General features: G+C 41.3%; 3 protein-coding genes across 4 annotated transcripts; 2 read left to right on the top strand and 1 right to left on the bottom strand.

Annotated features, from left to right (window-relative positions):
- Nucleotides 1-748: 748 nt before the first annotated feature.
- Nucleotides 749-20653, top strand: TWF1 (twinfilin actin binding protein 1). The gene is made up of 9 exons (XM_066992072.1): nucleotides 749-907; nucleotides 5277-5354; nucleotides 7425-7603; nucleotides 8904-8999; nucleotides 10591-10699; nucleotides 14718-14839; nucleotides 15032-15182; nucleotides 15578-15699; nucleotides 17384-20653. Exons 1-9 carry the CDS (start codon nucleotides 883-885, stop codon nucleotides 17552-17554), a joined length of 1053 nt encoding a protein of 350 aa, XP_066848173.1. The 5' UTR covers nucleotides 749-882; the 3' UTR covers nucleotides 17555-20653.
- On the bottom strand, nucleotides 19554-36835 carry IRAK4 (interleukin 1 receptor associated kinase 4). Of its 2 annotated transcripts, none has more exons than XM_013199207.3 (11): nucleotides 36614-36835; nucleotides 35936-36081; nucleotides 35404-35601; nucleotides 34465-34625; nucleotides 32996-33060; nucleotides 32559-32673; nucleotides 30447-30556; nucleotides 27944-28127; nucleotides 27026-27088; nucleotides 23978-24136; nucleotides 19554-23877 (listed from the first exon to the last, which is right to left on the bottom strand). In XM_013199207.3, the coding sequence occupies exons 1-11, from the start codon at nucleotides 36772-36774 to the stop codon at nucleotides 23845-23847; spliced, it is 1395 nt and encodes a 464-aa protein (XP_013054661.2). In that variant the 5' UTR covers nucleotides 36775-36835; the 3' UTR covers nucleotides 19554-23844. The 2 variants fall into 2 exon arrangements, with proteins under 2 accessions (XP_013054661.2, XP_066848166.1); XM_066992065.1 differs by having other exon boundaries at nucleotides 36363-36746.
- PUS7L (pseudouridine synthase 7 like) lies at nucleotides 36832-51142 on the top strand. Its single transcript, XM_013196030.3, has 8 exons — nucleotides 36832-37857; nucleotides 38830-38989; nucleotides 40563-40758; nucleotides 42019-42117; nucleotides 43619-43700; nucleotides 45193-45470; nucleotides 46996-47049; nucleotides 47667-51142. Exons 1-8 carry the CDS (start codon nucleotides 37149-37151, stop codon nucleotides 47988-47990), a joined length of 1902 nt encoding a protein of 633 aa, XP_013051484.3. The 5' UTR covers nucleotides 36832-37148; the 3' UTR covers nucleotides 47991-51142.
- Nucleotides 51143-61062: the final 9920 nt, after the last annotated feature.

Here is a 61062-nt window from a genome sequence, read left to right as displayed (position 1 = left end):
ATGGCCTCATGTTGCACTGGGGAGGTTTATGTCAGAAATAAGGAGACATTTCTTCTCAGAAAGAGTGGTTTGGCATTGGAACGGGTTGCCCAGGGAGGTGGTGGCGTCACTGTCCCTAGGGGTGTTCAAGGAAAGGTTGGACGTGGTGCTTAGGGACATGGTTCAGTGGGTGACATTGGTGGTAAAGGGATGGTTGGACCAGATGATCTTGGAGGTCTTTTCCAACCTTAATGATTTTATGAAATAATGCAAAATTAATGGAGATAGACTCCCTAGTCAGGAGCAAAGGCTCGAGTTAAAAGAGATGTGGCTCTGGGCTGTGTTCCCTGATATATTTAGCTTTTTACTGGTGACAGTTTAATGCAAAATACACGATAAATACAACACACGTAAGCACCGTATGGACCCTTCCCTCCTGCCCCGGGCAAGAGAGGGCGGTTTCGGTGCCAGGCCCCCGGAGATCCCCCACTTCCTTGTTATTTCGGTCTGCAAACCACCCTGCGGGGCACTCAGTCCCTGTCGGGGCGCGGCACAGACCGGGGCTGACAGGACAGGACCGGGCACGGCAGTGCCGTCCGTGGCGGCTCCGCGCCCCCACACGGCCGCACCGGGCTCGGGCCGGCCCCGGGATGGCGGCGGGGCGGCCGCTGCCCGCCGGGGCCCCGCTGTAGGGGGCAGCAGCGCCTCGGGGCCGGCCGGGCCCGGCAGGCGCCGCGCTCCCTCCGACCGCTGAGTGGCGGCGGCGCCATCACGTGTGGGCGGCCGGGCCGGGCCGGGCAGAGCCGAGCCGGGCTGGGCTGGGCTGGGCAGGACAGGGTTGTGCCGTGCCGTGGCGTGCCGTGCCGTGCCGGGACAGGGCAGCCCCGGGCGCAGCGGTGCGACATGTCCCACCAGACCGGCATCCAAGGTACTGCCCTCCGTCTCCTTCCCTAGGGGCGCGCTGCCCGGCGCCTTCTTTGTCCGCTCCTCTCTTGGGGCGCTGCGGGCAGGGGGAGCCCCGCTGCCGGCTTCAGGCACCGTCGTCCCGCCGCAGCCCCGGGGCAGGGGGTGGCTGGGCTGCCGGAGCTTTTCGGGAAGCCGGTGTGTGCCCGGCGGCAGCACTGCCAGTGCCCCGACTCGCTGCCGGCTCGTCCTGGGGAGAAGCTGTGAGGAGCCCCAAAGGCGGAGGAGAAGCTGGAGGGAGCCGGCAGCCCAGCGGGAGGGAAGCCCGGTGAACCCCTGTTATAGGAGGCCAAGAAAAAGGTGGAAATGTACGGGAAAGCCTTTTTTCCCCTCTTTTTCCAGGCCTCGGAGACTGTGAGGAGCAATTATGTCTCAGTATTATCCCCCCACCCCGGCGCAGAATTGCTGAAAGGGGATAACGCAGCGGGATTGCGGGGGCTTTATTGTTATGATTTTTTTGCGGTCTGTTTGCTCAGTGAGTAATGCGCTGTACTTTGTCTGCTCTCCTGCATTTATTGGTGAAGGTGACTTTTGTCCTGGCCGCAGTGGCTCCTAACTGCTCCTCTAATCCCTTTGTTGCCTCTTGGCTACGTTTGTTCCTCAGCCTTTAACCTCTCCTCAGCCCCTTCCCCTCTACGCCAGTGTTTGCTCTTCTTAAGTTCGTCACCCCTTCTCAGGCTTGAGGTGCTTCTGAAAGAGCTTTTTTTTCTTTTCCAGGCTGGAGAAACTGTTACAGTGGCTCTTCATTCCCTTGCTTTTTTCCTCTTGCTGTCATCAGAGGGAGGAGCAGCAGAATACCCTGTTGCTTACTGCAAGGACTGCTAATCCTCTTCTGCAGCTCACCTTCATTTCTTGGGGAGCCTTTTGTCCTCCGAGGGGATCTGCAGGGAGCTCGGCTGCGTTCCTGCGCCGATCCTGCGCCGGCAGGCCGGGATGCAGGGCAGCCCGCTCGCAGGGGTCCTGTCTGTGGCGAGGCCTCTGCAGCCGGGAGGGGAATAGCGTTTGTCAGTGCCATTGCTGGGTAGCAACAAACAGCCTAGTGTCGCTCCTAAACAGTTGCAAGGCTTGGCAGCACGGCGTGCGCTTTTCTGGGAACAGGAGTGAAGTAATGGGGACAGTGATATGTACCAGGCAAATGCTGAAGGGACTGGGCTTTCAAACAGGGCAGTAAATAGTGTAGGAAGTCAGGGTGCATCGAGCTGTGGGGAAACTTGCTAGAATATGTTCGAGTCTTCTAAATTATTTTAAAATGATATTTGTGAAATAAACCTAATTGAGTTTTAATATTCCATGCTGCAGGTAAGTCACTTTGAAAGTGCAGCAGAGTAAATCCAAGGAGTTGATAACTGTGTGTGTTCACAGGCTGTTTTACACCATCCTTTGAAGCCTTTAACTAGTTTTTGTAATGGACTATTCTAATACTGAATAGCTTATTTAACGTGAATTTGCTCATTGAAGAAAGAAGTATATGTCAGCTTGTCTATCGTAGTTGTGTATGTTGCATCTTTTTAAAAATCCTGTTGAGAATAGTACAGAGACAGCAGATAATTTCCATTGCTGAATAGGACAGGATATGTAGAACTTGTATATATCCAGAGTTTCTTCCCAAATATATGGTAAAGCATTTCTACTACTGAAATATAGCTTCACTAATAGAAGCAGTAGTGCATATGGAGAAAATAGATGTGTTTATCATTATGAATGCTTTTCAGAAAATAAAGTCAAATTAAACTGTAAGCTGGTCAGTGAGATACCACAACCAAATTGTAAATGAGGTCTCAGCTATGCAGAAAATTTAAGCAGAAATGATATTATTCTGTTGTGAATTTTAAAACCTTGCGTGTGTGGCGGGGGGAGGGTGTACCTCACTGATAGTGAGATTGTTCCTTGATAGCTGGTGTCTCATCTCAAAAAATTACTTCAGGAGCTGTTAGTTCTGGTATAAGTGCAAGGGACTAGTCTATCTTGTTTGGTTGTGTAGGCTTGATGTAAGAGGACAGAGAACAAAAGATCATAGGTGAGAAGAGGACAAAAAAAATCCCAGTGGAACTGGGAGGTCTAGAAAGTGGCGTAATGTTTGTGTGCTGAGTGGAAGCGTTAGGAAAGGCAGAGACGATCAGAAAAGCTGATCGCAAATCACAGTGAGGGTCTGCACTGGTGAGTGGGGAAATGCGAACTGAGATGAAGCTGGGGTTGGACTAACCCAATGCAGTTCAGTTTGTTTAAATGCTAAGGCTCCCGGTCCTTCCCCCAGCCTGTTTTGGAATTGTAGAATGGACCCAGGCATTGCATAGATGGACATGAATTTTAAATATTTTGAATATGGGCAGTAACATAGCCAGATGCCATCTGTTCCTTCGGCCTCAACGTCACTGAATAATCCTTTTTATGCTTCCTGGTTTGTTGTTTGTCGTGCTGGTGCTATCCTCTGTGCTTTGGGATTACTTAAGGGACCAGCTTGCAATGAATGTTCTTCAATAAATGCTGTACAGCCCCCTGTCTGGGGTATAATCGAACTGATTTGCACTCAGATTATTTAGTAGAGCAGTTGAGATTACAGTGATCTTCACAGGACTCGAGCACAGCTCTTCTATGTGCTTACAGAAGCAACTCTATCATGTTTGTGTTGTGTTAATGTGAATTAAAGAAATTTAGTTTTAGCTACTTCTTTGTAAAGTCATTGTAAATCTACCCTACTGTGGTAGGTCAGAATTTGAAAAAATGTTATCAAGATTCATTCAAGTTGATATGAAAGATGAGCAAAGAGCAGCAGCCTTCCCGAGTACTCTTCAGAGGGGTTGTGGTGGTTGTACCCAGCTGGGCAGCTGAACTCCACCACTACTGCTCTCTTACTCCCCCTCCTCAAAGGAAAAGGGGGAGAAAATACAATGGAAGGTGCCCAAGGTTTGAGATAAGGATGGAGAGATCACTCAACAATTATTGTCATGGGCAAAACAGACTCAGCATAGGGAGATCAATATAATTTATTGTCAATTACTAAAGACTAGAGCAGTGAGAACTAAAAGCAAACTAAAAACACCTTCCCCCTATCCACCCTCTTCTATGTACTCCTCCCCGAGCAGTGTAGGGGACAGTGAATGGGGGCTGTGGTCAGTCCCTAACCTTCATCTCCGCCGCTCCTTCACGGTCCCTCTCTGCCCCTGCTGCCCGTGGGGTCCCTCCCACGGGATGCCGTCCTTCCCCAACTGAGCCTGCGGGGGCTGCCCACAGGCAGCAGCTCTTCAAGAACTGCTCCCACACGGCTCCGTACCACGGGGTCCATCCCCCAGGAGCAAACTGCTCCAGCACGGGTCCCCCACGGGCGGCAGCTCCCCCCAGACCCCCTGCTCCTGCGTGGGCTCCTCTCCACGGGCTGCAGCTCCGGCCCGGGGCCTGCTCCTGCGGGGGCTCTCCATGGGCCGCAGCCTCCTCCAGGCCACATCCACCTGCTCCACCGGGGGCTCCTCCACGGGCTGCAGCGTGGAGATCTGCTCCATGTGGGACCCGTGGGCTGCAGGGGGACAGCCTGCTCCACCAGGGGCCTCTCCACAGGCCGCAGGGGAACTGCTGCTGTGTGCCTGGAGCACCTCCTGCCCTCCTGCTGCACTGACCTTGGGGGCTGTAGGGTTGGTTCTCTCATGTTTTCTCACTCTTGTTGCACAGCAGTTTTTTTTTTCCCCTTCCTAAGCTCTCCCAGAGGCCCACCCAGCGTCACTCACTGGCTCGGCTCTGGCCAGCGGTGGGTCCCTTTTGGAGCCGTCTGGAGCTGGCTCTGATCAGACCTGGGGCAGCTGCTGGGCTCTGCTCACAAAGGCCACCCCTGCAGCCCCCTGCAACCAAACCCAGTACAGGGATGTCCTCAGGAAAGACAGGTGTTTTTTTACAGACAAGCTCTTAACTTTTTCCTGGCAGGCATAAAGTTATGTCTGAACGTTTGTACTAAGCCTGCAGACTTCATGAAGCTATAGTAATCTGAGTTGCATTGTGCTTTGTGTTGCTGTGTGAACTGTGAAACCTGAGAGCGGTGATGTGATGTCACCTTTAATTTTCACAATGTTGAAAATGATACAGTGTGTGAGTAAGCAGGTCTGTCTATAATGTCTGCAGATGTTTGTAATGTTGTCTGTCGCCCTTTTGTGGCATGCCAGTGGCTGGAACATGATTTGACAAGGAGCGTAGGGGGGAACATCACTCTTGTGTTCTTTTTCCAGTCCAACGTTTTAGTGAAGGGCCAGGTATATGCTTTTCCAATGTTGTTTTTACCTTCATGAGTATTCTTTATTCTAGGAAAGTAAAATGTGTTAATTTGGTTACTTTTATTTTCTCTTTTTCAGCTAGTGGAAGTGTCAAAGATGTCTTTGTTGGAGCCAGAAATGGAAAATACAGGCTTTTAAAAATAGTCATTGACAATGGTTAGTCAAATTTTATTATTTTTCTCTGATTTTTTTAGTTATTTTCCTAGTTGTTTTAGTGACCTACATATAGAATTGTTTAAAAAAACAGAACTCCACAAAACTTAATGTTACCAAGGTCTTTCCTGTCCTGGAGGTAGGATTTAAGTTTTGGCAACGCTGAGGTTTTCAGTATGCTGCTACTGTATTTTTGCACTAGAGTTTTTCTTCAAATTGTCATTTAATGTTTTACCAAGAACTGTTGCGTATTTTGGATGGAAGTACGTCAAATACCCACCTTGTTACCTCGAGGTGTTTTTGGTTGTTCCGAAGTTCATTCATTTATAGTACACTGAAAAACCTGTTGGTCGGCGGAAGGAACATGTGTGCGTAAATACACATACATACTTTTATTGTTAGGTAAGTAACCTACTGCTATCTTCTTTGTGTTTGCTTTTCTTAGGAGGTTTTCTACCATTTAACACCGCTTCTCTCAAGGAAGCAGCAATAATATAATGGGCAGGTCACTGTCGTAAAAAGTCTCACCCATACAGGTTAGCAAACACTGGCATACTGTTGAATTTGGTTTTATTATTAGGCAAGGTAAAACAATGTGCTTTTGTGTATATGGTACTCCCTATTTATTACCTTCATTCTGTATTAAAAAGTATCTTCCATTTTTTGTCTTAATTTTTTCCTGTATTTGTATGTGCCTGCGTGTATGTTTGTGTGAATGTATATATATTACATATATACACATGCTGTATATAATAGATGTGTGCATTTTGTCTGTATGTGGAACCAGAATTCAGTCTCTAACGCTGTTTTCCACAGTTCAAAAAGAAACTTCTGATGCTCCCAGAATGCTAGAGGAGGGACAGTTGTATCACCTGTTAGCAGGATCTTTCAGCAACTGTCCTTAGCAAATAGATAATACTCAAATTGAGTTCAGCTAATTTGAGTGAATAAGAGAATAGGCTTGCTGCTATACAACATAATTGCTGTGGGTTTTTTATTATTATTTCTTCCTATCTTAAATTCAAATGACTACAAAGGCACCTAGAGCTAAGAATTGGCAAATACATTCTGGATGTTCTGGTTGTCTACGTGTATGACTTCAGCTACTTTGCATCTAGTTCAAAGAAGTGCCATCTAGTTCAAAGAAGTGCCAAATACTCTCTTGCTCTGAACTGTTAATGCTCTGTGCCTTGGAAAGTTACTGTGGGAGAGTGGCTTGTTCAGAGAGTTTTGCATTAGAGGCATTTGAATACTGCTGTACTTTTGTCTGAGCTATCAGAGTTGTGGTCCTGGACTCTCAAAAGATACTTTGCATACCAGCTACTGTAATAGTCCTCAAATCATTGTGGGAACCATTCAAATAAGGTGCTTCTCTTTTGGCTGCAGGGGCTAGTATTTGTTGGGAAGTTAATGTTTTGAAAGCTACTGTAGTAATATTTTTCCTGTGGAAAAACTGAGACGTGATTTATAAATGAGAGAGAAATCTTGTTGCTATAGCTGTTCACGTAATTAAATCTCATCTGAAGTATTCTATACAGACTTAAGCCAATTATACATAATAAACAACTTCAGTCATTTCAGGACTGTAGTTATGAAGCTGTATTAGAAAGGGCTTTATCTGCTTACTGTCAAATTAGTGATTAGTGCAAGCATGTTCATTCCCAACTCTTCACTATACAACTGACTGTCTTTTCACAATAAGTACAAACACTAGTGTGTTACAGCAAGTAAGAGCATCAATAAAGCTAATTTTAAAAATTAAAAACTTACTCTCATCTTATTTCTATTTAAGTGTTTCGATTTAAAAATAAGATAACCAGCAAAACACGGTTTTTATTTATTTCTTTTCTGTGCACATTATGCTAAAAACATCAGTCTTGTGACACGTGTTATGCATTGAGAGCTTGTGCAGGAATTCACCTGCTTTCACATTGCGCGTTCTTGATTTCCATTGTTGTGAACATGATTATAAAAGAAGCATTTGATTATCTGTTTATTACAACAGCTAATTTTGAAAAAAAAACAATATTAACTATATTGTTGCTAACACGTAGTTTTGGTTATTGGTTATAGAGCAACTTGTTCTGGGATCCTCTAGACGGCCACTTGGATCATGGGAAAAGGATTACGACTCCTTTGTTCTTCCCCTTCTGGAAGACAAGCAACCATGCTATATATTATACAGATTAGATTCTCAGAATGCTCAAGGATATGAATGGATCTTCATTGCATGGTCCCCTGATCACTCTCCTGTAAGTAGTAGTCATCAGAGGCTTCATGTTGTTAATGGTTTTTCAGCGGTGCCTTTTGATCCAAATCCTAGGTGAGAAGGATTTGGAGAGTAAAGCATTCCTGAGCCTTCCCCTCACTTTCTGACAAGAGAACCACAGAAACATTTTTCTTGAACCTGATTGTGGGTCCAGATGGAGTGCAGCTGATCCAATTTATTTCTAGCTTAATTGGAGGAAACAAAACACATGTTTATGTACTGTTTGTTTGTCTGTCTTTTCATCAGTGTTTCATGGAAATTCATCGAAGAACACAAGACAGAAATCTCAATTGGTGTCATTATAGGGAGAAAGACTATAGTTTGAGCTCAAGCTATTTGTTCTACTTGGCTTGCTGGCCGACTGGTTGGCACTTCTGGATCTGTGGCACACCACAGAATGTACTCTTATTCGGTGAGCGGTTAGAGAACATGGGAGGAAACTGAAGTCGGAGATATGGATTTCTAGGAGAAACTAGGGTGTTATGTACAGGTTCAGGGAATGTGAAACGAGGCAGGACAAAGTAAAGCTATTACTAGATTCCTGCACTATTTCCAATAGCAGTTAGAAAGGAGTTGGAGACCAAAGGGTGAAGTGCACAGAAGAGATTGGGTGGAAGAGGTAAGGGTACTGTGATGAGGATGGCATGATGTTGAAATACGGTGGGGAAGGTGGGACTGTTGGGAGAGCAAAATGTGAGTATGTTGGACACAAATTGATAGGGAGCATCATCAGATCATCTGCCTCCAGAAAATTTCATTTTTGCATTCTGTAGTTGAACTAAGCCACTGCCACGTCAAAAGAAATAGTGGGTTATTTGCAATTAGCTCGTTCTGTAACTATTGTGTCCTTTAGTACACAGACCAGCGATAAATGATCTAAATCATTATGTTTTTTTTCCCCACTTAAAATCAGTAAGGGTTGTGCTCTGTTTTTTGTTTAACGTTTTTTTTATTGTTGCTATTTTAAATTTTATTTTTTTAAAGGTCATACTCTAAAGCTGCAATTTACTTTTGGAATTACTTTAATAATAATAATGCATAGTAAAATGTCCCATTGTGCACTTCAGAATTTAATAGCATATGTTAGTATCATGCTCTAGAGCTCATGCTGTGATTTTATTTGTTATTAAGAAGTACAACTTCAAATTTCATTTTCAGCTCTTAAAATAGCTGTTCAAGAAGGGTGTTTGTTAATGGACTTGGTACCCCAAAATACTAGATTCTCTGTGTATACTAAAGAGGAAAAAAAATAAAAACCCCATGTATGTTTTCTGACATACTAGGTTCGTCAAAAAATGTTGTATGCAGCAACCCGGGCAACACTTAAGAAAGAATTTGGAGGTGGTCATATTAAGGATGAAGTATTTGGAACAGTAGAGGTAAGTTCTTCTCTTTAAAGTCAGCACATTATTCTAAGGAACAGTTAGAATAGTAGCTGGTTTTACTGGTAAAAATTTGTGGTGGTTCTGTTCTTTCCTGATGAAGGAGAAGGAATATTAAAAGCTATGTGTATTGCTCCAATGTAAAAATGTAATTGCTCTCATTTGAAAAAGTAATTAATTTTATTGAACAACTTCAGGCTAAGATGTCCTTGCTTCGAACAGATATTAAAACTAAATAAACTAGGACTAACAGGAGAATCTTTTAATTTCAGTGGAGACATGTGAATCCTCAAAAAGCCATAACACCTCAAACTTTCAGGCCAATTGTTTATAAAAGCCATTATGGATGTATGGGTCCGAATCAGAGGTGGGCTACAACAGCTATCTGGAAGACTTTAACATCTGAAAACAAATGTTTATGTCTTAAACCAAGGATATGAAGCTGCCAGTTCTTTAAAATTTGACTGTGAAATGTAACTTGAGTCCACGTCTGCCATCTTAATTTATGGAAAGAGAGTTTTAGTAGCTAATGATTTGTTCAATGAAAATACTAATAGTTGAATGTTCAGTTACGGTAAGATAATTGGAAGGTGCATGTATGAAGTCTGACAAACTTCCAAGGAATGTTGAAAAGCCTGCAAGTGTTGTGCATGTAAGGGAATCTGAGGCTTTTAAAGGGAATTACTGTGGTTTCCTTGGGACATATGTCTAAGCTGATTGTGATGTCTGCCAGTTTGCCAATATTAAGTGTTGACTTTTTGATCCGTTGCCAGTTGTAAACAAACACAAGTTGGACTTCTCAAAGATGCAGAGTTCCTATAGCTTTCGTGAAAACTGATGATTAGCTAGAGATCAAAGTTACTGCTTCCTTTTTCCTCCTTCAGCAAAGATAGAGTGAGCGCAGCAGTTACATTCTACTGGGCTCAGAACTTGATTATAAAGTCATATCCACATGATTACATAAATCCCGCCCTCTTCTGAGTGAGATTCTTAATTATTGAAGCACAACAGTATTTGCCTCTGGTATCGGCATCTTTGGAGAGGGACAGAACTGACACAGAGAATTAATAACTTACCCAAAGTGGTTATCAGAATTTATCAGTTCTGTGAATTTGCATCCTGAACTATTGGCAGCGTTATGTCCTGAGGCAGTATTCCTGTCTCCCATTTTTTCAGGTAGAAAACTATCAATCAGCCACCAGTCTGAGCATGCAGATTTCGTAAGAAAATGTGCTTTTTTTTTTTTTTTTTGGTAAGAATTGTGTCAGTTCTGTGATGTTTAGTCCAAGAAGGCTGAATGACTTCATACATACCCCAGTCTTCATTAAGACTAATTTTTGAATTAGCAAGGTAATTACGGGGTAATTGTGGAAATTCTGCCCGCTGTACAACCGGGTACAAGAGCAGCCCAGCGGATCCTGCTGTTCAGGAAGCCAAGTTCAATTTGCAAATGCAAGTACACTTGCAGTCTGTTCAAATAAAGCGAACGTAACTGTATGGGAAATAACTGCTTATTTATGCTGCATAGACTGTCTTGAAGAAAGCCTTTATTATAAAAAAATAAAGAATAGTGATATTGTGCTTTCAGGATGATGTTTCGCTGAATGGATATAAAAAATATTTGATATCACAGGCCGCCCCTGCACCTCTGACTGCAGCAGAAGAAGAACTCCGACAAATTAAGATTAATGAGGTACCTACAGTGTCTTTGAGCATGTTTGGGGCGTTGGGTTCAGAGTTCCTAACATACCGTTAGAACCATCTTGTTAGGAAGAAGCCTTTCTGGGGTAAAAAGGGCAGAACAGAAAAGGGAAAGTTTAAGTGGATGAGAACACAGATTTCTCTCTCTGAGTTGAGGTTGCAGGACGATGACGGCTGGAGACAGAGCAGCGTGATCCTGCTGAGTTGACAAGGTCTGGTGTCTGGGTCAGAGGCCTCCCAGCTGAAGAGCTTACTGGTTACAACCTTGTTCCCTAGGGTGCTTTGTTGTGAGGGTGCCTGAGCACTGTCACAGGTTGCCCGGAGAGGCTGTGGGGTCTCCCCCCATAGAGACCTTCAAAAGCCACCTGGACGTGGTCCTGGGCAGCCTGCGCTGGGTGTCCCTGCTTGGGTGGTGGGTGTTGGAGAAAGGGACTTTCAGAGGCCCAGCCTCAACCATTTTGTTATTGTCCACATACATTTCACATGGTGGCAGAAATGGTAGAGAAAATGCCAAATAGCAACTGTTGCAGTGAGTAATCCCGAAGAATGTTTCAGCCGCCTTTATCCCTAGGTGAAGCTTCCCCTTCCTGAGCTGCCAGAACCAGTTTACTTGTCTTTATTTTGACTTACTTCTTCTCAGTCTTAAAGTTCCAAAAACACCACAACCAGAAATCCAAAGCAAGTAGCTAGTCCTTTTAAAAGACTGATCTGTTTTTGCTACAAAAGCCTTATAGAAAGATTTCCAGCAAATGCCTTTAACCAAATAATTTGATGATTGTTGTTAGCTAGTGACTGATACGTTTCAGAGGATTCTTTTCTCACATTTTTCCATGACTCAGTCTCTTGTTTGTGTTCAGACATGTATTAATAGGCCTTGTGCTGATCTTATTAGTTCTTTAGGCATGTATTTTACAGCCACTGGGAAATCTGGTTTGTTTTCCAGCTGGATGCCAGCAAAGCATCGTGTTAAATGCAGTTCTTTATCTTCTCTAGCATTTTCACCCTCTAGCGTGCTTTTGCTGTAACTGTGTTGTTTATTAACGATTATTTTTGTGACTGGTGTCTTCTGTCATTTTCTATCTTTATTTTTGATTAATTCAATGCAGAAATGCGCTCATCATCACTAAACACTGTATTTTACCTAATGAGCTTTAAAAAAAAAAAAGCAAAACACAACTGTTAGAGACTGTAAAACTTACGTGGTGTCAATGATCACTTACTGTTGGTGTTAGTATTGTCTTTTATGCCCTGCGTGCATCATGTTTAACAGCTGATTCATGTGGACTAATATTTTATGTGCTCTAATGAAACTTCAGCAGCAATAGCTGTACTTCTCAGAGATGAATAAACTGCAGATTGCTGCCGCTTTGGCTTTATTTGAAGCATCCTGCAGTAGGTTAACTTGTGTCATTTGTATCTTTGTTGTTTCTGCCACATGAAGCCCGTAATTAGGCTCATGGAAGCAGCATTTCATTAACTTCCCTGCTTTATCTTCAGCAAACTAAAAGCTTTCTGATATTAAAAATAAAAATAAAAAAATAAAAAATTGTGTTTTGCGCATTTATATTCTTTTGTCATTACCCTAAGAAGTATTTCACTGAATCAGGTCAGAGGTTGCTTACCTAGCCTACTGTCAAGACCCTAAGTTAGCAACAGCAGGAATCTGAGGAGGTTGTAAGAGCAGGGTAAGAGGCTATAATAATTCCTTTGAGTACTTGCCCATTGCCTCAGCCTATGCAGGTAGGGATCTTCCTGAGCAGGACGTGATGTTTTACTATGTAATTGTTTTTAATGTGTGGTTTTTTTTTTTTTTTAAATCCATTATATTGTCTTGTCATTTTTTAAATCCATATACAGTTTTTGTTGGCCACAGATCCTGTGGCAGTGTATTCCACAGCTTGACAAAGCACTGTGTGAAGAACTGCTGCATGGTGTCTACCAGCTGATTCTGATACCCCTACAGATTGTGTAGGGAAGGCAGAGAAAAGTCATTTCTCACTCTTCCTCCCCTACTCTCCACTATATCCACAAGACCTCTGTATTTCTTATCAGTTCTCTCTTCTGGGCTGAGGAGTCCTAATCTGTGTCCTTGTTCCTCCCAAAGAAGACACTCCATACTTCTGATCCTTTTGCTTTTCTCTGCAGTTTTTCCAGTTCTTCTATAAAATTTATGAAAAGGAGGGATGGGGAAGCCAGAACTGCATGTGGTATTCAAGATGCAGGCATGTTACTGATACCTACAGTGCGTAGTGATGTGTTCTGTTCTGTTCCCTACTCTTACTAACAATTCATAACATTTTATTTGTGGGTAGGAGTTAGTGGTGTTTTCTTATTTTTATTTTTTTGTTACTGTTGATGTTTTTTTTTTTTTTTTGCCAAAGCTGGTCACTGTGCTGACATTTTCAGAGAAATATTTTGTGTGACCTGCATGGTATTGCTCCTGAAGGGTAGTAGCTAGCTCAACCCCATTGCTGTACAAGTAGAAGAGAGGTCATTTGTCCTTCCACATGCGTTGTTTCACATTTGTTCGCATCAAATTTCATCTGCCATTTTATCACCCTCTCAGCAGACATCACTAACAAATCTTGCAGTGTGATTTAACTATTTTTTTAAGTGGCTTGGGTGTTTTGTTTTGTTTTAGTGGTCTGAAATATGTTGCAGTGTGGATAAGGAGATTTTAATCCTTTCCATAAATCTGGATGCTGGGATACGCTCTTTAGCTTACTGTCCCAAGACTTCCAAGATGTCTTTGATGTCTTTTATAGTTTTTTAATATGTTTTATTACATTTTGTTCTGTAATGCCAATTTTATAAAGTTTATTAGTCAGGCTTTTATGCAGATATATTTTGCAGCTATTTGTCATATAATCTTGTTAATAAATTTGTTAGTTTTATACAAAAGTAAGCTCCTCCGTTTCTTTTTGTTTCCTCCTTCTTTGTTACTGATAAACTGTCATTTTAAATATGAAGTATAATTTAATATTGTCTGAAGTGTCTCTTTTTAAATTGTTTTCATTCTTGTTGCATATTTCATTATCTATTTTTAATTAAAACTGATCAGCTGGAAGATGTTAGATCTAAAACTCACACTTTCCATTTTGTGTGCTTTTCTGTCTGGCTTTTTGCTACCTCTTTACCAACGTTAACTGCATTTGTAAAATTACAAAAGGAAGTCAGGACATTCAAAAGCTAACAGTTGGACAAGTTTAGGCTTGGAAAGACTGGAAGCCAGAGCTCATTTTCTGAGAAACTGTGTATGAACGTTAAAATACATCACATAAATTCTTGAGAAGTGGCTGTAAAGCAACTGTCCTTTTATCTCAAGTAGTTTATGTGACTAACATAACCAGATTATGAGTGATTGTCTAGCTTGCAGTTACCATCAGTTTTTCTACTTTGTGTTATACCTAGAAGTCAAAGATTGAGACTTTGCTTGTTTGTTTTTTTGTTTGCTTTCTTTTTGGTGTAGGATCTTGGGGGAAGGATGATGAAGAGGGAGGGAGGGAAGATGCTTTGTTTTTTCCTTTAAGAAGATCAATTTCTCTAATAAGACACAACTTTTCTCTCTTCCTCCCAGAATGTTGAAAAATTACATATCTATGTTTCGATCTAAAAATGTTCAAGATACAGCAAAGTTTATAAACAACACTGCCAGTTCAAAAGCACAGCATATGAAAATCAAGCTCCTGGCTTACTGTGTCTTTGTACCAGAATTTAACTTGGAGCTTCCTTAACGCTTGGGCAGTTTTTTTCTCTTGTGATTCTGTGGGTTTTACAAAGCTAGCTGTTTCAGAGACATGAAATTGTTTTCAGGTAAGTAAGCAAAATGTAACCGTAAATTAAAAATATGCAAGTCTTTTCCAGAAGTGGATGATGGTTCAGTGTGGCTTATTCTCAGAATAGCTACTGCTAACTATGCGTGTTGCCATATGTGATGCATCGTCAGTTACTGCATGAAACAAAACACTTGCGGAAGTTTCTCTTTACATGTCAATTGACTTGTGTTCCAGGTACAGACAGATGTTGGCATAGATACCAAGCATCAAACACTGCAAGGAGTAGCATTCCCCATTGCTAAAGAAGCTATTCACGCTTTGGAGAAATTGAAAATTAAGCAACTCAATTATGTGCAACTGGCAAGTATAAAATACTTTAGTACTCACTATTAAAAATATTTAATTAGATCACCTGTGTATTGAACAATGTACATTGATGCCATATACACGTTGCCATTCTGTATTAGATTAATTAAATCTTTTTTTCCATCCTGTCATATTCTCTGGTCTGCTTTCTGTGTATTAACTACATGCATTTTTCTTTGTTAACAGCAAATTGATATGAAAAATGAAACTATTGTTCTGGCTAACACACTTCATACTGAACTGAAGGACTTGCCAAAAAGAATTCCAAAGGATGCTGCACGTTACCACTTTTTCCTCTATAAGCATGCCCATGAAGGAGACTATTTGGAATCCATAGGTATGAGAAAATTTTCCAATATTAACTTTCATTGGCTTGTTTCAAATAGTTTAGTAATCTTGAGGCAGAGAGAAAGATGCATGAATCTGACCTCTCAGTGTAATCATAAATTTCAGAGTCATTTGGTTGTGAAACTGACTTCTGAAGAGTCACTATGTTTAGAAAGTAGAGAGCTTTTCCGTCTGATTATGAACATGCATAAATCAGTTGTCATGTCAAAAAATAAAGATATCCCCTCTTTTGAAATTAAACGCTGGAGCAAAGCATCCTAAACTGTTCTGGATATTTTCCCTTTCACACTATCCAGTTGCTTTGTAACGTCTTTCTGCTCTAAATGATTCTATGATACAGGTTTTGATAGGGTTTATTTCTGTTCTGATTTTTTTTTCCTGCAGTTTTCATCTACTCCATGCCAGGATACACCTGTAGTATACGAGAACGAATGCTATACTCTAGTTGTAAAAGTCCACTTTTAGAAATTGTAGAAAGACAGTTGTGGATGCCAATAATTAGAAAGGTAAGTACACTGGGTGTACTGGTATTTTTTCCATTCCTCAGTTCCCTTCTTAATAGTCTTAACCATAATTATCTCTGCCACTACTTTCTGTAAACAATGAAAAGTTCTGCATAGTTATTAAAGATCTGCATAAGAGCTTGTCCTGAACAAGAAATACTTGTTGATTAAGCTTCAGGGCTTTTCTCTGGTTCATAATTTCTACACTTTCGTAGATTTAGTAAACATATTCTTCTGCATCAACAGTGTCTGAGAGTACTTCGAAGGACTATTTACAAGTAACATGATTTCTTACTAAAAGGCCTGTCATTCTTTGGACCGCAGCATGTTGTTGTTGAACATTAAATTCCTTTAAGGACAAGGTTATGTAATAATTTTCAAAATAAAAAATCAAGCAGCAGTTCTGGAACTTAAATTGCATTAGGAGTCCTTGATGGGGCAAACAAGGACATGTGAGTAAGCTGATCTTTCCACTCTGTAAAGATTTTTACTACTATGCAGAAACGAGTGTTTCTCACTTCCAGAGCAGAGGCCACAGTAATGGTCCATTTGCGAAATATATGACTGATGGTTACATTCTTAACGCTTGTGCTGTAAATTTAGAAGGATTTTGAGGCTTGGTTTCAGTGGGGTTTTTGTCTACCTGAAAAAAAAAGTGGTAGACTTGTCACTAGCCATTTTTATCGTGTTGATGTAACTTAAGTAGATTATCAGCACATGTATTTATACATTGCTATTTCTCAGAAATGTCTTTAGATGAGACATGTACCAAAGGACTCTTGAAAGTCCTGCAGACCTCTGTGTGAAGCATGTACTTGTCAGCCACTTTATTGCTGTTACAAGTCTGTCGAGTGCTATGGTTGGCAGGCCGTGAAGTGCTGAATGCTCAGCAGGACAGGGCCAAAGCATTTGTCTGAACTCTAAATTCATGCAATTAAAAACTGGGGTTTGGCTTCAGAACAGTGTTTTCTTTCAGGTTTATATTCTTACATTTAAAACAAAACAAAACAAACCTTGTTAATTAAATTTATTTTGGCTTTTCCCTGGCTTGAATACTTGCTGAGTTGCAGCAATCCACGAGTTGTATAAGCTGTTTATATTCCTGCTTCAGTCTTAGGAGACAGCAGTATATATACGCATTGCTTTTACAACTTTAATTTTTAAGACACTTTCTAGTGAAAAAGCTTTAATTCTTAAAATGTGAAGATTATGCTGGAACAATGAAACAAAGTTTCTACTTTTGAGGGGAAGATAAACAAAGGAAACTTTCTGAAAGATCACATGCTGCTTTATTAAGGAAGTTTCTTACGGAGGACTAATAAGCACTTGTTTCCACAAGGAGTGTGAACTCGTATACTCCTAGTTATTGCTGTGTATGCTGTGCTAAAGCTTAGGCCAGGAGGATTTTCTTGGGATATGTAGTTGTGCTTATATTTAAAGAAGAACTGATTAAATCAAAATGCACTTACATCAATACTGGTAAGAGTGGTAAGTTCTCAGAAACACTATCCAGGATTTCTGAGGTGATTAGGGTCAAGTTGAGAACATTTCATGTTAGACTCTGAATGTTATTGTACATATTGGTTTTAATACAGTATTTGGAGCTTCAGCAAATCCTCTAAATGTTATTAAATGTCTAAGATGAGTATGGTAAGTAACACTATAAGCTGCTTTTTTTGTTTTTCAGATTGAAATTGATAATGGTGATGAGTTAACTGCTGACTTTCTTTATGAAGAGGTTCATCCAAAACAACATGCACACAAACAAAGTTTTGCTAAACCAAAAGGTCCTGCAGGGAAGAGGGGAATACGAAGACTGATCAGAGGTCCAGCAGAGACTGAAACATCTAGTGATTAGAAACTGTCGTTTGCATTAATTATAGGGTATTACAGTTTAAAAAAAAAAAATCTGACTTTTGCTAATGAACTGAAATCATTCCATCCATACATGCAAGGGGGAAAAAAAAGGTCTTTTTTACTCTCCCCTCTTCTGACCTCAGTGCTTCCCATGTTGTTACATGATTATATTTGTTGACCATATTTTATGACATGTGGAAGAGTTGGTTATTTTAAAGGTAGAGGAAGAAAAATAAGCTAGTATCCTTTTATTTTAAATTAGAATCCATTATTTAATAGCAATACATGTGATCATAAGCTTAACGGACAAGACTATTAAGCCCATATTTTCTGCGGGTAAGTAGCAGCTGTATGCCTAGATAGCAAACCTGTGTCCATATGAGTAGCCTCTTGAAACCCATAAGACTTCACTTGCGTGAAGAGCTGAAACACTATCTAACACTGTCCCAGATAAATCATTATTCCTTCTGGTAGCTCTCATGGACATTAATTTAGCAGAAGATTTTCTTACATTTTTGACGGGATGGATTGTTGGTGGTTTTGTTTTTGTTTTTTAGTCGAAAAGATTAATTAAAATCCGTTATCTATCAGTTAATGATAAGTACTTGCTGAGGAATAGTGGATTTTTTCTTTCCTGTGCATGGTCATTTCAAACTTATGACCAATTTAGTGGAATTGTCTCTCAAAGTAGTGTGACGTAAAAACCACTACAGCTTTTCCAGACTTCTATACCACTCATTAGACATATATTAAGTACTGAATAACCGAGTTAAATGTGATTAAAAGTGCATCATTCAGTATACTCAGTAGACTACAGAGCTGCTTTCAAAGTGATATGCTTAAAGTTTCTAATAAATGATTGATAATCTATCTATGCACTTAGATCTGAAACTGTGCAAGTTCATTAAAAATGGAAATAGATTTGCTTTGTTTCATAATGATGATTTATGCTTGAGAGCCTAGTGCTCTTCCATTATCAACCGCAACTTTAAAGGTATTCTGAAAATTACTTTTCCTAAATGTTTGAACTTTAACAGTAAGTTAAATCTTAAACAAAATCCAACTGAGTCTTGAAAAACTGCTGGCAGCACCTGAGTAGGATTTTGTGGGGTTTGTTTGTTTTTTTTCTGCTTCCCTTCTAAATTCTAAAATTAGCCAGAAGAGTCTTAAACTTGATTGAACCATGATTTATCTATTTAATAGGAAGAGGAAAAATAGATGATTTTAACAAGGAGATTAAAGAATAAATAGATGTGGAAATCAAGTATTGGATGAACTTAATATTTAAAATTGTGTAATGAGACAAATTCTAAAGTAAAGGATAGATTATATTCCCCAGCGGGGACTTGCTTTTTATTATCTTGTATGTGAGCTTTGTGCTTTTGATTTTTTTATTATTATTTTAAGAGCTTCATGGGAGCTTCAAGTCTTGGTTCACTGCATATTATCTTAGGTGCTGGTTGTATACATTGTATAGCTGAATCATGTGTTTACCTGGCAGAGGATAGCTCAGTTTAACGTAGTTCTGTAGGGAAATAAGGCTTAGACACTACTAGTTCCTGATAAAATTTGTTTTATCTTATGTATTATGTCATTTGGAGATACTAGCTTGTTATTGAGATTGCACTATGTAATGTGAAGGTTGCAATAGTCGCTGGTTTTACTGTGTTGTTTCTATGCAGTAGAAATTTGACACCTCAGCTTTTTTTCATTTAATCGTATACACTACATCAATCCAATTCAATAGCTCCTGATCCTCAGATAATCTGCTTGCCCTTAGCTGCTGTGTTCTTTCTTCTGCCTCTTGCCTTCACCTTCTAGGACAATGAGCTGGTCCTCGGGACGTTTCTTGTGTGTACTACTGGTGAGACAAGTGTCATTGCTTTTAGACATGCTTAGTGTGTATGCAGCATTACACTATAACTAGTGTTTTTGTTTTTTGTTTTTGTTTTGTTTTTTATTTGAAGTCTGAATCATTTCAGCACTTTTTTTTTTTAAGGTAAACATTTGACTTGTAGCAGTTAAAAATTACTGCAAGAGGGCTTTTTGTTTGAATTTAATATTCCTGCCCATGTGTCAACCATGCCAAGAGTGCACATACATTTTTTTATACTCATTTGAGCCAGTAAAGAAGTTCAGCTTTTTAATATGAACTGTTCTAAATAATGAACAGTTTGACCAGTTGTGGTTATATATGCATGTTTTGTTGTTGCTGTTGTTTTGCTTTTTTTTTGTTTTTTTTGTTTTTTTTTTTTTCTCTCTCCTAATCCTGCCCTAGGTAGATGAGGATAGAAAGTAGAAAGCTTAATCTGGAGGATGGCCAGAGCTGGTTAAGTGATTATGTAAGGGAGCTTACAACGAGCTGCTGTGGAGTTCAGCCCAAACTAGACATTTAAGTTATTTTACTTTAAAATATTTTATGTGGGTGTACAAACGCTCGACCAGCCAGCAGAGTAATGTCCTGAGCGTATTTCCCTCTCACTTTTTCTCTGAAAGAGAAAGCCTGCTCCAACAGACAATTCTCTTTAAATTACACAAAGTCTTGCACTGCCAACTGCCTCTTCAGGCCTCTTGTAGCTATTCTCCTGACACAGCAATAAGAAGCTTTTCTGATCTTTTTGTAAGATCTATCATGTTTACATCTGTGTAGTTGCCTCCCATAACACTACTACTGTTAAGACATGTTCAGAGCCAGCACACTACGAGGGCATTAAAAAAAAGTTATTTCTTAAACTGTCTCTGGTAATTTAATAATTGAAAGTGTCCATTTAGAACTATTGTTGGCCTTCAGAAAGCCCAAAAGCAATGCAGCCGCTTACATTTAAATCACAAGCTATTTAATTGTTGTAAATTAACATGACATATAATTATTTTTGAAGTGTCTATGTTGTAAAGTAGGGACAATTTGGTCTTATAAACCTCCTGTGAGGGGGTTGTGAAACTAGCCAAGGTAATAGTTGGTTTGATAGTTGAATAAACACATCAATAAAGGAAACTTTTGATTTATGCTGTCTATGTATTCAATGAAAACCACCTTCAGATGCTAAAATTAACTTTATCTATTTTGTAATCTACTTTATAAATAAAGATTGATGCTTTAGTTCAGTGTTGTCTGAATCATTTCATAGTCTGCCTTTTACAAAGATACGTATTTTATCATCACTATGTGTAAGTAACAGGCAGGTCCTGCAGGACTAGAAAGCAGTATAGAAAAAGTGACTGCAGGGTAAGAATAGAGGTGGGCAGGAGCAAAGTTTCTGGTGCTTGCTACTGAAGAACTCGTAATACGCTCTGTTATACCGCTACTTTCCTGTTGCTTTATGGAAGCAGCATGGAAGCCTTCATAGCGGGATCCAAATGTGTTTAACTCCTGAGGGAGTTATGCTTCCAACAACAAACTGCTTCAAAAACTTCTTTCTTCTAAAATGCTGAAGTAGATGATTAGTAATATAATAGTTCAAGCTGCTGTTAATTGTACAGCATGAGGTAGTAAAATTAAATAATCAAAGGGTGATGTTTCATAAATGTTTGTCTAAACTGCCAAAACTAGTCTGCTTGTAGACTTCGTAAAGTTAGTGGTTTGGCTTTTCTTTTAAATGTCCTGCCAACACATCCCCATGGGGAAAAGGGATGATATGGTAGTTTGGCAGGTGGAAGAAGGAAAGTTGTGGATGTTTTGAACTACAGTTTACGAGAATCACTTTTAATGCAAAATGCTGTACAAAAAGACGGCTGTTCCTAGAAGAGGCATGGGTAAGAGAGGAAGGAGGTATGCTGTATGTGAGCATGAGTATCACAGACAACTTGAACAGAAGCCTCTTTATTTGCCTTATGTTGAGGGGGTGTTTAACACAACTCTTCGCTGGCCATCTTAAATACAAAGGTGCAGCAATTCTTCACATTTCAGCAAGAATATGAAATACTATGGCTGACAAAAGGTGTGAAGGCTAAAAAAAAAAAGTGCTCTCCAGCTACTAGCAGCTGTACCAAGTTTTCTCTCACCTCCAGCTCCATCCTTCCTTTATTCACCAAGAGCATGAATGACCAAGTTACTGACTTCTGTCACAGAAAGCTTTACTATAGTAATTAATGTAAAGGCTGCAGCCTAGGATAGTTTAATGCTTTTTGCAGGGAATAAATGAAGCAGAAGTCAGCTACTATTGGCCTCTGTCAGTGGCTATAGGTGCTGGTTTTAGTATCTGCAGATCTTAAAAAAAAAAAGCGCTTGGGTGGGGTAGAGAAGGTCCCCTCCTTGCAACTTGTGTATACTAGAAACAAAAAAAACACATAAGCTAGCTACCTTTATTTAACACATATCTTCATTCCTCACTAGGATTCTATGAAAAGAGCTCAATTTTTATAATTTATTAACTGAAGGGGTAGCAAACGTGCTTCATTTTCAGTGAGTGAGGAGAACTACCAGCAAAACGTAGGTGCTAACAGGCAGGCAGCCCAAAGAGGCAGCTCACAGGTCCACTATGATCGAAGAACATTAATGCTCCTTGTACCTAGAACATCACATCTGGTACATGAACAAAATTGTTCTACAATACCAGCTGTGAATAGCACTCATCAGGGAGACAAGGAACCCACTTCAGGGCAACAATATAGATGTATGAGCTCCAGGGAACGGTAGAACGCAGAAATGATCTAAAAGGAAGCCTTCAAGTAACAGCTGGAAGAGTTGTTTAGAGAATGACTTAAATGCATTTTATTCTCATTTCAGTTTATAGCAGCGTGGGTTTTTTCCCCCTCCACTATCCCTGGTCCAAAGCGGTACAGCTTTATTCCCTGCAGTGAGGTTAACATAATGCTATTATCAGACACAAGCAACATAAAATGCCAGTTGTTTCCAAGACTAAAGGTTTTAAGAGCTGGAATAAGCATCCACAGTCATAATGCAGAGTTTTTATTTATGTTAAACAGCTTTTAATCTTTATACTCAATAAAACTAGAAATGGTTTAAGTGGATACTGTTTTCTAGGTTAATCTATCATTTTGAAAGGGAAATACAGAATAACTTAATAGCCAGAGTTCTGATGTTATAAATAGAACTGCTAGGTAGAAATCATATGCCTTCTACAAGGATATGTGCCCCTAAATGCAGTCAGATCCTTTTCTGTTTAATTTTTTTTCCATAATCATAGATCTTAGTTTAGCTGTACACCAAACTATTTTCTTATCCCTAGGCTGTCAAGAAAAAGTTTGAAGTACAAGAAAAGGTTGTAAATGGAAAAGTTAGTTTCATATAAAAGGTAATCCAAAGTATCTAGAATCTCATTAAAAATGGAATGAAGTGAATTGTCTTCTTTGATCTGTCGATCTTTCTACTTCAGAAAGCTTTCCATGCCTTTAAATGTATATTTTAATATTTACTAATATCCATACATGTAAGTAAGAGCTTAATTATTTAGCTAAGGAGAGGGCAGAATTGGTCCTAACAACATTATATTGGCCTCTTTTAACAAAATAAACCATTTCTATATGAGATATTGCAAATACAATCTTATTCTAAAACATAAAATATTAAAAGTAATTGTAAGTCTTCCTATGAACAAAGATTAAACCGTTTGTCATCACACCGAGTTCACCGAAGAAAGCTATACATATTTTTGTGTTTGCATTGCAATGTAATTGTTTTACTTATAAAACCTTGAAACCTAGAAGATAGCAACACTTATTTGAATAAAACAAATCCTGAGAAGACTTTTTGAAAAAGTCACATTCACAAACGTTACCAGTCTATTCACGCTAATATGAACTCTCAAGCTAAAATGCAAAACAAGAAGTGGGTTTTAAATGGGTACTACTATTGTGTCTTCCCAAGAAGACAGTGTAAGTGCCAATTACATCTATTAAATGTTTTCCTCTTCAGTAGAAAAAGGTCTAGTAGATCACTCAAGAAAGCGATTGGCAGAAAGACATCCTACCCTGCTACTGCCATGTGTGTTTGCTGAAGGCATACTTGAAAAATCAAAAGACATTTCCATTTTACAATCTATTTGTTTAAAAAGCTATGTAGAAGATGTACCAGCATTAAAACTTGTTAATACAAAAACAAAAATAAAAAATAAAAATTTTTTGAAGGTCCAGTGGCTAAGGATATGTGGAAATGCTGCTCAGTTAAAAAACAGCACAATGGTGACAAGCCAACAGCACACCTTATATGCAGGCCAGAAAGTTCTGGAAAGCAGAAAAGCTGATAATGTCGCAGTAAATGCTGATAAAAGTCTGCGTTTGTTACTGGTCTCTGCTCCATTTAGAAAACACGTGTATCAGAAGAAACATATGTCAAGCTTTTATCTCTTGTAGATGCTGCTGGACCTGCAAAAGAACAGAGAGAAGTACAAATAACTGATGCTGTAACTACAAAAAAAAAAAAAAAAAGGCTACAAATAAGCCTTCAATCTGAAAAGCTACATACCATCTTACTGTTTGGCCTCCTGTTTTTCTTCTCATTCAGACACTGATCAGCGATTGAATACATTTTATGAACTGAAGTTGCATCCCAGTCATGCATCTTTACATCAACATAATCCTCAATAGTTGCTTCCTCATCCTCAATTTCATCTTTGATACTTAACTGCAAGAGAGTTTGAAGCAATGAGTCCATAACATGGTAAGCATCTGAAGATCATGTATTACACATTAACAATTTGAAAACTTGCTTTTCAGGGCTCTGCATTTATTTTTGCAACTGCTTTTCTAGACAATAATGACAATGGTTTGGCTGCATAATTATGCATCAATATTTGCAGAAACAACTTACGGGACTATAGTGTGTGATAAAAGTGTACAGTACATTTATCTCTGAGTTAACACAAAATCGCATAGCAAGTTCCTTTTAGCTGCGTCATGCAACTTTAATATTCAAGGCTCAATTAACAATTCAAGGCTTAGTACTGTTTCTTATCAGGCTGCTTCTCTTGAAAAAGTAACAAAGTACCCATGTTTACTTACTAACCCACAAGTATGCAAGCATAAGCGCAAATAACTTTTCTTTTTTGTCAAGTTCGTAAAGCCTCATTCTGGAGATAAATGCCTTCCTCCACCAGTCAGTCACTGGCTGCTATGTCTACCCTAAGGAAACTTCTCCATCAGTTGACAAGGAAAAAACAGACAGTGTCATCTACCTGGACTTGTGTAAGGCCTTTGACATGGTCCCACATGACACCCTGATCTCCAAATTAGAAAAATATGGATTTGAAGGATGGACCATTCAGTGGATAAGGAGTTGGCTTGAAGGCCGCACCCAGAGTGGTGGTCAATGGCTCTATGTCCAGATGGAGGCCGGTGACAAGTGGTGTCCCTCAGGGGTCTGTCCTGGGACTGGTACTGTTTAGTATCTTTATCAATGACACAGACAGTGGGATGATCAAGTGCACCCTCAGCAAGTTTGCAGATGACACCAAGCTGCGTGGTGCGGTTGATACACCAGAAGGAAGGGATGCCATCCAAAGGGACCTGGACAAGCAGAAGTGGGCCCATGTGAATCTCATGAGGTTCAACAAGGCCAAGTACAAGGTGCTGCACCTGGGCCGGGGCAATCCCAGACATGAACTCGGAGAAGAACTCACTGAGAGCGGCCCTGCAGAGAGGGACTTGGGGCTTCTGGCAGACAAGAAGCCCAACATGAGCCAGCAGTGCGCTTGTAGTCCCGAAGGCCAACTGCATCCCAGGCTGCACCAACCAAGGGAGGGGATTGTCCTCCTCTGCTCTGCCCTTGTGAGGCCCCACTTGGAGGCCCCCAGCACACAAAGGATGGAGACCTGTTAGAATGGCTCCAGAGGGCTGGCCACAAAGTTGATCAGAGGGCTGGAGCACCTCTCCTACAAAGACAGGCTGAAGGAGTTGGGGATGTTCAGCCCGAAGAACTCTGGGGTGACCTCAGTACAACTTTTAAATACTGAAAGGGGGATTATTAAAAAAAAAAAAAAAAAAAAGACAGCAATTTTTTGCTTGGGCAGACAATGACAAGAAAAGGGGGAATGGTTTTAAACTAAAAGAGGGGAGATTTAGAATTTAGATGTTAGGAGGAAATTTTTCACTCAGAGGGTGGTGAGGCACTGGCACAGGTTGCCCAGAGAAGCTGTGGATGCCCCATCCCTGGAGGTGCTCAAGGCCAGGTGGAACAAGGCCCTGGGCAACCTGCTGTAGTGGGAGGTGGCCCTGCCCAGGGCAGGGGGGCTAGAACTGGATGATCTTTAAGGTCCCTTCCAACCCAAACCATTCTATGATTCTAGTCTGAAATCAATTTTCAAATCTGATGGTTTTAGTCCCAAACTTTCCAGCCCCAACGTACTTGAAATACATTATCGGCAATCACAAATACTGTCTGAGGAATACCACAGACAAGTCAGTATGGTAATGCAAGAAAGAAATAAAAGTAAGCAAATAGAGGCAGGCCTTCTGTTTTCCCCTGTAGGTGAGTCTGAAACTGTTAACATTCAACTATCCCAAAATTTTCAAAGCTAGGAATGTCATGTTGCCTTATACTGACCATTCTCTTTATGCTCCCTAAAGTATGTTACAATGATAAAAGGTACCAATCACAACCTAAAATGGAGTATCAAGCATGTTTTATCTTGTGAAAAAGCCCACTTTTTAAAGCCTAGAATTGCATCTGACACAGTGTTGAGATCTCCAAGGTCATCACAGAGTTCAACAGGATAAGTATTACACCACTCCAGAAGATATGGATTAGAGAAAATATTCTGTTAATAGTACACGGGTATTCCTAAAGCTGTGTTAGAAGTGATCTGCTATTGAATAGCATGGAACAAAACCAAACCAAAACTCATTTCTATTTCATACTCAGTATATAATTATGTTTTTACATTAGAACTATACCATGAAAATCTTGGATTAAATAGTTTGAAATTTAAAATTAAACCAAATGAAAAACAGCAAGCTTATAAGATGTTTAATTCAAAAGAGTAAGCTTGGAGACATAGTTTTCAAATTAGCAGACAATTTCTACTTAAACATTAAAAATCAAAACACCCCAGAATAGCTCCTCCATTCCCAACTTCTCTAGGGTTAAAACCAAGGTATTTGCAAATTCTTAATAAAGTTGAAGAAGATGAAAAATAATAAAGCAATGGTAAGAAACATAAAGAACCAATGGAGATGAATGCTTTAAGATGTTCTGGTGAGAGATGAACTATCAAAGTTTCTGGGTAAAACCGGAATATACTGATAAATCAGAATGGTATAACAATAAGAAACAGTCTCAAAACAAAGAAATAAAGTATCAGATTGGAAAGAGAAGACCTAGGGGACTGGGCAGTCATCTACCAACCAAGAGAGAAAAGTTTCTGCCTCACTTCCAAAACACACATTGATACAATAGCTCTTATCACAACTGCATCTCCTGCTGACTAATTTGATTGTCTAAGAACCTGTTAACTGACTATGTTTTCACATGAAGCGATTCTGGAGGGAGAAAGAGATAAAGTAAAAAGAAAAATACCAGTAACTGTGGCTCCCGGTTTTCATCTACTGGTGGAAGACCCGTTATTATTTCTAATAAGACCTATGAGGAAAAGAAAAAATCAGAAGAGAAGCATAAACAACCCTTAGCATATATACCATTTGAGAAGAGGAACATAATCCTCAGTCTTCCAACCAAATGCTCACAGGATCTGTATTTGTCCAAAGACAGCCCTCTATGCAACTGATCGTTGTTCCTTCCTTTATTTCCATTATCAGTTATTAGCAGTGTGGTTTGGGAAGTTTTTCCTCACCCTATGTTGCGTTGCTTCAAAGCAAAATGGAAGGACTCCCAAGATACTCAATTACGCTATCTGGCCTACCTGCCCATGAAACTAAATGCTATGAAGGAGGGTGTCGATGGCTCTTCAATCTATTCAGAATGGATTCATTTTTCTCCCAAATAGTAAGGAGTTATCTTTTTTGGATAGGATAAGCACTGTATTCAGCTTTAAGGCAAATCCCACACGGTACCACATATTTGGTGCTGAAATATAGTAAAAGAAAATTTAAAATTTGCATCATTTTCTTAAAAATCTTCAACCAGAGTCACATTTCTGTGTATTACTATGCAAGACGTAAAACTGTTTTACATTACTTCAACCTGTATTTATCTAGAACCTGGAATGTTATTTTACTCTGGTCTTTCATACATAAATTCACATTTTAAAGATAACCATTTGAAACTGCATTAGCAGATTCAAAGTTTTGATCCACATAGTTAAATGCTTTTAAACAAACCAAAGTTTAGAAATACTTTCTTATGAGCACATCCACCAGGGGAAGGAGAAATAATAGGTCAGAGTTCTCTCATGCTTAGTTCTAGGTATTCTTGATTTTGTACGCTTTTACCATTTACAAAACAGAATTCATATATGGCTTCGAACATTCTACTTACTACTCCAAAGCTGAAGATATCAGATTTAGGCGTTATTTCTCCTCGCAAAGCTTCAGGTGCCATATAGGCTGCTGTTCCAACAACTCTATCAGTCATGATGGTTTGTGTAAATGTTACAGACGCTCTTGCAAGTCCAAAGTCAGAAATTTTGGGCACATATGTATCAGTTAATAAGATATTTGCACTGGTGGAAAGGGGAGAAAAAAGAAAAATAAATTTTCCAAAACAGTAATTTGGTTTTATTACAGACTAATAACTCTTTAGTAACTAAATGCAAACTGGTATTCTGAATGTTTCTTGAAATATAAGGTCCTTATTCATATTTCTTCATATAAGAAGAACTGCAGTATTTTTTTTTTTTTGAAGTTGCTCAATTTCAAAATGAATCACTCTAAGTAAATCAAGAACCATCTGACAGGAAGATAAATCCATGCATAGTTTTTCTTGTGTATGCCTGCATGCAGAAAAACCCTACCACAAAAACACAAGAAAAAGAGCAAAGTTGGGTATTGGGTCACATTAGAATTCTTAATTGTTAAATCTCTACTCAGAACCAATAAAAGCAGGTTTTATACCCGTTATCTAATACAACATCAACCATTACAAATTCCTATGTCAAATGAATAACAATACTTATATTCTTCTCTTGAAAGAGAAACAATACTCCTTAACACTGGAAATGTGCTGTGCTTCTGTTTGATCTCCAGCTTTTACCTGCCTTTCAGAAAACCCGAAGAATGAGGCCTATCTAAAAGATCTTATATTTTTGAAAAATACTCAGTGGAATGAATTGCAGCATATATCCTTCTACTGTTTCTTATGCTTGCAGAATTTGGAACCATTTCAAAATCACTTATTTAATATTTATGTATTTCTCCTTATTTTCTGACCCCCTTAACGGAACTTATTAGCAAACTGCATAGCCAGATACAACATGTAACACTAGAAAGTTATTCCTAACTTGCCTTTCTTGTTCTCTAAAACCTTGTCAACAAAATTAACACAGCTGCAAGCTACAAAATGTCACTTGGCATTAGAACAGTTGTAAAAAGTGTTATAATATATAATCATTGCAAAAAGCCAAACATCAGCCAATCAGTTTCATATTTAAAGCTCATCTTCTAAAAGTAGGAACAGGATCACAACTTATCACAAGTTGATAAGCAGCTCAGATCTCTGAAGAGTCAAGCTACAAGAGGTCACTTTGTGATACACACGACAGAATCAAGTTTTGTTGCAACTGTCAAGCTTCAAAAGATAAATGAACTATCTCCTGGGTATAACCAACCAAAAAACTACAGTCAATTCTGAGAACACCTATTCAGACATGCCCTCTCTAGCCTACAGAGAAGCTGTTCCAGTGCCTGTGTAGTTATGACACGTTCCCACGTAATAGATGAAAAGACATCTAAGTTTTACTTCATTTTTCATTTTGCTAAGTTTTACCTGGGAGCGGCAGCAATATTAACAACACCAACCAAATTGATTGAACTAGTCACAGTGAAAGTGCAAGAGGTTACAAAATGGAATTCAAGAAAAACAAAACAAAACTCAATCCTGTAATATGATCAACTCACAGCAGTTAGAAGGGTAGAGCAGCACAAGGTAATAAAAATGAGTCCCTCCCAGGCATAACACTTGTCCAGAAGCTTAAGCAGGGAAGAAAGAAGAAGAAACATGAATTGTCAAAGCAGCAGTACATTTTATAAGGGAGCTGAAGCAACAAACTCTTTCTGCACAGACTAAGTTCACGAAACCTATGCGGTCTAGATTTAGCAGAGTTGTCAGAAGCCAGAAAGCAACTGAAACATTCATCCATGACACTCAACCAGTCAGTTTCTCCTTGCTAACCCACAACAGGAGTAAGGCCTTTAAGGCCTTAAAAGCCTTTAAGGCTTTTCTTCAAACATTTGTACTGCATTAGTATTTCAAAAGAGAACCAAACTGCTAGCAAGAAAGGGAGAAGTAAAAATCACAGAATGCAAAAGCTTTTTCTGATCTCTGATATCCCTAGAAAAAAATCTGATATAACCAACAAGTGAACACCACATCAACATGGAAGGGCCCTGAATTTCATAAACCTGACTTAAGTCATTTTAAGTCTTCATAATAAATAGAAGGAAATCAAAGGAGACACTCAGAAGTGCTCTAGGAAGAAAAAAAGCTGCATTTTCATCTGAAAAACTCCCAGTTTAAGAACTCATAATGTTCTCCAACAGCAGCTTTTTTGTTAGCAGCAATTGTGAAAGAACAGAACTTCTGTGTGTCTTTGCAGCACTCAAATAACAGTTTGATAGTGACAGATTACAACAGCTCCAATTATCTTTAGAAGTCTGTTCTGGTCATGTCCTTGCGGCACAGACAAGATTATGGTGATGGATGGCACTTGCAGAAAAGATTGTGCCCTTGAGTGAAGCAATGATTCTTTCAGTCTGTTCCCTCTAACAAACTTGAACAGGGTACAACAAAGAAAAAACAGACAGTGATAGTCAGCAGCTTTTACCTTTTAATGTCTCTGTGAATATGATTATTGTCATGCAAAAAGTTGATGCCATTTGCTGTACCTTGAGCAATTTTACATCTCGTATCCCAAGAAATTGGTGGACTGTCATCCTTGAATAAGAAGGGAAAAAGGGAAGTACAAACATGAAAATCTATTATACACATAGATACAAAATGTCTACATAATACAAAACAAACAAAAAACCACAATCCAAAACAACAATCGCTTGCTATATTTTGTGACTTTCAAGTAAATCATTTAAAAGACTAGTGGTATAGATTTCTTAATTTACCTTGACAGAGTCACATTTAGCTCTCTTCCCCACACTTCACATCAGATTAATTTACTGTTTTGCAGCAGGTGTTCTCAATAATATTTGATGCTGACCCTGTATGACAAGCTACATTGCAAAGAACTACCAGTATCTACTGCACCTTGCTCTTTGTAACAGCACCAATACCAGTGCCTTTTAAGTCAAAGCCAATCATTCCAAGCAATCAACATTTTTGTACTACTAGTGAGAAGTCTTCCAAGAGTTTAGCTCAATCCACGCTAATAACTAGGCGTTGGAAGTGAAGACACCTTTCAAAGTGCATTTCAAAAGCACTTTTTAATCTTGTCAGTGGCCAAGGGAGGAGGATTAGAGTATTTTTTCACTCCACCACCTCCCTTACCTGCTCCTCAAAGCCGAGACAAGAAGCAGATGACATAACAAGAATTTATGCCCCAAACAAAGCCAGTGAATTCACAATGAATCCTGCTTTATCAGCATGAGCACACATTCAGTATATGCATTCCTCACCTACTGGACTTTATCAGATGAGGACTCTTTCTGAATTTATATTGTAAATTTGTCTTTCCCTTGTAAAGGACTCAGTATTTCCTACTTTAGCTTTCAATTACCACTATTCTTCTCAGCTCACTTGTTGATAATGGCCAAAGTTACATGTATACGAAATGTTCATCTCTGTCAAGGACAGTCATTTCTACAAATAAACTAGCAATGTCTTAAGCAAAACTTAACTTGTCTTCTACGGTGACTCAGTTGGAAAGCAAAAACAAAAAACCTGCATGCATGTAGGTATCTGAGCAAATCAAACAAACCAGCCTGAGCCAGCAGTGCTACCACACACATCCAGGCCTTTCCCCATCCACTGCTGCTTATTCTCATCCTAACACAATTCCTTCCTGATGGGGCAAAGGTGGAGCCTTGCAGAGAAAATGTCTCCAGCTGAAAATTAAAGATTTCATTCACAGACTTCAGCTTGATCAGTACACCAGTGCAGCTCTCCATCCAACTACCAAATGTTTGAGCCAGTACAACAGGAAGATCAGCGAAAAAAAAAGCAAAGCTACATTTTTGGGGTGTGGGGACATCAGGTGTTGAAGAAACACCATTTTAAAATGTTGAACAGATGACAACCTCAGAAGTTGCACCTGCTTAGTATAAAGCAGGTTTTATACTGTTAAATTACTGTGGACACACCTAGCAGGTTAAATCTGGTTTACCATTTTTATCACTCTTAACAAGGGCTGGTTTCTCCCTCATACACAAAGTTGCCTTTATCAAAAACAAACCAACTTATGTGTTATTAAAGGCCAAGGCTAGAAGATACGTCATTTGATTAAATCAGATGAAAGCACTACACAAAATAATAATTAAAAAGAAGTATACCCCATTTGCTTAGGCATTTCATAAAGAGATACACAGACTAGGAATATCATGTTACAGCTGCTATCACAAGGGCAGTTTTACAACACAGAATCTCAGGGACTAGCAGAGAACAAGCCATTGTCAGAAGCAGGAGCTGCATCACCCTCTGCTCCACTCCACAAAGGCACAGCAAGTCCAAGCTTCCCTGGACTTCAGGGTACTGGTACATCACATTATATCGTTATCTGCTTTGACTAATTAACATTGGGTCTAAAATATCTGTATATAACATTATTGGAAGAGTACTTCTTATCATGTGCGTCTTACTTCTAGAACACAGGAGCAAGTAGTAAAATACTGTTTGGCCACTACGGTTTGCTACTGTTTCAAAGGTATTTCAGAAATAGCCCCACTTCAACAAAGTAAGGCAGCTGGAAGCTAGAAAAGATTTTACTTACCAGACAAGCAAGTCTGTCAAGCAATGAACCATTGGGCATGTACTCATACACCAGGCAGGGCTGAGCACCATCACTCGAGAAACCAAGCAATTCCACTAGATTCTCATGCTGACACCTGTGGCAACAAAATTCTATTCAGATATGTTCTGCCAAATGCCTAACATTTGTGAAAAAGCAAGGCAGAGGGAACTTGCTGCCCCATGCCACATTCCAGCCCTACTGCACATAGAAACCAGCCCTGTTTCTGCAGCAGTGCTTTGATGTGAACCAAATACAGTCATGCTGTATATGAAGTTTAGCAGCATAAAGTAAATTTTGAGGATAAGACAAAAATAAGGGACAATGCTAGCTAAAGTGTTATCTAGCAACTCAGATACCCAGGAAAGGTTATAATGACATTTAAAACCTTGTACTTACATTTATGATCTGGTACTTACTTTGCCATCATTTCTATTTCTTGATCAAATTGCTGTTTCAAATCCTGAGCACTAATATCAACCATCTGCAAAGAAAGTATTTGACATTAATATTTCTGTACATATTAAAATCCATGATTGCTCACAAACCAATTGAATTGTAGGCCTTTCTTCTAATTATTTACACATAACACCTACTCAACTGTTACCTGTATTTTTTTGATGAATTCAAAAAACAAACAAAAAAAGTATCAGAACATGATCTTTAATATCATGTAACATGATGTTACTGGGGCAATTAATCTAGTTTCAGCACAGTCACCAACCTAGCACAGAATGGTTTGGGTTGGAAGGAACCTCAAAAGCCCACCCAGTTCCACCCCCCTGCCATGGGCAGGGACACCTCCCACCAGCCCAGGTTGCCCAAAGCCCCATCCAGCCTGGCCTTGAGCACCTTCAGAGATGGGGCATCCACAGCTGCTCTGGGCAACCTGTGACAGGGCCTCACCACCCTCATAGCAAATAATTTATTCCTTATATCTAATCTAAATCTACCCTCCTTTAGTTTAAAGCCGTTACCTCTTGTCCTGTCACTACCCCCCTGACAATCCCACTCCTGCTTTCCTGTTGGCCTTTTAGTACCTAAAGGGGGCCCTTGTAAGGTCCCTGGGCCTTCTCTTCTCTGGCCTGAACAACCCCAGCTCCCTCAGCCTCCTCGTGGCCCTCCTCTGGATTTGTTTTAATAGCTCCATGTCCTTCTTATGCTGGGGGCCCCAGAGCTAAACGCAGTGCTCCAGGTGGGGTTTCACCAGAGCTCAGGGGGTCAGTCACATCCCTCGCCCTGCTGGCCATGTTCTTTTGATGCAGCCCAGGACACGGTTGGCTTTCTGGGCTGCAAGCACACAGTGCCAGGTCACACTGTTTCCACCAACCAACATGCCCAAGTCCTTCTCCTCAGGGCTGCTCTCAATTCGTTCTCCACCCAGCGTGTATTTGTGAGTTTTACCTCACTGGATTCTCCTACTTGTACATTTTATTTCACTGCAGTTTCCTACTAAAAGCACTTACTAGTTACATAATTAATTATTCACACAAAACATTTATTACAAAGACCGAAATTATACAGCAATACCTATTGAGTTTATTTAGCTTGTGAGTCTCCCACCTGACTGTGCCATAGGAACTAGAAGGGAAACCTCGCTTGCGCCCCTTCCCTTCTGCTACTTCTTGCGTGCAAAAGGGGAAATGAGGGAGCACCTTGCTCATCCCGACAACTGTCCGAGCCACTGTAAGAACTACTGATAGGCAAGACTTCACCTCTGCTGACGGTGACAGCTTGCACCTCGCATAGCACTACAGGATAAGGTTCTCAACGCAACTGATGTTTAATGTGGGGATGCTTTTTGAAACCTATCATTCAACGCCTTCCACAGACATACAAGACTACACTGTACGGTCATTTTTCAGGAAAGATGTTGAAGATAACTCACAGCAGCAAGTTTCTTGACAGCCACGTTTCTGCCATTGATGTAGCCTTTGAACACCACGCCAAAGCCACCTTCTCCCAGCTTATTACCTCCAGCTGATTCTGGTCGTGCATCGAAATTATTTGTAATACTTTCCAAGTCATGAAACCAAAAATTGTGGAAATCTAGAAGAGATATATGCCATTTAGCACAGAAATGCATTCTTGCTTCTGGGACAAGCGTATTGAATTGATTCTCTATTTGCTACAACACAAATCCTGACATAACAGAGCCCTACTTTCTGATGCAATGAAATAAATTTAAAAAAAATCTGCAAAAAATCAATGCAGATAAATATATATATAACTGGCTATGCATAACTTTGTTCAGAACTAGTACTGTAGCAGTCTTCTGACTGTATTTTTTTTTTTATTAACACTCCTAATACAGGTAAGAGAAAATGTGCAGCAGATCACAGAGAGTACACGAACTGTGTTAAATGTAAATATATGTATCTCTATCTCATATCATGTTTCTGGCAGCAGCCCAAAAAGTGGTATTTCAGGAAGGAACAGACCAATCATATATTTCCTAGAATACTTTCTTTAGTCATCTTTTCTCCAACCTTCTCAGGTATTTCTGATACTTAAGATCCAGCTCTAAAGCACAAGGTGCTAAACAGCATTGAAAGAGGGCAACAGGTTTATGTGTAGCACTAAACAAATTGCAACTCAATTAATAATTAAGTTTTCCATTACAGTAGCCACACTAATTGCAGGGTGCATCTCATATTCTGACATCTTATTACCACAAGCTGCATTCAGAGTCATGCAGAGCAAAAATAGAAGCAAGGAGATAGGAGTATAGTCATTACTCCAATATGTTCCCAAGATTTACTTCATATAGGTGAAGGACAAATCAGCAAAACAGACTGTACTTAAGTTTTGCAAACTAAGCACCTACCCGTGTTACTAGACTGTGAGCTGTTGTTTGCTTGACTTAAGTAGGAAGCAGTTGAAGGTTGCTCCTCTGTATTCTCAGGTAGACTAGGCTTTACAGATGCCACTTCTTTTTCCTGTATAGGCAGATGTTTCTCATGTATAGGCAAAGTTTCCTGCGAAGAAAGAGGCAACGTAACTTCTTGTGCCTCCTTTACAGCTTCTGAAAACGGAATTTAGAGAAAGTGTTAACTATATTAGGGATAAAAAAAAATACATACAAACAAATAAAATGATGCCATTATTAACTTAGATTGTGCAAAATGTAAGCTCTGTGAAAAGATCATATTCTTCTAGCATGTGTGTACTGTAAGGCTTTAAGTTAGACTTGAAACACACTAAATCAATTCTATAAAACTTGTATCATAAATAATGAAAAAGATATCCACTTCTGGTTATTTTCACATAAACCTTTCCGACCTTCAGGTTGCTGTGAGGCTTCTTAGCATCTCGGGGCGCTGCTAACACAGCCCGGAGCGCAGGCGGGCGGCGGTTACCTGGAAGCAGAAGGCTTGCCGCTGCCAGGAACTGATTCCTGACCAGCAGCTCCACCAGCTCCCCGACCGTGCAGTTCGTGGTCCCCCAGTCGTAGAGCAGCTCACACGTGGGGCTCTTCCCCATTTGCACGAACGCCTCCAACCTCCTGCAACCATAAACGGAAAGCGGCTTTCAGAAGGGCGCCGCGGGGAACCAGGAGGAGAGGGTCATGAGGAGGAGAGGGTCGTGAGGAGGAGAGGGTCGTGAGGAGGAGAGGGTCCTGAGGAGGAGAGGGTCCTGAGGAGGAGAGGGTCATGGCGAAGGCGAGGACGCCTTCAAAATGAGAAGGTAACGATACGCGCGAAGCACTTGGAGACGTGAAAAATAGTAGGGAAGTTCAAATTCGGGTCTAATGCACGTAGCTTCAACGTTTTGTTGGGGACATACGGTACGTTTTATGGGTCCGTGGCTCTGGTTTATTCCGATTTTTGTCGGTTTTGCTGGGCCGTCGCCTGCCTGGGAAGGCGAGCGGGGAGGAAGGAAGAGGAACCGGGCTGGCAGCAGCCCCGCGGGGCGGCCTCCCGAGCACTCGCAGGCGCAACCAGAAGCAGCGCAACGCGACCCCCCGGCATTGGTGCTAAACACCCCAAAAACGGGGTCGCGCTGCAGGACGCGGGACTTCCCGTTAACCCCGGGACCTTATGTGCAGCTGGGTGTATCTGCTCTCCCCCGAGGGGCCGACGATGTCGGCGGCCAGCCTCCTCCAGCCGTCCTGCGGGTCGATGTAGGCGGCCAGGCGCTGCAGCAGCCCGTAGGGCAGGCGGCGCACCGGGGTGGCGGCGCCCACCGCCCCGCTCATCCCGCCGCCACGGGGCCCACCGCGCCCCAGCCGCAGTTCCCCTTTAAGAGGGCAGGGCCTGGCGGAAGGGCGCTCCGCTCCGCCCTCTCGGGGCGCACCACCGGGAGGGGGAATAGAGGGGGGAGCACCCTTTGAGCGCTTCCCCCCCTCGGTGGAGGGAGTTGGTAGCGCCCTCATGGCTCCCCCACGGCTCTCCCGCGCCCCTCCCCGCGGCGCCCCCTGGCGCCATCTTTGAGGCGGAACCGCGTGCGGGGGGCCGTCTTTATTTCCATTTTTATTTAAATTTTACTTGTATATTTTAGTTTTAAGTCGATTTTTAACTCGATTTTGAGTTTTAATTTTTAACTTGGGGGCGTTCTCGCCCCGCGGGGGCCATGCTGCCTTCCTTCGGCTACGCCGCCCCTCACAGCGGCTTCCGCGGCACCCTCAAGGGCTGCCCCGGCGACTTCGTGGTGACGGAGCTGCCGCTGCCCCAGCGCGGCCCCAAGGAGCCGCGGGCGGAGCCGGCTCCCCTCAGAGCCCCGTCCCCCGGCGGGCAGCAGCCCGCTGCGGCGGTCCCCGAGCCGCCCGGCGACCCGGTGGCGAGCTGCCTGGGCGAGGAGGCGAGCGAGCGGCTGGCCCGCTTCGCCCGGGCGCTGAGGGAGGCGTGGGGCGGCGGGGAGCTGAGCCTGGGGAGCCTCGGCGGCAAGGCGGAGCGGGCAGGGGTGCACAGCGCCGTGCGGCAGCGGTTCCCCTTCCTCGCCACGGCCACCAGGGGCCGGGAGGTGGTGGTGAGAGGCGACGATGGCTACCGGGAGCTGCGGCAGCTGGTCAGCGAGCGGGAGGCGAGCGGGTTCTTCAGGTTTCTGGACGCCAAGGTGGAGAACTCCACGTTCTCCTTCGAGCCCGACGGGGACAAGGAGCACAGGAAGGCGGTGCACCACCTGGTCAGCAGGAGGTTCGGGAAGCTCCTGGAAACGAAAACTTTCGCCGTGGCGCACGGCGATCAGCAGGCGAACATGGCGATAACGGTACGGTTCCGAGGGAGAGGGTCCAGGAAAAGGTGTGCTGAGGGCTCCCTTGAAAAGCAAGAACTTTACACAGGTAAATATTGCATTTTTAGTAAAAGTGTTAGGTCTGTTCTCCCACGTGCCTGGTGACAGGATGAGGGGGAACGGGCTAAAGTTGCGCCAGGGGAGGTTTAGGTTGGATATTAGGAAGAACTTCTTTACCGAAAGGGTTGTTAGGCATTGGAAGGGGCTGCCCAGGGAGGTGGTTCAGTCACCATCCCTGGAGGTCTTTAAGAGACGTGTAGATGTGGAGCTTAGTGATATGGTTTAGTGGAGGACTTGTTAGTCCAACCTCTGACCTAACACTAGGTGATCTTGGAGGTCTCTTCCAACCTAGATGATTCTGTGATTCTGTATTATGGTGTTCTTTACTAATACTGACCCTCAGAATCATTTTAGTATGATACATAGGCCTGATGTACCCATTGCTTGTCCTGAAATAAATCGTTCCAAATGTAATGTAGTTCCATCACTGAAAAATAGACCTGAGATGGATGAATCAAGTTCCTACAACGACTTACATACACTGTTCACCGTTAATGCTTACGGGTCTTTTGCTTGTACCTCTAATTCTCTGTTGCTCCCTGTGCGTTAGTTCTCCCTTGAAAGTAATTGAGGGTTTTGAAAAGATGCGTTTTCATGTTGGACAGTTTAGGAAGGTCAGATTTGATTTATGATCTCATTTCTTAAAGCAGTTGTTTTCTGATATCCCAAGTGTTTCTAAGAATAAATCATGTTATTTGAATTGTGTTGCGTTTTGTCAGGTACTGCTCTTAAAGCCAGCGGGAGATTGTACTTATTTTTGTTTAATGCATCTTTATTCTTCCCTTTCAATACTGGAAAAAGTCCCATTTCCTTTAATTTTGTGGGGTGGGAGAGGAAACAGTGGGAGCACTGTTTCTTTGTAGTTTCCATGCTGTCATAGTTTGAAGGGAAGAACCTGCTCTGGAAGAGCACCTGTATGATTTGGATCAAATTCCTAATAATTCTGAGATGATTGTTTCAGCTTTCACCCTTCAGAAAGAAAACCTAGAAACACTGGAAGCAATTGGCATCTTGGCTGCTGAACTTGGAGTTCTTCCTTCAGACTTCAGTTACACTGGCATCAAAGACAAGAAGGCTATTACTTACCAACCTATGGTTGTGAAGAAGGTTACTCCTGAGAGGTACTAAAAATCTGGGTATATTAAGTTTAAGACATGTTTAATGTGTTAATATTAAACAATTTTAATATGTTAATCAGTAGATTGCACCATGTTGATACTTAAATGTTCATTAAGCAACCTGGTCTACTGGGTGGCATCCCTGCCCGTGACAGGGGTTGGAACCCGAGGGCCTTTAAGGTCCCTTCCAACCCGAACCATTCTGTCATTCTACTGCTGTGTCTTCCCCTCCTGTATCAGAGCACAGTGGCAACGGCTTTAATATTTTGTGGCTTTAGGATATATACAGCGTAAAATTGAAGTCCCTCAGTGTGGGGAATTTAAAGAAAAGTCTTCCCTTTGTTGTTTGTTTTAATGATATGAGTATACTATATCATCTGGGACATTATCCTTCCAGTTCATGCTCATGTGATCCCCTTCACAGTTTCTTGAATACCATCTACTGCCCGGAACAGTTTTCCAACATGCTATCAAAGTTTTATCTTGTGGTCCACAGACAACTTAAGAGCCATATACAGATTTAGAAAAAATAAACTAGATCACTGCAATTATACTTTGGACAGATGTTCTTTTAGAGTGCCGAATATCAACTTCTCTTACATTGCTCGGTATAGAAACATGAGACTAAGTAAAGATGCCAGCAAGCGTGGAGGTGGAGCATACATCCTGAATAACGTGACAATAATACAAGGCATGCCATTCAATTCCTCATTTTCGTTACTCTTAGACAAAACTCAGTGGGTAAAAAATATACTTTAGGTTCTGCAGTAGTAACTGCAGTAAAAAATTCCCAGTGTAAAAACCTTAACTTATTTCTTCCTCAGCTTTAACTTTCTAATGGTTTTTAAGTCTTAGTGAAAAAGAACACTTTCCAAATAAAGGGAAGTAGAATTTATGTTTTTAGGGTTTGAAACTAACATAAATGAATAATAATAGTAAAATTCCACTGCAAACCGGGCTATAAGGCCATTTGTTCAAGAGAATAGGCAAAACTTGTCTTAATGTATAAATGATTAAGCACAATAGTTAAATGCTTCCAAGCCTCTTCTATATCAGGAAATAATTTATGAAATTGTTAAAATATTGCTTAGAAAGTAAGCTGAAATTTCCCTTGATTTGAATGGCTATTTCATACACATAAGAACAAAGAGATTGAGCAGATGCTTTAAAGGGCAGATAGCTGAACTGTCAGCTATGTTTTCAATTACAAGCATGTGCAAGCATACCCAGAGAAAATCAGTGCTCTGAGTTTGTTTTTGTTAAGGCTGACCAAGAAAGAGCAAATTGTGTTTTGGAGACCAATAGAGTGGCAGACATTACTTCCCATCAAGCTACAAAACATAAATGCAACTGAAGCAAACGTTTTAGAAGTGTTTATAGATTGCAGCTGAATTTTAAGATTGCTGTCTCTGCGTTTGTTTTTTTTCTTTTTTTTTTTTCTCATAGTAATCTTTTTTAAATCTCTTTTGAATTCTTAAGCCTTTTTAATTCTAGTGTAAGGTAAAGAAGACATTTATTGCAAGTTCAATAGCATTTACAGCGGACAGCTTATAATTTCTCCCAATTATTTATGCAGGTTGAAAGAAATTGGAAGCAAAATGGAAAAAAAAGGCATGAAAATACACAACATACATTCAGCATCCCAGCACCTTAGGCTTGGTCAGCTGAAGGGCAATCACTTTGATATAATTGTGAGAGATCTCAAACTCCACAGTCATGACTCCCCTGCAGATTTGAAAGAGAGAATATCTGAAGCAATGGAAAATATTAAGGTAAAAAAGCTGCACAGCTGCCAATAAGGGGTTGTAATTCTGTGCTGTAAAACAAATTGCGTTTAAAAAATGTTTGTAATGGCAGAACAATGGTGACATTTCCCTTTTTTGATGTCTTTGCTGTTTTATGGCCTTCCTGCATTACTCTTGGAACAAAGATGCCGTCTGAAGGGGGCCCATAAGTGAATTCATTCTGTGTTGCAGGCTTCAGAACCCAACATGGTGCAGCAAGACAGATGGGAAGGCAAATTGGTAGCAAATGAGTATCGATAGGTGAGCTGTCAACCAAAGTGATGTGTTTCACAGTGGCAGTTGATAGGGTAAAAGAATATAGTTATACATGTCAACTGCTTGCCTTTTTTGGTCATGTGAAGAAAACGCGTGGTTGGCTTGGGTGAAAAAATGTATACTTTGATGACATAAACACGTGTGAAATGTTTGCAGCAGACAAAGATCCTCTGAAATTGAGTGGATTTTGATTGCTGTTATCCCTTGTCTGATGATGAGGGTTTTTTTCAGGTCCTATCTTAAGTCACTGAGAAAAGTAGAAGAGAATGGTGGAAAGGAAAAAGTTGAGATGTTTTGCACAGCAGTAATTACCCTTGCTTTCTAAGTAATGGCTAGAATACAAATTACTTTAAGAAGATTAATCCAGGAATAAAGACTTAAATGAAAGCTATCCAGTGTGCAAAAGCCAAATACATGACGTGTAAAAATTTTGGAAATGTATTTTATTACTGAAAAAAAAAACCTACGACCAACTGGTGCTTTAATGCCTTTCTCTCTTCTACACCTTACTTTTTTACTCTTGGCCTTTACTGTTGTAATAATCATATAAACAATCTCATGTGAAAAAGAGCATTTTAAAGAAAAAATGTCCAATGGTTTGTACCATTCATTACTTTTGCTGTACTGCATTTGCTTCAATAGAGATTTCATAATTCGGCACATAGAAAGAACTCTCTTTGATTTGAACTGAAGTAGTATTTACAATAATTACGTATAAAAGATTTTGTTTCACTTACCTACGGTTTTATGTTTTGAATATAAAGAGAACAGAACTTGATTGTCCTTTTAGACCTTTCTAAATCAGTTGCTAAAATAATGAGTCATAATTTTGTTTTGTATTTTTTCAGATTAAAAAAACAGTGTGTATATTTTGGATATAAATACAGATCTATGTATGTGTTGTATGCTTAGTCTCACTAATAGTACCTGGTGTTTTGATGTTCTTCACATATTTATTCTTTCTAATTCTAGACAAAAGGTTTTGTGAATTACTATGGACCTCAGCGATTTGGCCAGGGACAAAATGTTCAGACAGATCAAATAGGATTGGCTCTACTGAATGAAAAAATGGTATTTTCATTTTGTAATTTAAGTAGTTACTGTCAAGTTCATTTTACATTACTGTTGCAATGTCTGGTGCTGGGGCTGACCTTCCCAGGGAGCAATTTCATTTCTGAGATAAACCCCTCTGTGTGCTGGAAGTAATTGCCAGATTAGTTCTGACAACAACGCAAGCGTGAAGATTTTCATACTGAATCAAGAAAATCTGTTTGAAGCAGTAGGTGCAGCTGCAGGTAGCTCAGGAAGTGATTCTTCTGTCTGCGATGGGAATGGTATCCTCATCGTGCCGCTTCTCAGGGAAGCGGCTGCATTCCATACAACATTTGAACACTAAAATGAAGCAATCTTTATACAATGCTTATTCATGGTCCTCTTAACCTGTAGCCTCTTTATCCTCATGGGGGTCTCCATTCTTTTTGCAAATGTCACAAGGTACTGCATAGGATCGTACAAAAGAATTTGCTTTTTCAATGCCACAGTAATTAATCTGCTGTATAAAAGAGATTGCTGCTTTCCATTATTCCTTGGCTACTGTCCCAAAATCTTAGTTCTGAGCAAATGTTCCCGTGTAAGCTAAGGAGAACTTATTTCTTAAGTAATAACTCTTAAGATAAGAGTCATATACTTTTCAATGCATCTAGCATAGTATTTGGCACAGGTTTAAGACAGAATCAAACTCTACAAAATAAATGAATACTTGAGTATCCTTTTCCTCTAATCTTGTTTTGATTCTGAGAAAGAATTTGAGGGCAGACCATAGAAGTAGCTGTTGATGTATCTGACATTTTGAATTCTGATATGTTAACAGTTGACACAATGTGTCAGTCCCCGCAGAGTAATGATATAAACCTCTAGTCTTAACTCAGTTACTTTTTAATTTGAAACATGCATTTGTGTTAAAAATGTGCCAGTATATGTTTACACAGTCCCAATACAGAGGAAGACTACAAAACGTCGATAAAAGAGATGAACAGCGAGAGTCACAGGCTGATAGAGGTGGTAGTGCAAACTGTGTGGCTCCACCAGTGATTCTGTGACGTAGTATTTTCCCTGTCACAGTATCAGTTCAGTATTAAAAGAAAGGATTGTTGCCCCTCTGTGTGAGACTACAGAAAGCGCTCAGCTTAAGTGTTACATGTGTCATGCTGGAGGGAAAGAAAAGGAAGGAACTTTCCTGCTCAGGATAGAATGATGGTGTTACAATGCAGAGGAGGAGTTCTAACTGGATGTCCAAGAAGACATTTCTCGTAGATCTTTGAAAGCAATCTCATGCCTTCTTTGCGACCAGAACCTTTCCTAAATCTGAGAATAACATAGCCACACTGGTGGCTGTGCTGTTCATGGTGTCTTCTGTGAAAGGGAGTGTTTCGTGTAGACGTTACAGCACTGAAATGATTTTGAGAGGTTGCAAATCTGTCAGCACAGATTCGGGTGCATGATTGTCTGTTTAGTTGACAAATAATTATTTTTACGTGCAGAAAATATAAATTATTAATATTGTTCTTTAAAGGTGGAAGCTGTGAAATTATTCTTCACGCCCGAAGATACTGATGACCCTGTGAACAAGGCAAAAAGGTACTTTCTTCAGACTGGTAAGTCCAGTTAAATTGTCTATTTATCAGTTCAGCATAGGTATTGCGAGGGAATAAAGCGTTGCTGCACAGAGGGAGACTTTTTATTTTGCTGTTGCTTTATGTCACTTATTACATATTCCATGGAACTCATTAGAACTGCACGTGTTTTTAATAATGAGATGAAGATCAGGCCCTAAATGTGCAAAATAATGGAAAACTAATGTATTTCAGGTGCAAGAGGGTGCAGAAATAAATGGCATATAGCATAATGCTGGAAAAGACTACAGTATTATTCTCAAAGCAGTTTTGGCCTCCTTCAGTCTGTTAGCTTTTGGAATACAGCTTTTTCCTCTCTAATTTAAAAGGAAGAATGCAGAATGAGGCACCCAGCTGACATTCAGCATTTACCACATTTGGGCATCTAATTTTATGAAATTTCTGTAATAATCTTAGCTCCTGGGTTCTTGCACCTTTGGGCTCTGGTTTTATGTCTTTTTAATTATGTATCTTCTTCTCACACATTCCTCTAATCTGCCTTCTTTCTTTCTTGAACTGAATTCAACAACATATGCCAGAAACAGTGTGCTGAGTAAAACGCTCTGTGTGTCATATTTGTTGCTGTCATTCAACCGGCCAACTTTCCGTCCAAAACTAAAAATTTTAAGTTGCTCTTGACCGCAAATGTTTGATCTCTTCAAATCTTCAACATCTGTTAGCCTGCTTATCACTGTACGTTGACATGACAGCTACAATATGTGGCTTCAAGGGACACAGAGACCTTTCATTTCACAGATGAGATAAGATGAATCATTCTGTGTTGTACATTGCTGCGTGATGCATGGAAAGACATTGATGCGGACTCTGAAAACAGCTGCTTGCCTTTTCCTGAAAGAAAAGGCGATGCAGTGGCTCCTTCAGATAATCGCACTTTGTAAGAAAAATTAGGAAGGAAAAAATATGTAAAAACATAAGATTTTAAATATAAGACATTTATATAACGTAGTACAAATCTGATTAAATACAATTTCATCTTGGCTGAGGCCTAGACTTCCTAGTGGCCATTGTGATTTGTAAATTTAAAATAGACATATTTTTTTACCCCCTATGAAATACACGTTTTCAAATGACTTAAAATCGAGATTAAATGTTCTGTCCTAGCTTGTTTTCTACTTTCAGTTACCTGATCCAAAAAGAACTTTTGGAACAATGAAATACATTTCTAAGAAACTGCAACTAGATTGAATAACTGAATGACAGCCAGTTGATTTATCACGTGTGAAATACAGAGAATAGAATTCATGGGACTGTGTTGACAGGCATATAAGATGGAATTTGTCTGACATGACATGTTGAAAGAAAGGGAATAATAATGTAAAAGTCAGCATAAAGGGGTTAGACTGACATAATTTATTCCTACTTGATTATTTCATCTTTTTAAGTGTGTTTTTTTCCTCTAGGTAGTATTTGAAAAATCGGTGATTACTTATATGATTATTTTTGTTTGTATCAGAGGATGCAAAGGGCACACTCACGATGCTGCCAGAATGTAAAGTGAGAGAGAAGATGATGTTACGTGCTTTAAATCGCTATGGTGTAAATCATGAAGGTTGTACCAGAGGATGGCTCAGTATTCCTCACTCCATGCGCATATTCTATGTCCATGCTTATTGCAGTAAAATATGGAACGAAGCAGCATCGTATAGGCTGGAGATGTATGGATCAAAAGTTGTTGAAGGTGATCTAGTCTTCACTGAGGAAAATGATGAAAGCCTTTCCCTGAATGACAAGGTGAGTCTTTACAAAATAGTTCTTGTGAAAAATAAGCTTAATGCGCTTGAGTACATTACAGAATCGTCTAGGTTGGAAGAGACCTCCAAGATCATCTAGTCCAACCTCTGTCCTAACACTAACAAGTCCTGCACTAAACCATATCACTAAGGGCTACATCTAAACGTCTTTTAAAGACCTCCAGGGATGGCGACTCAACCACCTCCCTGGGCAGCCCATTCATACATTCATATGTCAGACAATAATCCAATGCTTTTATTTTGGCATGTTTATTAAATCAGTTGCTGTTCATGATAAAGAGGAAAGAAGTGATGTATTTCTTTTTGATTTACCACAAAGAGGCATATACACTAGACGTATTTTAACAGTTTTTCTGTTTTGGCTATTCATTTTATTGAAGGAATGAGAAGGGACAGAATGGCAGAATTGATGTATGTAAGAACTTATTCTGCCTGGCATCTGATGCTCTTCTTAGGGTCTGGCTGGGGAAAACCTTCAGATTAGGCTCTGGGTGGACCTACGTTATCAGTCAGTGTAGATCTGAGTCTTGCTTTCAAGGTCAGACCTTGCCATTTATGTACGTTATTGAATGTGAGGCCTGGTGCAAGTTGGCCTCAGACTGAACTGCTAATCATGCTGCAGCTACACAGTCAAAGCATGTTTAGCAAAATTTCTCTTACTCCAGCAATTAAAACAAATTGATGAAGAGTCTGAACTGTTGGCAGCTGTTCAAAAATGCACACTACTCTTCTTGGGAAAAGAGTAAAGGGCAAGGGAGTGCTTCTGGTTGCCCATAGCACAGCCTTGGTGCTCCGCATGGAGCCACAGGTGAGCAGATGTGTTAAAGCCAGCATTGAAGTGTACGCTGGCCACAGGCTTGGGCATGCTGAAGTCCATTTCTGAAACAGTCAAACCCTTCTTTCAGGGTTAACATACCTTTTTCTTAACTGGATAAGGAGGCAGTTATCCTTCTCCTGATCATCACATAAAGCATAGAATTTTGCAATGTTTTACTGGAAAATAAACAGGGGTGTGCATGGGCAGAATGTATCTCACTTCTTGGGTGGAAATTCTTATAAATCTGAAAGCAAAAGCACTCGAAAGATAACTGAGTAATTTCTAGTCCCTGTAAAAGAGTGGCTTATGTTTCCATTGTGATTTTTCTTCAATAATATTTTTGAGAGTGAAGGTTAATAAACCAAGTAGATCAAATCAAATGAAGAGCAGGGCCACCAAATTTAGTAGTAAGTTACTGAGTTTACTGTATATTCCTATTCAACGGAACAAATTTTAATTAGTGTTTTTGCTTTTGGCAATGTAGCACAAAATTGCAGATTATAGTAAACATTTGTAATATTTTTCATAGCTAGAATAGATTATTTGGCCTTGTAGTAGTCAAATAATCTTAGAATGCAGAGCTTAAAAGTTTTCAAACTTTTAAACTTTTTCTTTAAAGTTTGCAAAAGTTTTTTTTTTTTTTTAAGTTATTTTTAAAAGTTTTTTTTTTTAACAACTGTCTTTCCAGGTTCATGTTGTCACCGCTTCAGAAGAGTCAGCTAACAAATATTCTATATACCAAGTAAGTCTGTCTAAAACATTCTGAGTTGATGATCTCTTTATTTGATTAAAGTGTTTTGTTTTAAAGATAATAGGAATATATTAACTGGTGCAGTCTTATTTCTTGCCAGAATGCACATTAAAGAAAACACATGTGAACTAATCTCCACCCTCTCAAAAAACGGAAGGAAAAAATATTTACTTTGTAATGGAAATTAGAACAGTGTCATTTGCAGTATGGTAATGTTTTTTTGAAGTTGGATATAAATGCTTTGAAATTTTTTTCAATCTATGCCTGGAAAAAACACTTGAATGGTTGATGTAATTTTTGAAGGCTCAGAGTGCTGTGAAGTCGTACATCTGTAACTTAATATCTTTATTTCTCTATCTTTCCCAACAAGTATGGAAATTCATGTTAGTATATTTCTAGTTTGTTTTAGAAATCGTAATATATTTATTATTTTTTCTTTTTCATTTAAATTACGTCCAAGTAACTGCACAGCTGTATTTAGCAAAAGGTGCTGTTTTGCTATTTCAGGACCCAGAACAGAAGGTTTAAACACATTTACAATTGTAATCACATTTCTTTAAAGGGAAATTGGTGAGCTTTATTTCAAATCCTTTTTTTTTTTCTTGAAGGTTGTTCTTCCAATGGTGGGACATAGTATTAAGTATCCCAGTAACAAAGTTGGGCAATGGTACCATGAAAGACTTTCCAAGGATGAGCTGCAGATTTGCAAATTCAGAGTGCCTCCACTACAACTGAATATACCTGGATGTTACAGACACATTTTGAAAAATGTTCAGAATCTGTCATATTTTATAGAAGGCAGTGAAGAAGGAATCAAAAATGAAGACAACCATCTGAACGAGTCAAAACTCTCTCTTCATATATCGTTTGACCTTGATCCTTCGTGTTATGCAACAGTCTGTCTGAGAGAAATAATGAAATGTGACTTTTAAGATACCAATTAATGAAAGATTGCAGGAATATTATAGCAATGGTGGTATTTTTTGTATAATGCCAAGAAAGTGAGGGAGAATCCCACTTTCAAGCCAGAAACATGAAAAAGTAATAGATTGAGATTCATACTGAGTAGGGGAAAGAAACAACTCCAAAATCCTAGTTCCAAAAACATTCCAAACCCAAAATGCAAATCCTTGGATGCACTGGAATAAACAATGCAAAGCTGTGTGTCATGTCAGACAGGTTTAGCAGAACTTCAAGAAGCTGTGAGCTGCAAGCACGGATTTCGTATTTTTGTTGATGTCCTACTTGCAAAGTTACATTCTGGGAACAAATGCAAACAAAAGTATATTTTTTCATTATCATTTTTATAAAAGCTGGTTTATACTGAGCGTTCAGGAAGACTGAGTAGCCATTATGTAACAAGTTTGCAGGCTACAGGTACCTAACTAAAAAGCTGCTGTACTGAGGTTCACTAAATACTTGTGTTGTTGTTGCATTCAGGCACCAAGTCTTAAAAAGGTGCAAGTCCTTAATCAACAGTAACAAGTCATCTGGCACATTGTCAGACAGTTGATGAATACAGCTACTTAAGTTCATGCTAATGATTCCAGGATTAAGTGGCACATAGCTTTTTAGTTAGTGCTTATTCAATTACTTGATGAGGTGTTTAATTAATATAATTGCAAAAGTATTTATAATAAAAACCAAACCCTGTTTTATTGTTTACAGAATGCACGATGTGTTTCTGTAAAGCCTTATGGTGACAAAGAATTTTTAATGGAACCATCCCTTGGGAAAAGAAAAAAAAAATCTTTTATATTCTTAATTAAAAAAAATCAACTGTGATAAAATGAGTGCGTTTGTAGACAACGGAACAATGAAGAATGTCATTTACCTTGACTTTAGTAAGGCTTCCGCCATGGTGTTCCACAGTATTCTTGTAAGCAAGTTAGGGCATTATGTTCTAGATGGGTGGACAAACAAGCAGATAAAAAAAAAAAAAAAAGTGTCTGGAAGAGGCTAGGAGAGTAATGGTTAATGGGTTACAGCCTAATGGGAGTGAATATCACGGGGGACTCTTCTGGGCCCTGTGCTCTTTAATGTCTTTGTCATCCTTAACAAGTTTGCAGGTGCAGGTTTGGTGCAGCTCACACCAGATTAAGGGAACAAACTGGTACACTGGAGTCTGTCATTCAGGGGGACCTAGACATGCTGGAGGAACATCCCGACAGGAACCTTGTGAGAGTCAGAGAGCAAGAAGGTGGAGCCAGGCTTCACAGTGGTGCATGGCAGCAGGAGAGACAATAGACATAAATTGAAATGAGAGGACTGGTTATAAAATAAAAACTTTTTTCCCCTTGAGGATGGTGAGGCAGTGGAACAGGCTGCCCAGACAGGCTGTGCAGTCTCCGAGGAGGTTTCCAAGACCCAAGTGAATAAAGCTGTGAGCAAGGTGGTCTGAGAGGCTACCCCACTTTTTGGAGGTGCTTGGGCTATAGACCATAGATCCCCTCCAGCCTGAATTACCCTGTTATCCTAAGCAGAGTATTGTGTTTATTCAAGCTGTAGATGGCAGTATGACTTAAAAGTAAAAGGGAAAAGTCTACCCATTTTTACTGAGAATTAATAACATGAGTTGAATTCTGTTTATGGCATCAGTCTTTCAGTTGTTGGTAATAGCTGAGCAAGATAAATCTCCCAAGGTTGATAAACTATTTATTTATGCCACTTTTATGGAAATATAATTCCCTTGATTTCAGTGCTTGTGTAAAATTGTGGCGGATCCAGATATTTCACAGCCTTAAGTAAGAGGATTACTCTGAAAGTCTGTGTAATTCAAAATTTGACCTTTAGCTTTCGTATGGGAAAATAGACTGTCATGCAAACAATAGCTAGAGAGCCACTGAAGGCGACTTACAATGCTTGCTCTATTACGGCGCTTACTTTATACCTCAGGTTTATGGTATGCAGCAAAACCAATTGAAAAATCCGTTTCCCTGCCACGACCCATCTGAGACAGCTTTGTTCCTGTCTTTGCTTTTCAGTATCACCTCTTCTGTCTTCCACCTGCCCTTAAAAATACCCGTCTTGTGAAAAACTATTTATTACCTGAATCATTTTGGTACAGCACAGCTCAGAAAGAGTTGTCCTGTCACCACTGACTTGGGAAAGTGCTACAATGCAGACAAGATGCTGCATGCAGTTACAACAAACAGAAGAAATGAATTAGCACTGAAGTTCCATTTGGACGACTGTGATTGTCTCCTCTGCATCTCAAAAGAGCCTTGGAAACCAGCTCCTCACAATGAGATTTGAATACATAGCATTAAAAGTTGATCCTTGATTTGGAAAGATGCAAGAGGTCAGATTAAAACATTTTTGACTGAAAGGCATGCTATTTAAAAATAAAAGATCAGAAGATGGTGTTAACAGAGCTCCTCTATAATCATTTTAGGCTCATTTGTCAGTACTTCTATTGAACACTCAAAGGGCTAATCTTCTTAAGCAAATCGTTCTTTCAGCAACTTGAAGGTGAAAGAGCTAATTATGTGTGTCCATGGGTTAAATTCCTATAATATAAGTGTTCTACTAGGGAAAAGTCAGGTTAGCTGTTAGAGAGTTTGTATGGTAAACATCCTGCTTATTTCAGTGGGCATTTATCTTTAATTCGTTCTCTTAATCTTAGCAGCTATTTTGCAGGATTATGTACGTGAACTGTTGAATTCAGGGAGTTTTGTATGAGTGCAATACTCGGCTATTTAAGTCTAACCTACATAAGCAAAACAGCTGTGCCCCTGCACTTAGAAAAGAAGATAATCACTGCACTGATCTGAGTTTAAAAAAAAAAAAAAAAAGGTCTTAGTCATCTCTTATTTTTCTAAGTACTTTTATTGCTAACATCCTTTTCTGATAAGCCTTAAAGCATGAAAAGAGGTCTCTGATTCCATTTCTAACAAAAGGGGTTTTAAGTTCAATAGCCAGTTGATTTTTTTTCAATGTAGATTATAGATAATTAATTGGGCATTTGAATAGGAAAAATGCAAATGTTCTTAAGCTGTGAAATCCTGTTACTTTTAATTCATTAAAAATTTGACAACTAGTATTATCCTCGATAAGAATGTACAAATTTTCAGACCTTGCAGAATGCAGTGGATTAAGGTTACATTCCCATCATAAAGGCGGTTCAGAAGCCAGGTCGATATGTGATTATTGGCCCAGCTCACTCATGCAACTCCATTAACTCCTCTCTTAGCGTTGGTGCCTGTGAGCTGGTGATTTGACCTGTCACACCCAGCTGATGAGCACAAAGCTCCTCTCCTTTCCCTTGAAGAACTTCTGTCCAGAATAAAAGCTTAAGGAACCAAATTGAGAAATTATTAACACTTTCCTTTCTCAGGATCCCCAGTCACGCCTTCCAGTGCATTGGTTCCCTTCAGGTTTCTTGTAGAGGAAATGAAACTGGAAAGTGAGCTCCAGGTGTGTGCCAAGCACACTCTACGTTCAAACAGAGGAACAAAGGTCCAAACCTGAGGTTGATAATTAGGACAGTTTCAAACCCTATACATGGATGTGTTCTCTGGTGGAGCCTAGAAGATACTTAGTCCAAGGTAAAACCACCGAACTGCATACTGTGAAGGTGCAGGGGCCTCAGTGCTCTAGGATGCTCATCTGCTTCTGTCACACCAGATTGCTTGCTCATGTGACATTATCTGAGAATGTCATGTTTGTAAGGAAGGCAGAATCAATGAAGTCATGTTTGCGACATCTGAAGTTAACTTTGTTCTGCTCAGAAGTCAGAACCTTGTATTACAGTAGTTCAAACTTTTTTTTTTTTTTTTTGCTTATAGACCAGTGCTCCTACCTGTCTAGAACAGCGTGGCTTTTAATTAGCTTTAGAAATGACCCATTAAATAAAAGAAAATTTAAAAAACCTATCTGTCTGTCAGAACATTCTTGCAATTAAAAACTTAAGACCAGCCCCCGCCCTCGTAAAACACACTTCTTCATCTTTTTACCTTCACACCTCTATCGAATTAATATAAGCCAAATTTCAGAACTCTGCATAAAAGGAACTGTAATAATACATGGCCAAACTACTCACTTGTAACAGCACAGCAGGAATCATTTAGTGATTTCACACTGATGTTATATAGAATAAATATGTAGAATTAAAGTGAATTTGGTGTTAGAGCCATACTGCTGCAATGGTTTGAATCAGTGTTCAGTCTTGCACCTTCTTACCCTGTCTACAACTGTTTCTTTAAGCGGACATGTAGGAAAGAGTAAAGGAAGGGAAACATTTATGGTGCTTATCCTACAACCATGTTCACCTCAGACAATTTCCTGCACCTGAGTGATTTGGCCAGTCTTCCCTTGAATATATTCAACCTCTTCCCAGAGTTTCATGTTTGATACCTGTTATGTGAAGAATTACCAGAATCACCTTTTTCTTTCCTTTTTTTTTTTTTTTTTAACTGCTCCCTTCTGACTTCATTTGAAGGTCCCTGGCTTTTGTATTTCAATACACTGGACAGTGAAAAGTCCATCCCTATCCATTCTCTTGTTACCTGCAGTTTGTATGCCCCTATTGTATCCCCCAAATGAATGAATTACCACAACTGAACCACTGTGAGACTGCTCCTATGGAAGCTATTCCATACACTTGCTGTACTTCTGTGAACCGTTTCCATTTTTTTAATATACCATTTTGGAGATGAAGGATCTGGAATTGCATACAGTTTTATATTCAACGGCATGGATTTCTACACTGACTTAGTGATGCTTGTTTTGTCCTGTACATATCCTGCCCACAGAAGCTGTGGATGCCCCATCCCTGGAAGTGTCCAAGGTCAGGCTGGATGGGGCTTTGGGCAACCTGGTCTGGTGGGAGGTGTCCCTGCCATGGCAGGGGGTTGGAATCAGGTGATCTTTAAGGTCCCTTCCAACCCAAACCAATTTATGATTCTACTCCCAGTATGTGATTGGCTTTTTGACACACCCTTCTTCCCTATGCACTGAAGCAATGTATTCTTGAAAACAGCTATCACAATCCCAACATTTCACCCCAGAGTCAGGTGAAAGTCCATTATTTTGTGTGTGAAGTCAGTATAGGTTTTGTCTGTGTGAGTCACTTTACATGTGTCTACACTTCAAATTTTGTCTGCTGTTGTATTTCCCCTGTCATTAGCGTCATAAAAAAAAATCTACAGTTCTTCACACTCTACCTTTATCTTTGTTACCCTGAGAACTCAGCATCTTCATTTGTCTCAGTCACCTCCGCGCTCCAATCCTTAACACAGCCACTGAACTGCATTCCAGGGCCTTCGGTCTTACGCAGAGACTGCTCAAAGGTGCTTGGTGACGGCTCTGTCAAGCACCTTTCAGGAGCTCAAGTGCACCATCATAACTGCTGCAAGCATTTCCACGCAGCTCTTAACCCTGCCACAGAGCTTCAAGAGGGCTGTAAGGCAACACTTTACAGAGGCCATGTCAGTTCTTCCCAAGTAGATCATAATTATTCAAGTATCCACTACGTCGATCCTGTGATAGATTTGCCTGTTACAGGTCTCTGGTTTATAGGCTTGTAGTTCCTCTCTTTTTTTTTTTTCATTTCCGTCACACAATATATAACTAACAGTTATATAATTGGATAGCTTAGATATCTACTATATCATTAAATAACTGCGTAACATGCATATTGCAGTTACCAGTATTCTGAAGTTGTGTTGAAGGTATGAGAAAGTATTTTAAAGTGCTGCTGGGATTTGACTGATCTTGCTTTGGATCTGTACTCTGCCCAGTTCAAGGTGGAAATCTGAATCCATATTTCATCATAGCTGGTTAACCACTGCTGCAGCCTGTACAAGTTACTGTTAATTGAGGAAATGACCGATATGGCATTTTCAACAAGAAGTAAGAGAAAGAATTTTTTGAAATTTGAGTTTGGGACACAAAATGTCAAGTTCTGATTCAGGTGGGAAAGACTTTGAGTCCATGTGATGTAGTCACCAGATTGTTGTGCAACAAGCGACTGACACAGCTGTATGCCCATCCTCAGTATATCAGGTTGTCATGGTGAGATACTGGAAAGACTGTCTCTAATGAGAATCTTGCTTCAGTGCCTCAGAGGTTTGGGGTGAGAAAATGAGGAATCTGACCCCCTCCTCTGGTGCCTCCCCCACCTGCGCAGGCCCAGGCCCCCACATCATCCCCAAGGCCATCAGCCCCTGCCCCAGCAAGGCCACAGCAGGGCCTGGCCCAAGCTCCCCTGCCCAGCCATGGGCCCTGCTCAGCCAGGCCCACCCGCAGGCTGTTGTGGTTTAACCCGGCTGGCAGCTAAACACCACACAGCCGTTCGCTCACCCTCCCCCCTCCCTCTCTGGGATGGGGGGAGAGAAACGGGAAAGTGAAGCCTGTGAGTTGAGATAAAGACAGTTTATTAAGACAGGAAAATAATAATAACAATAATAATAATAATAGTGATAATGGTAATAGTATTAACAATAATAATGTGTAAGAAAACAAGTGATGCACAATGCAATTGCTCACCACCCGCTGACCGATGCCCAGCCTATTCCCGAGCAGCCGGCCCCCCCACCCCGGCCAGCCACCCCTATATATTGTTTAGCATGACGTCAGATGGTATGGAATACCCCTTTGGCCAGTTTGGGTCAGCTGTCCTGGGTCTGTCCCCTCCCAGCTCCTGCTGCACCCCCAGCCTGCTCGCTGGCAGGACAGAGCGAGAAGCCGAAAAGTCCTTGGCCTGGTGTAAACACTGCTCTGCAACAATTAAAACATCAGCATGTTATCAGCGCTCTTCTCATCCTAATCCAAAACATAGCACCCTACCAGCTACTATGAGGGAACATTAACTCTGTCCTAACTGGAACCAGGACAGATATCCACCCCTTATTCCATACCATTTATGTCATGCTCAGGTTACACTCTGTCCAATACATTCTAATTAATCACCATTTTCATCTATGATATATAGCAATCATGGTAGTGATGACATACATTATTATATAATAATTAACATACTACAATTCAACTCATGGGCTATTCTCACCCAGTATCAAATCCCCTTGAGGTACACACCGGACCTCCCCATTCTTTTGCATTACCCACCAAGTGCATCCAGGTCCCTGAGCAAAAGCAATTCCACGAATGGGTTTGCCTTTTCCTGAGGCAGGAGTAGCCCAGACTGTTTTACCCAGCATGTTTCTTACGTGCACTACAGGAACTTTATCCCCTTCTACAGTGCGTAACAGGTTTGATTGGGCAGGTCCAGCTCGGTTGGCAGATCCCCTGGTATTGACTAACCAGGTGGCCTTTGCCAAATGTGTATCCCAATTTTTGAATGTCCCAGCACCCATTGCTTTCAGTGTAGTCTTCAACAGTCCATTGTATCGTTCAACTTTTCCAGAGGCTGGTGCATGATAGGGGATGTGATACACCCACTCAATACCATGTTCTTTGGCCCAAGTGTCTATAAGGTTGTTTCGGAAATGAGTCCCGTTGTCTGACTCAATTCTCTCTGGGGTGCCATGTCGCCATAAGACTTGCTTTTCAAGGCCCAGGATAGTGTTCCGGGCGGTGGCATGGGGCACAGGATATGTTTCCAGCCATCCGGTGGTTGCTTCCACCATTGTAAGTACGTGGCGCTTGCCGTTGCGGGTTTGAGGGAGTGTGATGTAATCAATCTGCCAGGCCTCTCCATATTTATATTTCAGCCATCGTCCTCCATACCAAAGAGGTTTTGACCGTTTGGCTTGCTTGATTGCAGCACATGTTTCACAGTCATGAATAACCTGTGCTATAGTGTCCATGGTCAGGTCCACCCCTCGATCACGAGCCCATCTGTAGGTTGCATCTCTACCTTGATGGCCTGAGGTGTCATGGGCCCATCGGGCTATAAATAATTCACCTTTATGTTGCCAGTCCAGGTCCACCTGAGCCACTTCAATCTTAGCAGCCTGATCCACCTGCTGGTTGTTTTGGTGTTCTTCAGTAGCCCGATTCTTGGGCACATGAGCATCTACATGGCGTACCTTTACAACCAGGTTCTCTACCCGGGCAGCAATATCTTGCCACAATGCCGCAGCCCAGATGGGCTTGCCCCTGCGCTGCCAGTTGTTCTGCTTCCATTGCTGTAACCACCCCCACAGGGCATTTGCTACCATCCATGAATCAGTATAGAGATAGAGAACTGGCCACTTTTCTCGTTCAGCAATATCTAAAGCCAGCTGAATGGCTTTTACTTCTGCAAACTGACTCGATTCACCTTCTCCCTCAGCAGCTTCTGCAACCCGTCGTGTAGGACTCCATACAGCAGCTTTCCATCTCCGATGCTTTCCCACAATACGACAGGACCCGTCAGTGAACAAGGCATATTTCTTCTCATTTTCCGGTAGCTTGTTGTACAGGGGGGCTTCTTCAGCACGAACCACCTCCTCCTCTGGTGATATCCCAAAGTATTTGCCTTCTGGCCAGTCCATAATCACCTCCAAGATTCCTGGGCGACTGGGGTTTCCTATTCGAGCCCGCTGAGTAATCAGTGCAACCCACTTGCTCCATGTAGCATCAGTTGCATGATGCGTAGAGGGGACCCTTCCTTTGAACATCCAGCCTAGTACCGGCAGTCGGGGTGCCAGGAGGAGCTGCGCTTCAGTACCGACCACTTCCGAAGCAGATCGAACTCCTTCATATGCTGCCAATATCTCCTTTTCAGTTGGAGTATAGCGGGCTTCAGATCCTCTGTATCCCCGACTCCAAAACCCCAGGGGTCGACCTCGAGTTTCCCCAGGTTCTTTCTGCCAGAGGCTCCAGGTGGGACCATTCTCTCCGGCTGCGGTGTAGAGCACATTCTTTACATCTGGTCCTGTTCGGACTGGCCCGAGGGCTACTGCATGAACTATTTCCTGCTTAATTTGTTCAAAGGCTTGTCGTTGCTCAGGGCCCCATTCAAAAGCATTCTTCTTACGGGTTACTTGGTAGAGCGGGTTTACAATCAGACTGTAATTTGGAATATGCATTCTCCAAAACCCCACGACACCTAGGAAAGTTTGTGTTTCTTTTTTGCTAGTTGGTGGAGACATAGCTGTTATTTTGTTGATCACATCCATTGGGATTTGACGGCGTCCATCTTGCCATTTTATTCCTAAAAACTGGATCTCTCGTGCAGGTCCTTTAACTTTATTCTGTTTTATGGCAAAACCGGCCTTCAGAAGGATTTGGACTATTTTCTTCCCTTTCTCGAAAACTTCTTCTGCAGTGTCACCCCACACAATGATGTCATCGATGTACTGCAGGTGTTCAGGAGCTTCCCCCTGCTCCAGCGCAGACTGGATCAGTCCATGGCAAATGGTAGGGCTGTGTTTCCACCCCTGGGGCAGCCGATTCCAAGTATATTGGACTCCCCTCCAAGTGAAAGCAAACTGTGGCCTGCACTGTGCTGCTAGAGGGATGGAGAAAAATGCATTAGCGATATCAATTGTGGCATACCACTTGGCTGCCTTTGATTCCAGTTCATACTGGAGTTCTAGCATGTCCGGCACTGCAGCACTCAGTGGTGGCGTGACTTCGTTCAGGCCACGATAGTCCACTGTTAGTCTCCACTCACCATTAGACTTTCGCACTGGCCATATGGGACTATTAAAAGGTGAATGAGTCTTGCTGATCACTCCTTGGCTCTCCAGTTGACGAATTAGCTTATGGATGGGACTCAGGGAGTCTCGGTTGGTGCGATATTGCCGCCGGTGCACAGTTGTGGTAGCGATCGGCACTTGCTGTTCTTCAACCCTCAGCAACCCCACAACAGAAGGGTCCTCTGAGAGACCAGGCAAGGTAGACAACTGTTTAATGTCCTCTGTCTCCAAAGCAGCTATGCCAAAAGCCCAGCGGAACCCTTTTGGGTCCTTGAAATATCCTCTTCTAAGATAGTCTATGCCAAGGATGCACGGAGCATCTGGGCCAGTCACAATACGGTGCTTTTGCCACTCATTACCGGTTAGACTCACTTCAGCCTCCAATACAGTTAACTGCTGGGATCCCCCCGTCACACCATAAATACAGATGGGCTCTGGCCCTTTATAGCTTGATGGCATTAGAGTACATTGTGCACCGGTGTCTACCAAAGCCTTATACTTCTGTGCGTCTGACGTGCCAGGCCATCGAATCCACACAGTCCAATAAACTCGATTGTCCCTTTCCTCCCCCTGGCTGGAGGCAGGGCCCCTCTAGTCCTGGTCAGAATCTTCATTTCTGTGTTTAAAGGACTGCCTGCTGGAAGTTGGAGCAGCAAACCTTTCAGAGAACTCCTTTTTCCCAATTGTTTTCCTTTGCAATTCACGTACCCGTGCCTCTAGGGTCGCAGTAGATTTTCCATCCCATTTTCTCATGTCCTCTCCATGGTCACGTAGGTAAAACCACAGGGTGGCGCGGTGTGTGTGCCCACCATATTGTCTTCCTTGCATAGATGAACGTTTACCCCTAATAGCTGAGACACTGGTTTGTACAGGTGGGGAGGAAAATAAACTCTCTTTAAGTTGGTGGATCTCTTCAGAAAGTTTCTCCAAGGTATTCTCTTTTAGCTGGTGGACACTAGTTCGTTCAGGTGAAGGGGAAGATAATCTTTCTTCAAGTTGGTGGATCTTTTCAGAAAGTTTCTCCAAAGCATTCTCTTTTAGCTGGTGGACACTGGTTCGTTCAGGTGAAGGGGAAGATAATCTTTCTTCAAGTTGATGGATCTTTTCAGAAAGTTTCTCCAAAGCATTCTCTTTTAGCTGGTGGACACTGGTTCGTTCAGGTGAAGGGGAAGATAATCTTTCTTCAAGTTGGTGGATCTTTTCAGAAAGTTTCTCTAAAGCATTCTCTTTTAGCTGGTGGACACTGGTTCGTTCAGGTGGAGGGGAAGATAAATTCTCTTTAAGTTGGTGGACCTCTTCAGAGAGTTTCTCCACAGCTGAGACACAGGCCTTTAGGGAAGAGGAGAGATTTCCTTCGTACTGCCGGAGTATTTTAGTCACTTCATTCACTGTGGGATTCTCCTCCGTTTTCCAGGCTAGTATTGCCAATGAGTTGGCATATGATGATGGGGCACTCCGTACAAACTTCCGCCACATGGGTGGTGTACACTGGACTGCATCTGGATCTGCGGATGTTTGTGCGTCATCTAGGTCCTTATAAATTACTTCCCGTACGGCCAATTCCCTCAGGTACTGAATTCCCTTCTCCATGGTGGTCCATTTGCTTGGTAAACATACAAGTTCTTCCTTGAAGAGATACCTTTCCTTCACAGCTGACAGGAGACGCCTCCAGAGGCTGCGAGATTGTGCTCCATCTCCAATTGCTTTGTCAATGCATGCGTCCCTAGCAAGGGATCCCAGCCGCCTGGCTTCCTTGCCCTCCAATTCCACATAATTGGCTCCCGTGTCCCAGCACCGGAGCAGCCAGGTGACAAGCTGCTCGCCTATACAGCGACCAAAATCTTTTCGCACATCTCGTAGCTCACGCTGGTATAGAGTCCGGGTAATTACTGTTGATTTTTCGACATCCTCATCCTCATCTTCAGTCTTCTGCACCTTTGATGGCCGGTGTAGAGTCCGGGTAGTTACTGTTGATTTTCCGACATCCTCATCCTCATCTTCAGTCTCCTGCACCTTTGATGGCTGGTATGGAGTCCGGGTAGTTACTGTTGATTTTTCGCCATCCTCATCCTCATCTTCAGTCTCCTGCACCTTTGATGGCCCAGCCTCGTCTTCACTTCGCCCAGACTTAGCAGAAGACTGTCTGCGTTTTAAACGACCTGAGCCTCTATACCATTTTTTCACCTTGTCTACAGGGGCAACTTGCACTGCTACAGCTCGTTTCTCTGACCCAGCCACAGGGTCTGCCACAGGGGTTGGAATACCCTCTGCGGGGTCAACTTGCACTGCTACAGCTCGTTTCTCTGACCCAGCCACAGGAGTGGGAGCAGCTGCACGAGCTGGGGCAGCTGCAGGAGCTGGGGCAGCTGCAGGAGCTGGAGCGGCTGCAGGGGCTGGAGCTGGAGCGGCTGCAGGAGCTGGAGCTGGAGCGGCTGCAGGAGCTGGAGCTGGAGCGGCTGCAGGAGCCGGAACGGCTGCAGGAGCTGGAGCTGGAGCGGCTGCAGGAGCTGGAGCTGGAGCGGCTGCAGGGGCTGGAGCTGGAGCGGCTGCAGGAGCCGGAACGGCTGCAGGAGCTGGAGCTGGAGCGGCTGCAGGAGCTGGAGCGGCTGCAGGAGCTGGAGCTGGAGTAGCTGCAGGAGCTGGAGCTGGAGCGGCTGCAGGAGCTGGAGCGGCTGCAGGAGCTGGAACTGGAACGGCTGCAGGAGCTGGAGCTGGAGTAGCTGCAGGAGCTGGAACTGGAGCGGCTGCAGGAGCTGGAGCGGCTGCAGGAGCTGGAGCTGGAGTAGCTGCAGGAGCTGGAACTGGAGCGGCTGCAGGAGCTGGAGCTGGAGCTGGAGCGGCTGCAGGAGCTGGAGCTGGAGTAGCTGCAGGAGCTGGAACTGGAGCGGCTGCGGGAGCTGGAGCTGGAGTAGCTGCAGGAGCTGGAACTGGAGCGGCTGCAGGAGCTGCAGCTGGAGTAGCTGCAGGAGCTGGAACTGGAGCGGCTGCAGGAGCTGGAGCTGGAGTAGCTGCAGGAGCTGGAACTGGAGCGGCTGCAGGAGCTGCAGCTGGAGCGGCTGCAGGAGCTGGAGCTAGGTTGCTAATAACATCAATTGCAGCTCGATAGGCACAAGCCAGACCCCAGCACGCTACAGTGATTTGTGTCACTTTGGAACTGCCAGAGTCATGACACCTTTTTTTCAAGCATTCTGCCAGCTTTTTAGGATTTTGCAGTTGTTCAGGGGTGAATGTCCAAAACACTGGAGGTGACCACTGCTCTAGAAACCTGCCCATATCCTCCCACACTCCCTGCCACTCGCAACTATCCCGCCTCAAGACAGATCTCCGGATGAGATTCCTAAGTAGTTGTTTAACCCTCCACAAAATCTGAAGCGCATTCAGGAGACATAACAACAAGAGCAGGCTGGTCTGAGTATCC

The sequence above is a fragment of the Anser cygnoides genome, chromosome 1 (genome assembly GCF_040182565.1).
Source record: "Anser cygnoides isolate HZ-2024a breed goose chromosome 1, Taihu_goose_T2T_genome, whole genome shotgun sequence".
Classification (NCBI taxonomy): Eukaryota; Metazoa; Chordata; class Aves; order Anseriformes; family Anatidae; genus Anser; species Anser cygnoides.
This window is presented reverse-complemented; position numbering and strand designations above follow the sequence as displayed.

Coding starts and splice junctions, on each gene's coding strand:
- TWF1 (XM_066992072.1), top strand. CDS start 883: ATGTCCCACCAGACCGGCATCCAAG. Junction 908..5,276: donor CCACCAGACCGGCATCCAAG/GTACTGCCCTCC, acceptor TCTCTTTTTCAG/CTAGTGGAAGTGTCAAAGAT. Junction 9,000..10,590: donor AAGTATTTGGAACAGTAGAG/GTAAGTTCTTCT, acceptor TTGTGCTTTCAG/GATGATGTTTCGCTGAATGG.
- IRAK4 (XM_013199207.3), bottom strand. CDS start 36,774: ATGAGCGGGGCGGTGGGCGCCGCCACCCCGGTGCGCCGCCTGCCCTAC. Junction 30,557..32,558: donor TTGACAGACTTGCTTGTCTG/GTAAGTAAAATC, acceptor TTCTTATTCAAG/GATGACAGTCCACCAATTTC. Junction 28,128..30,446: donor ATTCACAGAGACATTAAAAG/GTAAAAGCTGCT, acceptor CCTTTCCACCAG/TGCAAATATCTTATTAACTG.
- PUS7L (XM_013196030.3), top strand. CDS start 37,149: ATGCTGCCTTCCTTCGGCTACGCCGCCCCTCACAGCGGCTTCCGCGGC. Junction 38,990..40,562: donor AAGAAGGTTACTCCTGAGAG/GTACTAAAAATC, acceptor TTATTTATGCAG/GTTGAAAGAAATTGGAAGCA. Junction 47,050..47,666: donor ACAAATATTCTATATACCAA/GTAAGTCTGTCT, acceptor TTTTTCTTGAAG/GTTGTTCTTCCAATGGTGGG.